At 43.1% G+C, this 60,948-nt stretch overlaps 2 protein-coding genes across 3 annotated transcripts; both read right to left on the bottom strand.

Moving 5' to 3' along the window:
- Positions 1–587: 587 nt before the first annotated feature.
- On the bottom strand, positions 588–23,739 carry LOC116511215 (TRPM8 channel-associated factor homolog). Its single transcript, XM_032221083.1, is given in 10 exon segments — positions 588–839; positions 3,372–3,709; positions 6,033–6,272; positions 8,093–8,306; positions 9,856–9,950; positions 10,353–11,201; positions 11,204–11,352; positions 12,108–12,589; positions 21,605–21,760; positions 23,581–23,739. Coding segments are annotated over 10 exon segments (2,934 nt in total).
- Positions 23,740–33,808: 10,069 nt separating this feature from the next.
- LOC116510918 (endonuclease domain-containing 1 protein-like) lies at positions 33,809–40,683 on the bottom strand. Of its 2 annotated transcripts, XM_032220573.1 has the most exons (3): positions 37,342–40,683; positions 35,692–35,996; positions 33,809–34,341 (listed from the first exon to the last, which is right to left on the bottom strand). In XM_032220573.1, exons 2-3 carry the CDS (start codon positions 35,974–35,976, stop codon positions 33,820–33,822), a joined length of 807 nt encoding a protein of 268 aa, XP_032076464.1. In that variant the 5' UTR covers positions 35,977–35,996; positions 37,342–40,683; the 3' UTR covers positions 33,809–33,819. The 2 variants fall into 2 exon arrangements, with proteins under 2 accessions (XP_032076464.1, XP_032076463.1); XM_032220572.1 differs by lacking the exon at positions 37,342–40,683 and having other exon boundaries at positions 35,692–36,120.
- Positions 40,684–60,948: the final 20,265 nt, after the last annotated feature.

Here is a 60,948-nt window from a genome sequence, read left to right as displayed (position 1 = left end):
TAAATCGGAGGGCACAAGCCACTGAGAAAGATCAAGCAGTTATATATATTTTTAATATACACAATTTTTATTTAGACCAGCAAAGAGCTTAATCGTCATTATTTCAAAAGTGTGGCATCGTTAGAGAGAGTTCTTTGTGAAAAAATACAGGAAATGCCAATTTGGGGACTAAACTTAAGAGAATATTAGAAGTTATAATAAAAATATGAGGTTCTTTTTACTTTTAGCCTCATATGGCTAGCAAATAGTTTCCGGGTCCCATTTCCCCATATTGGATCAGTGATTAAAATAAGGTTGGATTGGGTGTGCGTGTGTGCATGTGTGCCTGTGTGCGTTTTTCCATGTGGCCTTAAAATCATCAGTTCTAAAAATTGCAAGAATAAGGATTCCTTTGAAAAAGAGATTTTTTTAAAAAAAGATACCAGCAACCAAATAGTGGAGCTGAAATCCTCCAAAAAGCTGAAGAAGACTTGATGCTGCAGCTGAAGACTCTTCCAAGTTCATTCATACTATCAGACTCACTTTTGAGCAATGCATCCCCCCAAATCCAGTGTTCCCCGGTGAGGATGATCTTGGCTTCTGGTCCTTCAAGAGGGCCGGTATTTTATCATGGGATCCTTGGCCCAGGCAGGGTAGGATGAGGCCAACATCTCGGAGACACTGTCCTCAATGGGCCACCCCCAGGTTTTGAAGAAAGGACCCAGGTTTCTGTTGACTTCCCGAGAGAAGGTTTCCACCCACAGGTTCATCTTGGCCTTTTTCTCATTTGGGATGTTATTCATGGTTTGATATTTCGCTAAAATGCGGACGTAGGGGTGCCAACCAAAGGCTTCCTGCAGCTGAAGACAAATAGAGTAATTCTATAGATCCTTGATCTAGATCTCAGCTGTTACATTATTTTACATTATATGACCTTATGTTGTCTAGATCAAAGGCCACCAGCATAAAAACAGAGAAGTCAAAAACCCATTTTCTACACTTTTAATCAATTGCAGGTATTGACCTCAACTGATAACATTTCCTTCCCCTTTTTGAGGAAGATTTCCCCCCTCCAACAACCTCACACCCCTACAATGAGGTAGTTCTGGACTTACGACCACAATTGCACCCAAGATTCTTGTTGCCAAGCAAGACGTTTGTTAAGTGAGTTTGGCCCCATTTTATGGCCTAGCTTGCCACAGTTCTTAAGTACCGTATTTTTCGGAGTATAGGACGCACCTTTTTTCCTCAGAAAAAGAGGCTGAAAATCTGGGTGCGTCTTATATATCGAATACAGCATTTTTGGCCTCTTGAATCCCCGCCCCTTCACCAAAATGGCCATGCATAGCCTTATGGAGGCTTTCGGAGAGCTCCTGGGAGCTGGGGAGGGAAGAAATGAGCAACAAATGGGCCATCCCCCCCCCCAGCCCCCAGCAGCACTCTATAAGCCTCCATAAGGCTATGCATGCAATTTTTTGGACAAAAAATAGGCCTGTTTTCACGAAAAACGGGCCATTTTTTGCCCCTCTGAGCACTCTGCAAGCCCCCCTCCCCCCCAAGGCTATTCATGCCTTTTTTTTGTTTTTGAAAAAAAACGGCCTGTTTTTGTGAAAAATGGGGCATTTTGGGGAGGTTTGCAGAGTGCAAAACCTTTTTTTCCCTATCAGAAAGCTCTTTAGTTGAAGTGATTGATGAGAATTAGATTGATCAAGTGCTGTGCCAGCAGAAACAAAGTCTTAGGTGCTGCAGATTGTCAGTGATTTCTTTGCCACCACAAGAATAAATACACCTGGAAACATCTACCTACCTACTTACTCTCCCTCTCCCTACCTACCTATTGTATTTCTCTCTCTCTCTCTCTCCCTCCCTCTCCCTACTTATCTACTGTATTTCTCTATCTCTTTCTATTTCTCTCTCTCTATCCCTCTACCTACCTACCTACACCCTCTCTCTCTCTCTCCCTACATACCTACTGTATTTCTCTATTTCTCTCTCTATCCCTTTATCTACCTACCTAACTAACTACTCTCTCTCTCCCTACCTACTGTATTTCTCTATTTCTCTCTCTCTATTTCTCTCTCTCTCTATCCCTTTATCTACCTACCTACCTAACTACTCTCTCTCTCTCCCTACCTACTGTATTTCTCTATTTCTCTCTATTTCTCTCTCTTTCTCTAGCCCTTTATCTACCTACCTACCTAACTACTCTCTCTCTCCCTACCTACTGTATTTCTCTATTTCTCTCTCTCTATTTCTCTCTCTCTCTATCCCTTTATCTATCTACCTACCTAACTACTCTTTCTCTCTCCCTACCTACCTACTGTATTTCTCTATTTCTCTCTCTCTATTTCTCTCTCTCTATCCCTTTATCTACCTATCTACCTAACTACTCTCTCTCTCTCCCTACCTAACTAACTACTCTCTCCCTCTCCCTACCTACCTACTGTATTTCTCTTTCTTTCCCTCTCTATCCCTCTATCTACCTACCTACTTTTTTTTAAAGCCTTTTCAAAACCTTGGTGCGCCTTATACTCCGGTGCATCTTATACTCCGAAAAATACGGTAAATCACTGTAGTTGTTAAGTTAGTAACATGGCTGTTAAGTGAATCTGGCTTCCCCGTTGACTTTGATGAAACAATAAAAAAAACAAAACACCAATCCTAGTTCAAATGCTTCTTTATCACACCGGTACTAACTGACCACAACATTCTTGCAAAAATGGAGTAATTGTTTCCTCCCACATTTCCACTTTCCCTCCCCCTGAGCCCATCCCCAGCGTCCTATTGGAATGCATATAGTCAAAGACTTTGCAAGCAACCCCCTCCCTGCTCGCCTGTTCCTCTATCCGTTAAAGATAAGTTCCTTTTCAGCAGTTTAAGGGGACATCACTGATAATCGCAGCCTCTGTAAGCCTTGATTACATTGAGTCATGCTTTCTGTCTTGCTGATAACAGCAGCCGTCACTCAGCTGTTGGCTGAGCTCCAATGCCAAGCCAAACAGAAAGACAGGCGAGACTCCAGTGAGGCTCCAGCAATCCAGGAGCTCCAGCAGGGGCCACGAAGGTTAGCCAGATGATGGTAGGAATCCAATGTACACGTGGCAGCCTCGGACGCCATGGACAACGAGGCTGACGCTTTGCTTCTCAGAAGGTCACAAAAGAGCATCACGCGATCCCAGGACACTGCAACTGTCCTAAATATGAATCAGTTGCCAAGTGTCCGACTTTTGATCACGGGACCATGGGAATGCTACGACTGTCCTAAGTGTGGAAAACGGTTAGGTCCCAGTTTTTTCAATGCCATTGTTAACTTCGAACGGTCACTAAACGATTTAAGTCGAGGGGGGGCTATCCATATTACACCAATGACCTCCCACGAACAGCTTTCTTACCTGCAAGTAGGGTTCAAGTGCAGTGAACTCTTCAAAGTCGTCCAGTTTAGCTCCATTTCTAATGTACTTCTCAATCCTCTCCTTCCTTGCCTGCGGTTGAAGCTGTGGGTGGGCTGTTTCCCGGGGGATGCTCAGCACGGTCTCATTGACGTAAACGGAAAAGAGGTTGCAGGTGGCTTCCTCCGTATAGGGTGAGAACTCCCATCCAATTTTCTGCTGGTTATGACCCAGTTCGTGGATTGGGCCCCAGGTTCCTTTGGTGTAGAAAGCTTGCACGTCTACGAGGGCAGGCACAGCCCACAAATTCATGATGATCGGATAGTCAGTGTGCTTGGAATCTAACCAAAAAGTTGGGAGGGATATAATTAGATGGAGGGTCTAGGACAGAGCTGTCAAACTGTTGGCCCACAGGCCAAATGCGCCACACACAGGCCACACCCACCCCAGACAAAAAACATCGCGATACATCACGATACGTCACAATCGAGTTTGACAACTAGGACACCTCATTGTAGCCAACTCACTGTGGCCATGTCTCCACAGTCAAGTCACCATGGATGGGGTGCCATGGAATGACGTGCCACCAACAATTCCATGAGGGATAACGCAACACAACGAATGTTATCTGCCACTCTTTCTTCGACATGATTTCCATTCTTGTCGGTGGAAGTAATGTCAAGGAAACAGTGGCAGGATAACGGCTATCATATCCCCCCCCCCCGAAGTCCTTCTTTTCTCTAGACTAGCCGAAGCCAAATCCTGCAAACATTTTCATATTTTAGTCTCCAGGCCTTTAATCATCTAAGTTGCTCTTCTTTGCACTCTTCAACATCTTTTTTTGTAATGTGATAACCAAAACTGGATGCAGTATTCCAGGTGCGATCTTATTAAGCCTTTATAAAGTGGTACCAATACGACACATGTTTTTGATTCTATATTCTGTTTATACAAGTAAGAATTGTATTGGGTTTTTTGGCTGCTGCCGCACACTATTGGCTCGTATTTAAATGATAATCCACTAGGACTCCAAGATCCATCTCTCTTGGCACAAAGCGGTTGCCCAGCCATGGCCTAAGAGATCAAAGCAACTAATTTGTCTGTAATATAATATATTCCCCTTGCCTTCAGAAAAAAAAAATGACAACTCTCATGCATCAAAATCACATATACACTGCATAACGAAATAAACATTCCTAGCAGTCAATGATTGAATTACAATTCTACAAAGTATTAACACCAAACTACCCCAAAAGGGAGGAAGTAAGATTGGCGAAATTTTACTTCTCTAAACAAGATTTTTCTTTTACACCAGACGGGATGTGGCTTTAACTCAGTAGGTATTTCAGTGAGGGGCTAATGGGAAATCCTGAGCCCTGTAGGTTAGCCCGCAAAGTTGAGTAAAAATGTTAGAAGCAAGCAATTAACAAACCACTTTGGTGTTGTTCTATGGATGTCCCTGGGTTGAGTTCACCTCAACTCAAGAGGAAATTTTACCGTGGGAGTTTAATTTAAAGGGCATAAAGTGAATTTTGCTCAGGAAGGAATTCAAGTACCAGACCTGCAACAAAAAAATCCCTGAGCAACCTTACATTTCTTTGTGGGATTTCTTGTTTCCATAATTTTCTCCCCGTCCACTTGTTGTCACAGGAGGAGAATCATCCAAGACCCTTCTTGAGACAACGTCACCTGATGGTATCTGGAGCCTACTTGTCTTTTCAAATGCATGTAGCTCTGACATTGTTACCCCCACCCCACCCCCTTAGACAGCCCTCTTTTTGTACCCCAGCATTTGGGCAAGATGATGGGTGAACCTGTCTTCTAAGTTGGACTGCGCACCTGCCTCATCCTGGCCACACGTTGATACCAGGGGTGGGTTTCAACTGGTTCGTGGCAGTCCCCACAAACCAGTTGGTCGGCGAACCCGGAAGTAAGTAACTTCCGGGAACGGCGAAGGGCCCACCCGCCCGCCCGCGCTCCTTACCGGTCTTTGAAGGTTTCTGCGCTTCCACGACTCTCCACGAGCAGCTGGATGGCACATACAGCGCCTGCGCGATTCTCCGAGAGCAGCTGGAGCATCACACAGGCGCTAAGACGCATGCGTGAACTGCGCGCATGCAAAAGGACGCCGCTGGCCCCGTTCCAACTGAACCGGTTGGAACGGGATTAGCACACCACCACTGGTTGATATGTTGGCTACTTTAGCAATAGCAATATCAGTTAGACTTATATACCGCTTCATAGGGCTTTCAGCCCTCTCTAAGCGGTTTACAGAGTCAGCATATCGCCCCCTCAGTCTGGGTCCTCATTTCACCCACCTCGGAAGGATGAGTCAACTTTGAGCCGGTGAGATTAGAACTGCTGAACTGCAGATAACAGTCAACCGAAGTGGCCTGCAGTACTGCACCCTAACCACTGCGCCACCTCGGCTCTACTTTGATTTTGTATGGGTTTCCCCCCCGCCTCTTGCAGTAATATAGTTGCATTTGTATAGCTTTTATTTGATGTGCACAGCCCAAAGACAAGATTGTGCAAGTTGGGTAGATATAAATTAGAACAACAGTTCTATTAAAAGACCTTTTGACCTGTAAATTAGGAACGTAGGCCAATAATATTTTGTGGTTTTTCCTCCACAGAGTGTGATGTGAATTAGTTTATACTTGCGTGTTGCTCTCTGAACATCCGTCACAATCCTCTCGGGTCTGGGGAAAATAGAAGGGATGGCTGCTAAGTGGGTGATGGCCCTCATCATCTGAGCCCAGGTCTGGAGCAGGAAATCAATCCCATCGTGTTTACGTACAGCATCTGAAGGCAGTGTGAGGATGATATTTTCCGTTTCCAGTTCCGCCCAGGGAGCGGGATAGTGGCGGATAGTATCTTGCCAATCCTGGATGCTGGTTTCACCTTAAAAAAACAACACCATTTGAAACAGAACACCCAGGTACATTATATTCTTAAACCAAAAACAGGTTGGAGAAAGAAAAATGCTTTCCTGATCATGATATTTTGAAAGTTGTGGCCAATGATACATTCCAAGAAAAGACAAAAAGTTGCAGGAATTTCTCCCGTGTTTTCCACTGGTTTTCTTTAACAAATCCCTGCTGCATCCATTCTCCTGGGAAATGTTGATTTTTTTTAAAAAAAAAATCATGGTTGGGATGTATTTCTATGCAACAACTTCAGTAGCATTCATCCGGTAGATGGCTGTTTTGCAAGTTTGGGTTTATGGTATATACTCCCTGATCTTTTGTTCTAACTAGTGTTTCACATTTCCTATTACAGTGTAAATCGTTTGAGCAGTAAAGCACATGGTGACTGTGCTCTTTGCCCTGTGGTGCTATATATAAACAGAATTTCTAACATTTGTGCCATAGAAAGAGCAATTGTCTAGGATTGTCAGGAATCACCCATTTTTAAAATGAATTTTCCAAGATATCCAGATGAATTGACTTCACTATTCCCAATATTTCCTTGCAGAGCACTGAGATTATTAAAACACAGACTGCATAAAAAAATTAAAAAATAATAATTAAGCCTCCAAAGGCCTCAAATACAATATTATATTATATATTTAAACTACGAGGCATATATATATATATATATATATATATATATATATATATATATATATATATATATATATATATATATATATATATATATATATATATATATACACACACACACACACTTAAAGTCACAACCCCTGGTATGCCCAAGTATGGGAGGAAGGTCACACTTCCACTCTCTGTCATTAGGCTCGTCACAAGAGACCATCCAGACAGAAACCCAATATATATGTAGTATTTGTGCTGATAAATAAATAAAGGGAGACCATAATTGGGGCATACCAGGGGTTGTGACTTTAAATATATATATTCGCTGATAACGAGCCTGTGGCCTAATGGCTAAGAAGTCTGCCTAGTATGCAAGATAGCCCAGGTTCAAATCCCAGTAAGGGTATGGCTAGTTGATGAGAGCTAAATAGCTTGAAATAGATCTATACTAGTCTCCCTTTATTTATTTATCAGCACAAATAAAAAAACACATATATATATGTGTGTGTGTGTGTGTGTGTGTGTATTTATTTATTTATTTAGAGTCACAAACCCTGGTATGCCCAAATATGGGAGGAAGTTTACTTGCTTCCATTCTCTGTCTATCGGTTCATCACAAGAGACCATCCAGACAGAAACCCAATATTTTTACTGTTGCCTTTGTTACATTTGTGTTGTATTTGTGCTGATAAATAAATAAAGGGAGACTAGTATAGATCTATTTCAAGCTATTTAGCTCTCACCAGCTAGCCATACCCTTCCTGGGATTGGAACCTGTGCTGTATTACATCTTAGGCAGATGTGTTAACCATTAAGCCACGAGTTTCTCCTCTTTATAAGCCTTATATATATAAGCCTCGTAGTTGAAATAAGAGCCTTTCTTGACTCCACTATCACTTCAGGATGCTATTTAAACAGAAGACATACAGTGGTGCAGCTTGCTTCTTGTAAATAAGGTGTGCAAGATTTCTCTGAAATACTAAATACTACTATGGATACTACTACTTCTATGTATACTAAAGGGAATCCATTTTTCTGCTTGGTTTCTAAATAGAGATGGACTCCTGACAGTTTGCTAGCTTCAATGCCTTTTGCAACCCAGTTCACAACCAACCAGCAAAGCAGAAAAGTCTTGAACTTCATAAATTGAGGAAGGAGTTGTCTTACCATGCTTGAAATAAGGAGCCTGGGTGGCCCCTTGGATAGTGACAGAGAAGGAGCCCAGTGAAGAGTCCTCTGGGACAATGATGTAGAGGAGGCCTCCCCACAAACTGGAGACCTCCATCTTCGCAATCTTCACTTTAAACCGCCTTGATGCCACTGGAGGACGCCTCCATCTCTTCTCCTGGACTAAACTATCGGTTTGGCACCCAATCTGCACCTGGGGAAAACAGCTTCCATTGAAATGAACAAGTCACCCTAAAGGTAAACGTCTTCATTCAGATAGTTCTCGATTTACAACCATTAGTTTAGGGCAGTGTTTCTCAACCTTAGCAAGTTGAAGTCCGGACACCTTCAAGTTGCCAAGGTTGAGAAATACTGGTTTAGGGACTGTTTGAAGTTAGAACGGCACTGAAAAAAAAGTGACTTATGACTATTTTTTCATACTTATTGCCATTTCAGCATCCCCATGGTCCTGTGATTTACATTCAGATGTTTGGCAACTGGTCCATTTTCATGACAGTTGCAGTCAGAGGTGGGTTCCTACCAGTTCGCACCTATTCGGTAGAACCGGTTCGTCAAATCTACCGAACCGGTTAGAAGAGGTTCCACCAGTGGACCCGGAAAGCAGGCCACACCTACAGAAGAGGTTCCAAACCTTTTTGAAACCCACCACTGGTCCTTGGATAGGATTATTCTACACTATCATGCTCCTATTTATAAAACTCAGAGCCTCTGTGAAAGGTAAGGATGACGACTGCATTTGTGGTGCAATCACAACATTGCGTGTGTAGAAGTTGTTTTAGTGCAAACCAAAGATGCCTTTTAAAAAGCAAGTTTACATCATATTCTTATGCATGCCAGTGCTGTGTGTGAGGCAATTTAAGGTGGTTCTGACAAGTGTCGTCGGCATCTTCATATCCGGTCACAGGGGCGGCAAGCCACTCCCACAAAGGAGGCCACACCCACAGAGTAGGTTCAAACAATTTTTGAAACCCACCACTGGGTTGGATCAGTGGTGGGATTCAAATAATTTAACAACCGGTTCTCTGTCCTAATGATTTCTTCCAACAACCAGTTCACCAAACTGCTCAGAAAGTTAAACAGTTCTCCTGAATCCCACAACTGGGCTGGATATATTTTCCCCAGTCCATTGAATTAAACCTAGTTTATACAGTCCTCATATGTGATACTGACAAAGTATTTCCAAATCGAAGGATAAAGACCAGTATCCTATTTTGTTATTAAGGTGGTTCTGACAAGTGTCGTCGGCATCTTCATATCCGGTCACATGGGCGGCAAAGCCACTCCCATCCGGTCACATGGGCAGCAAGCCACTCCCACAAAGGAGGCCACACCCACAGAGTAGGTTCGAACAATTTTTGAAACCCACCACTGCTCCAGAGCCTTTATAGAAGCCTGGAGAGGGTGAAAACAGCCTCCCCTGCCCGCTCTGGTGGCGCACTGGAGGCTTCAGGGACCTTCAGGAGGCTTCCCTGAAGCCTCTGGAGGACTAAAAAGGACCTATGAGCAAACCGGAGTCACTTCCGGTTTGCTCAGGGGATCGGTTTAAGCCTTCCGGAGGCTTCAGGGAAGCCTCCTGAAGGTCCCTGAAGCCTCCGGAGGGCTTAAACCGACCCTCGGAGCAGGGTGGGGGAGGGAGCAAAATGCATTTGGGGGGGGTGGGAGGCAGGGTCTTATCTTAGTGTATATAAGGCCTGCAGAATCTTAACTATATAGCATGATGTGTAATTTAGAACTAATATTACCTGCAATTCTGCATTGAGCGTGGAGGCTGGGAATAATAAAGTGACGGTTTTTGCTGGGGGAGCATACATGCCAGTGCTTCTCCAAGCTTCCTTGCCTACAAAACAAAGTATATTTTTTTTCAGATTCTTATATTTGAATACATAAGATGACTGAAAAGTCTCCATTCTTGAGATTTGATTCCAGTAGCTGTGCCAAGAATACGCGAAATACTCTTTGTGTCGTCAAAATGAAGGGATGTCCCCTCCGAAATCAACTCTAACTTCAAAATAGCATAACTAATTTGGCAGTTTGGATCTTTTTGTAACGTTTTATCCTTCAAATCAAACAGTTTTTCTCAGTTAATTTACATGCTAGTCCTCCTCGTGAATAATCTAGTGTTGGAAGATTTGAAACAGTACTGAATATTGCTCGATTAAAAAAAGCATGTCCTGCACACATGGGTCATAACCCTGAAATAATAACCATTAAATTCAAAATTAAGAACAACATTTCCTACCTGTGTTGCTTCCGTTGATTTGAATGTTTTGAGGAGGTGCTGTAGGATAAGAGTTTGGGTAATTTGGCATCAGGCTGGGTACTAAGGCTTGAAACTCTGGCAGAACGTTATAGAGCACAGAAGCTATTTGAAGTAAGATGGCGTGGTCTGTATTGGCGTGGATTGACCTGTGCACACTGACCTCAGGAATCCCATTAATTTGAACCAACTCTACAACTTCTTCATGAACCGAAGAGAAAGGACGGGAGTTCATAGCTGGGATCTCAAGGAATATCGCAATGTCTTCCAGCAACTTCTGGAGCCAGAAGGGGTATGCTGGTCGTAGCCTCTGCTCCTTTCGGATATGTTTCTTGAGCTGCAACAATGCTTTCCGGAAATGATAAGTGGAAGCTACTTCGCTGGCCTCTCCAGCGGGATAGTTGGTTTCAGATACTTCAAGGAATTTTCCAACAATCCCAATCCCAAACTTATTCAGGATCTTATTTCCTGGATATTCTGCAATAGCACTGGAGCCAGGATTCACAGTAGCCCAGTACCAAGCTTGACCCGCAATTAGGAGTCCTCCTCCTTCAGAGACAAATTCCTGGATCCTTTCCACCGCTGTGACATCGTAGACCGTACAACAGTATATGCCCAGACCTTTCTTAAAGTTGGTTAGCTCACAGGGAAATATGGTTTGATTTAACATGGAGTAAAGTTCCGGTAAACTGTATGCAACGCCCACCTTTCTTACCCTTCCAGCAGAAAGCCAAGTGATGGCATTGAAGAAGAAAATGATCATGGATGACATTGTAAGGAAGCCTTCACGAGAGAAGACTATAATGCGTCCTCGGCCATAGTAGGCAGCTGCAGGAAGGAATGGTATTTGTCACTTATGCCAACTGGGAATGCCAAGGCTCCATGGATAAGCAAGGGAGATGGTATCATTAGACCCCTGACGTTGAATCTCTCCACTCCATTCAAAAGATTTGTGAGATCCATTTCTATGTCTAATCCATGCCTTTAAAAAAAACCCAGTAGTTAATTTGTAATATTTTCCACGAGTAAGATAGTCTTCATATGATGGACTAGGATCCCAATATTGGACCCGTGGCTTGACAAAATTGGACTGCAATATCAATATCAGTATCGGCCCTTGGGGGGAGACGGGGAGGAGGAATAGCAATAGCAGTTAGACTTATATACCGCTTCATAGGGCTTTCAGCCCTCTCTAAGCGGTTTACAGAGTCAGCATATCGCCCTCACAGTCTGGGTCCTCATTTCACCCACCTCGGAAGGATGGAAGGCTGAGTCAACCCTGAGCCGGTGAGATTTGAACAGCCGAACTGCAGAACTGCAGTCAGCTGAAGTAGCCCGCAGTGCTGCATTTAACCACTGCGCCACCTCGGCTCTCAGAGCCCTGATTTACCTGCATCAAAGATCTTTTATTTTTATTTAATTTATAATTAAATTTATATGCCACCTATCTTGCCTAGTGGTGACTGCAGGAAGACTGCAGAAAAAGGAGAATAACAACCGCTGTTCGGTATACACAAAAGTGGAGATTTTGCATGTAGAAATAAACAACCACCTTATTTGAAAAGAACACGGCATACAATCTAACATTCTCCAAAATAATGTTTGGAATGAGACCATCGTTTAATCTAAGGCAACCCCTTTTGCATGGCCTTAAATTATTGGGGCAAGGGTCACCAAAAAGCCATGATTGTATATAGGATTAATAACCATAGAACAAAGAAGCGGAGTAATACTTACTCGGTGATCAGGGGAATCCTGGGAATTTTTTCAGGCACAGGGAAAACCCCATTTTCTCCCACATTGCCAGTGAAATACACTCCAGCCACACTGGTCACCAGGTTTCCAGGAAAATAAATCAGGACTCCCTCCTTCCCATGTTCAGATGACCAGTGCCAAGCTTGGCCACCAATGAGCAGTCCACCGCCTCTCTTTACAAACTTCAGAAGATCATCAGCCTGTGCACTATCGTAGGCATCTCTGCAGAATACTCCAAGGGATCTCTCAAGTGTTGCATCTGGTTGAACTTTAATGCCATTACTGAGGAGCAACTTGGAGAGGGCCTCCAGGCTTCTGTGGACTCCTATGCGTGCCGTTGGAGAAGACTTGAGCCAGTCCAGAGCATTTTTAATGAACGGCAAGAACTCTGGAAGCTGTATCATGGCTTCATGCGCAGCGACCACCATCCGGCCTTTCCCATATTGGGATGCAGCAATCAGAACCTGCCCATTTGAACCCACAAGCAGTGGGAAAGCTCGGTCTCCAGTGAGCAAAAGTTCACAAGGAATAAAATCTCTCATGACATCAATGAACTGAATACCTTGCAACAGAGAATTGTAATCATGTTGGATGTTGATGGAGCTAGTTGTTGGTCTGAAAGAGAGAGAGAGAGTAAAATGTCTCCTCCATGTTGACTTTTTCCTCTACTGTAGAAATCTTTTGTGGTACACAGATTTGAAAAAGTTCTATTACTGAGAGAATGTGGCAGTGGAAATTAGAATAGAATAGAATAGAATAACAGAGTTGGAAGGGACCTTGGAGGTCTTCTAGTCCAACCCCCTGCCTAGGTAGGAAACCTGTTGTGGCCCAGCAGGAGCCGTTGGAGCTGCCACCAGACTCTGACAGCGAGGGGCCCTATGAGTCGGCTCTGGGGGATGTGGAGGACCCCGACTCTGAGCAGGGTGCAGAGAGGCTGGTTGGCCACCAGGAGGTGCCTGAGCCTTGGACAAGTGGGGAGAAGACATGGGAGAGTGATCCGGATGCCAGTAGTGAGTTGTTCCTGGATGCCTGGCAGCGAAGAGCTAATAGGCGTCAGGAACAGTTGTGCAAGTACAGGAGGTAATTGCACTCAACTGGTGGTCATTAGGCTCCTCTCCAGACTATAAAAAGACTGCTTGTGCACACGCCCCTCTTGCAGAAGTGAACACACTGACTAAAAGTTGGAGAACTTGTGTAACTAGCTTGGCAGGCTGGATTGCTGCCAAGGCTTGTCTGAGTTGCTGCCAAGGGCCTTATCTGTTTGTTATGCTTGGCTTTCAGCCACCGAAGTTTTGGTTTCTTGCTAATAAAGTACATTCCAGTTAAGCCTGTCTCGGCATTCGTTACTGAATGGAGGAGGAAGTCAGAACAGAAACCCTACACCACTTCAGGCAAATGGTTATCCAGCATCTTCTTAAAAACTTCAATACCCTACCTTTCCTTGTCTACCGAAGTATATTTAGAAAGAACAGGTACCAAAATGCACTGTAACTAGTATTGGTGATAGACATATCACCTAGACCTATATGCTGCTTCACAATACTTTCTTTAAGTGGTTTACAGAATCAACACATTGCCCCCAACAACCTGGCTCCTCATTTTACAGACCTCAGAAGGATTGAAAGCCAATTCAACCTTGAGCCAGTAAGGATTGAACCCATGGCAGTCAGCAGAATTAGCCTGCAATATTGCATTCTAATGTTACCTAGGCTGGGTAATAAAGCAGTGGCAAGAAATCCAGCAAACTCGGGAAGCACCAGGGACCCTTCATTTCAACACAAAGCTACAAATATTTTCCATTGTTGGCACTGCAACTATTCTGAAGTTATTTATTCACACAAGAAGCTTAGATTTCTCTGTCTGTCTGATTAGAGTCTTAACATGTTGCCTGCATTTGAATTCAGAAGAGGAAATTGAGGGAAATGGGAAGAAATGCTGGGAATCTCCATTGAAAGTGCTTCAGTGGCTGTTGATCCTTTGTCTTAACTGGATGCTGTTCCCCTTACAATCACACTTTGATTCCAGCCCCGTTGTGAGATTCTGCTGTGGCCCGCCAGCAGAGCTGGCAGCAGAGTCGGACAGTGAGGAGGTTGGGGAGGAACATGGGCCAGTCCTGGAGTCTGGGGAAGGCCCTGAAGAGGGCTCTCCATCGGAAGCAGAGATGGGTACAAGACTGTTTGGCAGTTCTCAGCTGCCTTCAGAACTAGCAGCAATGAGGCAGAGGAACAGCTGGAGCCTGTTCCCAGTGTGCGCATGCGCAGAGCTGCCAACAGAAAAGAACAGCTAAGAAATCAGGGTCGACTTGGGAGTAAAGCCACAGGTGGATGGTGAATGGCCCCTCCCATAGGAAATAAAAGAGGAGCGAAAGGGGAGGGGGCTTTTGCAGGAAACAATTCATTCGTTCATTCGTTCGTTTCAGGAGTGTGAAGATCTGTCCGTGAATCCCAGAGACTCTGTGCCAAGTCTTTCCTTGCACAGCACTGCATTTGGAAAATATTTACATGGCAGCTCTCCAAGCTAGATAAGGTCTGTGGTCATAAATTCACCTTCCAAAGACTGTTTACTAGGCCTTTGCTGAATGGGAATGAGAGGAATTCACACATTTGTTTAATAAAAGGGGTTAATAAAAGGGACCAGGAATCGTGCTTTTGGGGGAAGCTTAGGTCAGAACAGATTCTTTGGCACAGCAAATGAATATCGGAATCGGAATACCTGACAAAGCTAATAGATCATTAGACGAAAATAATTTTTAGATGCATAGCTATTTCCTTGGTCTTATTTTGCTTTGGGGAATTTACTGAAAGACGTGAGAATCCTGGGACAACAATCATAGTAAAGGAACTATTTGCAGGTAGGATTATTAAAAGCAGATAAAGAGGTAAAATTATACTCACTGGGCGATGCTAGGATCATTCCATACATTTTCAGGAACAGCGAAGATCCCATTTTGTCCCTCCTTGGCAGTGAAATATACTCCAGCGACACCGGTGACCAAGTTTCCAGGAAATCGAGCCAGGACTCCCTCCTTCCCATGTGGATGTGACCAGAGCCAGGCTTGGCCACCAATGAGCAGACCCCCACCCCTTTTTACGAACTGCACGAGATCATCAGCCTGTGCGCTATCGTAGGCATCTCTGCAGAATACTCCAAGGGAATCCTCAAGTGTTGCATCCGGTTGAATTTTAATGCCATTACTGAGGAGCAACATGGAGAGGGCCTCCAGGCTTCTGTGGACCCCTATGCGTTTCTTTGGGGAAGGCCTGAGCCAGTCCAGGGCATTTTTAATGAACGGCAAGAACTGTGGAAGCTGTATCATGGCTTCATGGGCAGTGACCACCATCCGGCCTTTCCCATAATGGGCTGCTGCAATCAGAACCTGCCTCTTCAAATCCACAAGCAGTGGGAAGGCTTGGTCTCCACTGAGCAAAAGTTCACAAGGAATAAAATCTCCCGTGACATCGATGGACGGAATGCCTCGCAGTAGAGAATTGTAATGATGTTGGGTGTTGATGGAGCTATTTGTTGATCTGAAAGAGAGAAAGAAAGGGAAATATCACCACATTTATTTTTTTTTATTTTTTTTAAAAGATTTTTATTAACAAACATGTAAAATACACACACACAAAACTTAGACATACACCCAGAGGTGGGTTCCTACCAGTTCGCACCTATTCAGTAGAACCGGTTCGTCAAATCTACCGAACCCGTTAGAAGAGGTTCCACCAGTGGACCCGGAAAGCAGGCCACACCTACAGAAGAGGTTCCAACATTTTTTGAAACCCACCACTGACACACACACACACACACACATACACACAGACAGACTCACACAGAGAGAGAAAGAGAAAGAGAAAGAAAGGAAGAAATAAATAAAGAAAAAAAGTGAGAGAGAGATGAAAGAAAAAAAGGAAAAAGGGACAGCGAGACAAAAGGAAGGAAGGAGAGAGAGAGAGAGAGAGAAAGAAAGAAAGAAAACACATGGCCGGCAAGCCACTCCCACCAGGTCACATGGCCGGCAAGCCACTCCCACAAAGGAGGTCACACCCACAGAGTAGGTTCAAAAATTTTTGAAACCCACCACTGCGTACACCACATTTACACGATACAATACGAACAGGGGCTTCCTGTTCTTTCTAATAGCAATTATCAATAGATACCATTCATCCTGTATTATTTCCCCTTCTATTGTATTTCATTTGGATTCCACCATTCTTAACCCTCTTATTTTACTCATAACTATTATTTTTTGAGTTTTGTTTATATTCCTTCATTGATTCTTGTTTCTTTCCTCCATCCACCTTACCATTTATCCTATATCTGGTAGAATTCTGATTCTTCTTTTCCCTGGATTTCTTTAGTTAGTTTGTCCATTTCGGCACAATCCATAACCTTTCTTATTATTTCATCTTCGCTTGGAGTTAATTTATTTTTCCATTTCTGGGCAAAGGCAATCCTTGCCACCGTAGTTATATAAGAAATATTGCCACGTTTAATTTTTCACATTTTATGAGCTCTGCAGCCTCTCCATGGTTACATGACCAAAATTCAAATACTTGGCAAATGGTTCATATTTATAACAGTTCAATGTCCAGCGGGGTCATAAGACCCCCTTTTGCGAACCTATGACCAGCAAAGTCAATGGGGAAGCCAGATTTAACAACCGTGCTACTAACTTAACAAGTGCACTGATTGACTTAACAACTCTGGCAAGAAAAGTTTTTTGAGTCTATTCCAGAGGTGGGTTCCTACCAGTTCGCACCTATTCGGTAGAACTGGTTCGTCAAATCTACCGAACCGGTTAGAAGAGGTTCCACCAGTGGACCTGGAAAGCAGGCCACACCTACAGAAGAGGTTCCAAAATTTTTTGAAACCCACCACTGGTCCTTGGATATGATTGTTCTACACTATCCTGCTCATATTTATAAAACTCGGTGCCTCTGTGAAAGGTGAGGATGACTACTGCGTTTGTGGTGCAATCAGAACATTGCGTGTGTTGAAGTTGTTTTAACGCAAACCAAAGATGCCTTTTAAAAAACAAGTTTACATCCTATTCTTATGCATGCCAGTGCTGTGTGTGAGGAAATTTAAGGTGGTTCTGACAAGTGTCGTCGGCATCTTCATATCCGGTCACATGGGCAGCAAGCCACTCCCATCCGGTCCCATGGGTGGCAAGCCACTCCCACAAAGGAGGCCACACCCACAGAGTAGGTTTGAACAATTTTTGAAACCCACCACTGGTCTATTCCCATCATGTGATTCTTTGGGCACATCCAATGAACGACTGATTCAGAGGACCAGACCAAGGTAATAGATTACGCTAAAATAACCTTTATATTCAAATCCATTTCTTTTGGGGGGGGGTTGTTTTTGAAATTATACTGATAGGCATGATAATCTGGAGGGAAAAATCCAGGCAAAATTATTAAAGGCGGATAAAGAGGTAAAATCATACTTACTGAAGGATACTAGGATCATTCCATATTTTTTCAGGGACGCAGAAGATCCCATTTTCTCCCTCCCTGGCAGTGAAATATACTCCAGCTGCACCAGTCATCAGATTTCCAGGAAATTGAACCAGGACTGCCTCCTTCCCATGTTGATGTGACCACAGCCAGGCTTGGCCACCAATGAGCAGACCCCCACCCCTTTTTATGAACTGCACAAGGTCATCAGCCTGTGCGCTATCGTAGGCATCTCTGAAGAATACTCCAAGGGGGTCCTCAAGGGTTGCATCTGGTTGAACTTTAATGCCATTACTGAGGAGCAACATGGAGAGGGCCACTAGGCTTCTGTGGACTCCTATGAGTGCCGTTGGGGAAGGCCTGAGCCAGTCCAGGGCATTTTTAATGAATGGCAAGAACTGGGGAAGCTCTATCATGGCTTCATGGGCAGTGACCACCATCCGGCCTTTCCCATATTGGGCTGCTGCAATCAGAACCTGCCCGTTCGAACCTATAAGCACCGGGAAAGCTTGGTCTCCAGTGAGCAAAAGTTCACAAGGAATAAAATCTCCCGTGACATCGATGGACGGAATGCCTCGCAGTAGAGAATTGTAAGTGTTTTGGATCAGGCTATTCCTTGATCTGAAAGAGAGAAAGAGGGAGAAAGATCACCTGCGGATTTAACCCTTCATTTCCCGGAGAAAGCTCTTGGGACAGACAACTCTAAACACACCGTTCTCCTTAGGTAGTGTGGTACTGCGAGTGCTGAAGCACATTTAGAAAATGCAGCTATCGAAATCCAAAGTTCTGCTATTCTGCTATTGTTTACTAACACAAGAGTGTCCGATTGGAGTGTTAAGAATTGTACCTCTCTTTGAATTCAATTGGAGGAAGTTGTGGGAAAGGAGAGAAAATGTTGGGAATCTATACTGAAAGTACTTCAATGGCTGTTGATCCTTTGTCTCAACTGGGCCATGCTCCCCCTGCACTCAAGACTTTGAATATGGCTCTCTTGTTCAATTCTTTGGCACAGCAAATGATTGTCTGAATCAGAGGACCCAACGAAGCTGATGAGTTAAGCTAAGATATTCTATATCTATATCTATATCTATATCTATATCTATATCTATCTCTCTATCTATACATCTATACATCTATACATCTATATATCTATATCTATCTCTATATCTATCGCTCTATCTCTCTATCTCTATCTATCTATGTATCTATGTATCTATCTATGTATCTATCTATCTCTATCTCTATCTATCATCTATCTATCTATCTATCTATCTTTCTATCTATCTATTTCTATATCTATCTCTCTATCTCTCTATCTCTCTATATATCTCTATCTATCTCTATCTCGAAGAGCCGAGGTGGCGCAGTGGTTAAATGCAGCACTGCAGGCTACTTCAGCTGACTGCAGTTCTGCAGTTCGGCTGTTCAAATCTCACTGGCTCAGGGTTGACTCAGCCTTCCATCCTTCCGAGGTGGGTAAAATGAGGACCCGGATTGTTGTTGGGGGCAATATGCTGACTCTGTAAACCGCTTAAAGAGGGCTGAAAGCCCTATGAAGCAGTATATAAGTCTAACTGCTATTGCTATTGCTATTGCTATTGCTATCTATCTATCGAGATATATATATATATATATATATATATATATATATATATATATATATATATATATTTGTTATATTTATGCTGATAAATAAATAAAGGGAGACTAGTATAGATCTATTTCAAGCTATTTATATATATATATATATATATATATATATATATATGTTCAGAGTTACAACCCCCGGTATGCCCAAATATGGGAGGAAGTTCACTACTTCCATTCTCTGTCCATCGGCTCGTCACAAGAGACCATCCAGACAGAAACCCAATATTTTTACTGTTGCCTTTGTTACACATTTGTGTTGTATTTGTGCTGATAAATAAATAAATAAAGGGAGACTAGTATAGATCTATTTCAAACCCAAATATTGGGTTTCTGTCTGGATGGTCTCTTGTGACGAGCCGATGGACAGAGAATGGAAGTAGTGAACTTCCTCCCATATTTGGGCATACCGGGGGTTGTAACTCTGAATAGATACCTGTCACCCCGGCTTAGCTGATAAGGAGTGGAACTCTGTGGCTTAATGGTTAACACATCTGCCTAAGATGCAATACAGCACAGGTTCGAATCCCAGTAAGGGTATAGCTAGCTGATGAGAGCTAAATAGCTTGAAATAGATCTATACTAGTCTCCCTTTATTTATTTATTTATCAGCACAAATACAACATATATAGATAGATAGATAGATAGATAGATAGATAGATAGATAGATAGAGAGCTATATCTATATCTATATCTATATCTATATAGCTCTATAGCTCTCTCTATATATATCTATATCTCTATATCTCTATCTATATCTCTAATTCTCTCTCTATCTCTCTCTCTATATCTATCTATCTATCTATCTATCTATCTATCTATCTATCTATCTAATCTATATCTCCTTATCTCCTTATAAGGTTTTCTCCTCAAGGTAACCACTAAGAAATGAGTTAAGTGTTTCCGTGTTGCAATGCTTTTGAGAATGTATAAGAACGCATGCTTCAATAATGAAGGTTGTTCAGAACTTGCAATGCTAGCCATTTTCGCTAGCTTTCTGAACCTGGCTGCCAAATAAACCTTTCCTGTATCCTGAGAAGTCTAAAGCCTGTCATTTTCTGCAACAACTGAGCTTGTCAGCTGAAAAACTGACTGCCTGGGTTTGAAACCTGAGCGCCATCAAACTGGGTGAGCTCCCGTTTCTTGCTCCAGCTCCTGCTCACCTATCAGTTTGAAAGCATGCAAATGTGAGTAGATCTATAGGTACCACTTCAGTGTCAGCATTCCAGTGCCTTTGTCATACAGCCATGCTGGCCAGATAACCACGGAAATTGTCTTTGAACATAGCTGCCTCCCTCAGCCAAGAAAAAAAATGACCGCCACGCCCTCGAATAGGAAACCTTTACCTCTTTTATCCATAAAGGTGCAAGAATTTTGGGATAAGGATCAGAGTAAATAATATATGCTCAGATGGCATTATTAAAGGCAGATAAAGGAGGGAGGGAAGCATGGAGGGAAGGAAGGAGGGAAGGAAGGAGAGAAGGAAGGAGGGAAGGAAGGAGGGAATGTAGGAGTGAAGGAAGGGGGGAAGGAAGGAGGAAAGGAAAGGGGAAAGGAAGGAGGAAAGGAAGGGGGAAAGGAAGGAGAGAAGGAGAGAAGAAAGGAGGGAAGGAAGGAGGGAAGGAGAGAAGGAGAGAAGAAACGAGGGAAGGAAAGAGGGAGGGAGGGAAGAAGAAGTAGGACCATTGTAAGATAAGATGGATCTATGGGATGGTAAGAAAGCAATTTTCAAGTATATTGTCAACTGTAGGGAAAAAATTGTTATAAATACATATTATTAATACACAGTTATGAGATCATATAATTGTGAATGTATATATGAAATTGATAAAATAAAAAATTAATTACAAAAAAATAAAGGCAGATAAAGAGGTAGTATTAGACTTACCGGGTGATAACAGGATCCCTCCATATTGTTTCCGGGACGGGGAAGATCCCATGTTCTCCCAGAGTGGCAGTGAAATACACTCCAGCCACATTGGTCACCAGATTTCCAGGAAAATGGTCAAGGACTTCCTCCTTCCCATGTTGAGATGACCAGTGCGAGGCCTGGCCACCAATGAGCAGACCCCCACCCCTTTTTACAAACCGCACGAGATCATCCGCCTGCACATCACCATAGGCATCTCTGCAGAACACTCCAAGGATGTTCCCAAGTCTTGCATTCGGACGCACTTTAATATCTCTACTGAGGAGCAGCTCGAAGAGGGCATCCAGGCTTCTGTGGACTCCTACGGGGGCCGTTCGGGAAGGTTTGAGCCAGTCCAGAGCATTCTTAATGAACGGCAAGAACTGAGGAAGCTTTAACATGGCTTCATGCCCCGTGACCACCATCCGGCCTTTCCCATACTGGGATGCAGCAATGAGGACTTGCCCCTTTGAATCCCTAAGCACCGGCCGGGCTCGGTCTCCTCTGAGCAAAAGCTCACAAGGATTGAAATCTCCCGTGACATCGATGGACTGAATGCCTTTCACTAACAAATCACAAGAACGTTGGGAATCCATTAGAAAGTTGTGCTGTTGAAGCTGGAAAAGAGAGTATAAATTTTTTTTCAGTGCTTTTTATATTGGGTATAATCCTACATGAGATAACAATACATGTAAACCTGTCAGATAAATTATCTGGTGTCAGGTTAAAGCAGACGTAAAGTGAGATTTGGACATTAATTGTGAAACCTACTGGGTCAGGCTGGACAGCCTCTTAGAGCCCCCTTACTTCTATATTAAAAGCCACATAGACAGAGTTGGAGCTTATATATATATATATATATATATCCAGATAACACTCACAGTGTTGCCAAGTCTCCTTTCTCTTCTTAGTATCTTTTATTCAACATTATGTTCATCTCTCTTCAATCCCATTCTTGTCACATATGTTCTGTTTGGAGAATCAGAAGAAAACATAGCCTTTAACAAGCAAACAGTATCAAAAACAAGAAAGGAAGGAAAGAACAGCCAAGATAAACATGAAGAACAAAGAACTGGTTCAGCACGAACAGAGCTAGAAAACTTGTGTGTTCTACCAAAACTATTTTCCAAATTCCTGGAAACTAACAACAATTAAAAAAAACCTACCTCTCTAAGGTCTTCTGGTGTTGCAGAGATGTAAAGTTGGTTAATGGTGTCCTTTCCACTGCAGGAAAAATTAGCAGATAAAATGGTTTGGATAGCTCAGTCTTATATTATAAGGCCAGGCCCTAGACTCCTTAAAGAATTGCTAGAGAGGGGCCCGAATCTCTTCTTGGGCCTTTGAGGAGAGTTCAGTTTCACTAAAAAGTTATTGCTGGCTATTCTTTTTGAGCTTTGAGCCAACATGTTTACCAACCCTACTACGCCTGATCTGCTTAGACAGCTGGAAGTAGCATGTTGGGGATCTCAAGAAGCTAAGCAAGGCTAGAGGAAGCGGGGGGAAAGGACCAAAAGATTTGCTGCTTTATGAAGTTTTCATAGCTCCTGAAAACCAACAAGACAGACTTCAGAGGAGAATCAGAACTGCAGAAAAAACAATGGCTACTAACTTGCCTCCCATTGAGGACTTGTATGCTGCACGAGTCAAAAAGAGGGCTGTGAAAATATCTACAGACCCCTCGCATTCCTGGACATAAATTGGTTCAACTCCTACCCTAAAAATGACTCTATGAGCATTGCCCATCAGAACAACTAGATACAGGGACAGTTTTTCCCCGAATGCCATCACTCTGCTAAACAAATAATTCCCTCAATACTGTCAAACTATTTACTAAGTCTGCGCTACTGTTAACCTTCCCATCGTTTCTATCACCCATCTCCTCCCACTTATGACTGTATGACTGTAACTTTGTTGCTTGTATCCTTAGGATTTATATTGATGGTTTCCTAATATGATTTGATTGCTTATTTGTATCCTATGACTACCATTAAGTGTTGTACCGTATGATTCTTGATGAGTGTATCTTTTCTTTTACGTACACTGAGAGCTTACACACCAAGACAAATTCCTCATGTGTCCAATCACACTTGGTCAATAAAAAATTCTGTTCTGTTCTGTTCTAAAACCCACCGAAATATATGGGTATGTAGCAAAAGCAGAATACAGGACAAGAAGGATGAGTGGGCCCAACCCATTTCAAAGCTCCATGGAAGCCCAACACCCTTTAGAGAGTCAGAGGAGAACCTAGCGGTACATTTATACACATCAGCGTATGCTTAGTGGCTAGAATGAGCCTTGTATCTTAGTATATTGTTAAAAGCCAGCCCATTGGGCTAGGAGTCAAACTTATCACTCAGTGTATCATGCAAACCCAGAATGTGGGTTAATTCAGATTTCCACAACATGCTAAATCAGGAATCACCAGGCTCCATGTTACTCTAATTTTTTGTGCAGCTAGGCTCATGATCTCACAGGAAGTGCTTGGTGCTAGGCTCATGATCTCACAGGAAGTGCTTGGTGCTAGGCTCATGATCTCACAGGAAGTGCTTGGTGCTAGGCTCATGATCTCACAGGAAGTGCTTGGTGCTAGGCTCATGATCTCACAGGAAGTGCTTGGTGCTGGGACTTCTAGTTTCTGCTCCTGGAACCAGAAGTCCCTGACCTTTCTCCGGAAGGGGTTTTTCTCTCTCTTCCTGTTGCAGACATGATTGCTACAGCCTTTCTCCTACCTGTTCTCCTTGCTAGGATCATAATCTCAGGAGTCGCACCTTCTTCTCAAGTCTTTAAAAGCCCTGGCTTCTCACACTTCCCACTTCCTTGCTTTTGTCTGTCTGTCTGTTTGTTTGTTTGTTTATTGGATTTATATGCCCCTTCTCCCAAGGGCTCAGGGCAGCGTACAACATTAAAAAAAAACCCACGTATTACAAAAGTAAAAAAAAATTAGAGTATCCAAAAAACAAACCCAATTAAGATTAACAATAACATTTAAAATTCGATTAAAATCAACAATAATCAATCATTTATTTTATTTTGTTCAGGCCTGGCCAGCTTGTTGGAAAAGCCAACTTTTTAGGGCGCATTGGAAGGACCGAAGGTCGGGGATTATACGAAGCTCCAGAGTTTTTTCTCCAGGCTTACTCCTACCTAGAAGATCAGAGCTGTCGATGATCAAATGACCACTAGATGGCACTAAGCATCCCTCTGCAGCGCCCACTCATGTGTCCTGGGTTTACAATGGCAGTTATTGTCATTGCTAAGAGGTGTGGTGGGTGTAACACTATCTGCAGAAGAGAATTATTACACACCCCGAAAGAAATGCATTAGCAGGCACGGATTAAAATCAGGACTAAGGACAGCTCCCAGAAATACCAGCATTTCCAACTGCGTTTTAAAAAGCAAATATTTCCTGGATCACACAGGGCAGCACCCGGTTGTTTTCCTGGCAATAGGTTGGAAACCAATTTTCACTCTTTGCTTTCTGGAATCCTTTGCAAGAAGACATATTTGGGGCTGTCAATAATTCGGGAAGGCGATTTCAAAAAGGCTGGCTCAGGAAAAGGAGAGAGTTACAAATATTTTTCCTTTTTTTTTTGCCCTCACTAGAGAAATGCAATAAGGATTTGCTGAATTCCCCTCGTATGCACTTAGGTTGGGTGTGTGGCGTGGGACAGCTTCCATGCATACTTTCGCTAGTTCTGGATCTATGGACACAAAGAGTGCAGGTAGTCTTCAACTCCTCCTCCTCCTCCTCCTCCTCCTCCTCCTCCTCCTCCTCTTCTTCTTCTTCTTCTTCTTCTTCTTCTTCTTCTTCTTCTTCTTCTTCTTCTTCCTAGCCTTTTTGGATCATTGAACACCACTAGGCACAGTCAGCTGCGTCTCCAGGGCGTAGGAGGCCCACAGCTTCCTCTCCATGTGCTGCCCATGGCTTTGAACTGCAGGGACAACTTATGGTTTCCTTATTCACAGGGAGATGACCAACACACTCAGCCACCAGGACGCCTAAAATGACAGTGGGCAACCCCCCCTCCAAATATATTTAGGTTGTGCCCATATGGCAAGGGTCCTCAAACTTTTGGGGGCCAATTCACGGTCCCTCAGACTGTTGGGGGGCTGGACTGGCTGGGTGGATGTGGCTGGGGTCATGTGACTGGGTGGGAGTGGCTAGGTGGTGTGACTGGGTGGGTGTGGCTAGGTGGTCATGTGACTGGGTGGGTGTGGCTAGGTGGTGTGACTGGGTGGTGTGACTGGGTGGGTGTGGCTAGGTGGTCATGTGACTGGGTGCGTGTGGCTAGGTGGTCATGTGACTGGGTGGGTGTGGCTAGGTAGTGTAACTGGGTGGGTGTGGCTAGGTGGTGTGTGACTGGGTGGGTGTGGCTAGGTGGTCATGTGACTGGGTGGGTGTGGCTAGGTGGTCGTGTGACTGGGTGGATGTGGTTGGGCATCATGTGACTGGGTGGGTGTGGCTAGGTGATCATGTGACTGGGTGGGTGTGGCTAGGTGATCATGTGACTGGTTGGGTGTGGCTAGGTGGTCGTGTGACTAGGCAGATGTGGCTAGGTGGTGGTGTGACTGGGCGGATGTGGCTGGGGGTCATGTGACTGGGTGGGTGTGGCTATGTGGTCATGTGACTGGGTGGGTGTGGCTAGGTGGTTGTGTGACTAGGCAGATGTGACTGGGTGGGTGTGTCTAGGTCATGTGACTGGCTGGGCATGGCCAATTTAGCAGCATTAAACAATACACACAAATTAAACTTCATTTTGTTATGCTTCTGGGGGGGGTGAAAAGCAGGTTAGTGAAGGGATGCAGCTGCCTTGGGGGGGGTGCCCCCCTCTCTTTCCATCCCTCCCTCCCTCCCTCTCTCTGGAGGCTGGAGAGGCCAAAAACAGGCCCATGCGGGTAGGTGGGGCGATGTGGGTGGGGCAGCCTTGTGTTCCCTCGTGGGCCAGATCAAAGGCTTTGGCGGGCCGTATCTGGCCCGCGGGCCGTAGTTTGAGGACCTCTGCCATGTGGCATCTACCCTGGCCGTCATTTTGCTGTGAAAGAACGTGACACTCCGCTCCTGTATTTTAACTTTAAAAAGTCTTTGACCTCCAGAAGTTGTAAAGGCTCCAACACTGAAAGTTTTTCAGAATATGTTGGACAACCATTTGTCTAGAAATGCTACAGGGTTTCCTGCTTGAGCAAGGGGTTAGATTAGAAGACCTCTAAGATCCCAACTCTGTTATTTCATCCTTCTGTGGTTTTTTTTTCTTTCTGTGGTTTGTCTTGTGTAAGTATCATTTGTGTTTTTTTTTCCTTTCTTTTTTCCAGTTTGTCTTAGAGGTGTACTCCAGATGGTGGTTATTATCATTTCTGTGTGCTCTGGGATCATGGGGTTTTCCCCCAGTTGCTCCTTGAGGTTATCTATGGGGCGTTGGCATTGTTGTCTGTGGTGTGCTGATATTTGTCTAGTCTGAGATAAATATGCACAGCCATTAGTCATATCATTGCACAAGTGTTGTGCAATCCTCATTCAGAATATATGTTTCCTCTAGCAAAATTAACACTGTCCTTTTTTTAAAGGCAGAGTTACACAGTATTTGTTTAGTCATATGACCAACCAACCAACCAATAACAATAGCAATAGCAGTTAGACTTATATACTGCTTCGTAGGGCTTTCAGTCCTCTCTAAGTGGTTTACAGAGTCAGCATATTGCCCCCAACAACAATCCGGGTCCTCATTTCACCCACCTCGGAAGGATGGAAGGCTGAGTCAACCCTGAGCCGGTGAGATTTGAACTGCAGAACTGCAGAACTGCAGTCAGCTGAAGTAGCCTGCAGTGCTGCATTTAACCACTGCGCCACCTCGGCTCTTATCAACTTCATTGATAGGTTGACTGGCTGTTTATAATCAGAATAGAGCTGGAGGGAACCTTGGAGGTCTTCTAGTCTGACCCTCTGCTCAATCAGGAAACCTTAAACAATTTGAGACAAGTGGCTATCCAATCTCTGTTTAAATACCTCCAGTGATGAAGCACCCACAATTTCTGGTGGTAAGCTGTTCCACTGGTTAATTGTCCTCACCGTTAGGAAGTTTCTCCTTAATTCCAGGTTGCTTCTGTCCTTGATTAGTTTCCGCCCATTGCTTCTTGTTCTGCCCTCAGTTGCTTTGGAAAATGAGTTGACTCCCCTCTTCTTTGGGGCAGCCCCTCAAATACTGGAAGGCAGTTATCATGTCCCCCCTAGTCCTTCTTTTCTCTCGACTGGCCATACCCAAATCCTGCAACTGTTCTTCATATGTTTTAGTCTCCAGGCCTTCAATCTTCTTAGTTTTAGTTATTAATTTTATTTATTTATTTTGTCAAGCATGCATTAGACAACAGATATAAGTGTAAACATGATTTTGAATATATGAAATGAATACAAATGCAAGGGAATATTAGGACAGGGACGATAGGCACGCTGGTGCGCTTATGCACGCCCCCCTTATGGACCTCTTAGGAATGGGGTGAGGTCAGAGGTAGGTTCCTACCAGTTCGCACCTATTCAGTAGAACCGGTTCGTCAAATCTACCGAACCGGTTAGAAGAGGTTCCACCAGTGGACCCGGAAAGCAGGCCACACCTACAGAAGAGGTTCCAAACCTTTTTGAAACCCACCACTGGTCCTTGGATATGATTATTCTACACTATCATGCTCATATTTGTAAAACTCAGTGCCTCTGTGAAAGGTAAGGATGACTACTGCGTTTGTGGTGCAATCGGAACATTGCGTGCGTTGAAGTTGTTTTAACGCAAACCAAAGATGCCTTTTGAAAAACAAGTTTACATCATATTCTTATGCATGCCAGTGCTGTGGGTGAGATAATTTAAGGTGGTTCTGACAAGTGTCGTCGGCATCTTCATATCCGGTCATATGGGCGGCAAGCCACTCCCACCGGGTCACATGGGCAGCAAGCCACTCCCACAAAGGAGGCCACACCCACAGAGCAGGTTCGAACAATTTTTGAAACCCACCACTGGGTGAGGTCGACAGTTGAAAGTCTAAGGTTAAAGTTTTGGGGGTTTGGGGAAGAAACCACAGTGTCAGGTAGAGCATTCCAGGCATTGACATCTCTGTTAGTGAAGTTGAATGGTTACAGGAACTGGGTAAGGCAATTCTTCTGCTATTGGTGGCCACTGAAGGATTCTCTCTACTTCCTCAATGGCTAAATATTTGACCATGAAAAGATGAGGCAGGATTTTTCCACCTGAGTCCTTTTTCCTACAACAGGTTGGCAGATAAAGGTAAGAAAAGACAGGTGATAACAAATTATATACATGGAGGATTAGAAAATTTTGGTATTAAATATTATGGATGTTTAGCTAAAACAGGATATGAGGATTTAATGTCAATGGAGGGTTTTATAAATAAGTAAATGAAATGCCAGCATGTGGTTTATGTATTGAATCTTGGTATATTTAAGGATGAAGGACGTTTAAATAACTATAGTCAAATAAAAGTGGAGGTATGATGATGGTAATATAATAAATATCTGAGTTAAGATATTTGAATTAATATGAATTATATTTGATGACGGTGGAAGAGATGCACAAAAGCCTTTTGTAACCAGCTGATATACTTTCTACAGTATGTAAAGAAGGAGGATTTGTATGTTTGTTTTGAAAATAAAAAGAAAATTTTACACACACAAAAAAAAGACAGGTGTCCTTTACATCCCTTTTAAGATGATTCTCAATTCTCTGATATGTTGGAATCAGTGGTGGGTTTCAAAAATTTTTAGAACCTCTTCGGTAGATGTAGCTTGCTGGCAATGTGACTGGATGGGAGTGGCTTGCCAACCACATGACTGGGTGGGAGTGGCTTGGAAGTCGTGTGAACAGGTGGGCGTGGCCAGCTTGTAAAATGTGGTGAAACTCACTTAACAACGCTCTTGCTTAGCAACCAAAATGTTGGCTCAGAAACTTTGGCATTTGAAGCACGCAAGTCTTAAAGCTGTCAAGTTACAAGACCCTCGCACCCTTAACCCTTTAGGAAAAAAAGACCCCCAGGGGTGTTCAAACTTGACAGCTTTAAGACTTGTGGACTTCAACTTCCAGAATTCCTCCTCCAGTCATGTTGGCTCAGAAACTCTGGAATTTGAAGCACACAAGTCTTAAAGCTATCAAGTTACAAAACCCTTGCACCCTAACCCTTTAGAAAAAAAACCCAGGGGTGTTCAAACTTGACAGCTTTAAGACTTGTGGACTTCAACTCCCAGAATTCCTCTTCTCGCTCTTCATCTTGATGATGTGCGGACGGGTGGGGGGAGGGAGCTGGAACTGTTTCTAAACGGCACGGTAGATTTGTGGAATCTCTTCTATGGAAGAGGTTAGAACTGGCAGGAACCCACCCCTGGTTGGAATGTATTATTCAAACCAGGTCCTTTCCTATATTTGCTAAGTAATTCTTCTGTTATGCAACACACATAAACTTGATAGTGGATAAATTGCAGCCACTTCCATCAATTCTGCCTTGGGTGGTGAAGGAAGGAGGGACTGTCCACAAGCTGCAAATGGAATTTGAGGAAGGAGCCAAGGTGGCGCAGTGGTTAGAGTGCTGTACTGCAAGCAAGCTACTTCAGCTGACTGCTAGTTCTGCAGTTCAGCTGTTCAAATCTCACTGGCTCAGGGTTGACTCAGCCTTCCATCCTTCCGAGGTGGGTAAAATGAGGAGCCGGATTGTTGTTGGGGGCGATATGCTGACTCTGTAAACCACTTAGAGAGGGCTGAAAGCCCTATGAAGCGGTATATAAGTCTAACTGCTATTGCTATTGTTATCCTGCCCATCCTTTGCAAAGGGGTCTCCTCCCTCTCATTCTCCCTCCCTGTTCTCTATTCTGTCTCTCTCTTACATTCTTTTCCTGCTCTTCCTCCTCCTGTTAGGAAACTTTTAAAGGACACTTGGGAGTTTTATTAGGCGGTGCAGTGCTGCCACCTTCTGTCTTCAGTTTAACGCCAACAGAGGTTCTGGAACAGTGTTTCTCAACCTTGGCATCTTGAAGATGTCCGGACTTCAACTCCCAGAATTCCCCAGCCAACACCCCCACCCCAGCCCCAGGAAACAACCTCATTTAACCTGAACAAACAGGTTTACCTATTCAGAAGTTCTTGCAAGTTGAGGGCGCTTCCTCAGAGCATCTGCTTTTATTGTGACATTGGACAGGCTTAATCAGAAACTTGGCATGGATTCGCGCTGTGCTCATTTCGAAGAAATCACAGCAAAGAAAGCAAACAGAAAATGAAAGTGTGGGGTGGCTTGTAGAAACACCCACAGACACCCAGGCTCCCTGGGAGGAGAATTCTTATCTGTAGCCTATTCATCTTTTAAAGCAAAGTTTTTTTTTTAAAAAAAGCTTGGCTGAGCTGATATAGAAAAAGAGGAAGTGTTTTCTCTTTCCACATTCTGCTCTCTTTCTAATGACAGAGAGATGGCAGGATGCCAGTAATACCTTCACACAACACTGCCCAGGCCCACATTTTGGTGGTGTATTTGTGTGTGTGTGTGTGTGTGTGTGTGTGTGTGTGTGTGTAATCCATGTAGTAGGCTTTATTCTTATTGCAATCTTTCTCATTTCTAATCTTTTCTCAACGTCTCATCTTTCCTACTATCATGTATCACCTGTTATTTGCATCTTGTGATTAATGATTGTTAACTATGATTTATGATCTATGACCTATCTATGACCTATCACATGCAGTTGTATATACAGAGAGCTTATGCACTAGAGACAAATTCCTTGTGTGTCCAATCACTCTTGGTCTATAAAATATTCCTATTCCTATTCTCTCTCTACTCTATTCTATTCCTACTTCTATTCTATTCTACTCTATTCTATTCTTACTCTACTTCTATTCTACTCTACTCTATTCCTACTCTACTCTACTTCTATTCTCTTACAATAATAATACAATAGCAGAGTTGGAAGGAACCTTGGAGGTCTTCTAGTCCAACCCCCTGCCTAGGCAGGAAACCCTATATCGTTTCAGACAAATGGCTATCCAACATCTTCTGAAAGACTTCCAGTGTTGGGGCATTCACAACTTCTGGAGGCCACTTCTGTTCCACTGGTTAATTGTTCTAACTGTCAGGAAATTTCTCCTCAGTTCTAACTTGATTCTCTCCTTGATTAGTTTCCACCCATTGCTTTGCGTTCTACCCTCAGGTGCCTTGGAGAATAGTTTGACTCCCTCTTCTTTGTGGCAACCCGAGATATTGGAAGGCTGCTATCATGTCTCCCCTAATCCTTCTTTCTATTAAACTAGACATACCCAGTTCCTGCAACCATTCTTCCTATGTTTTAGCCTCCAGTCCCCTAATCCTCTTTGTTGCTCTTCTCTGCACCCTTTCTAACGTCTCCAAATCTTTTCTACATTGTGATGACCAAAACTGAATGCAGTTTTGCTCTGCTCTTCCTCCCTCGGAGAAGCAGAAAAACGGAGATCGAGAATTTAGACATTTCAAAATACTCGCCAAAGTTGAGGACTGAATGGGGGTTTGAGACCTCTCTCCGGTAGAAAAAGCGGACTAATTCTTATTAGAAGGGAAAGCTGGGTGAAACTACTTTGAGCTAGATTTTAAATTAACGTTAGCATAAATTTGATAGTGGTAAACATCAGACAAGCAAGGGATGAGGGTAAAATATATGTGGAATGATTTACGTTGTTTAAAGCCTATTAGAACAGAAAGCCGGTTGGGATTATCTTAAGATAAGTGTAAAAAGAATGCGGAATGATTTATGTTGCTTAAACTTTGTTAGAAGGGACTACTTTAAAACAGAAGGTTAACTGACTCTTGCTGAAAGTATTATTTGAATATGTGGAATGATCCATGCTATTTAACTTTTATTAGAAGGGAAAGTTGGTTGAAATTGCTTTGAGTTAGATTTTAAACAAATGCTAGTATAAATCTGATAGTGGTAAATATCAGACAAGTAAGGGATGAGGGTAAAATGCATGTGGAATGAACTACGTTATTTAAATCCTATTAGAAGAGAAAGTCGGTTGGAATTATCTTAAGATAGAAATTGATCTCTGTGTAAAGTAATATTTGATCTACGCTGCTTAATTTTACTAAGAAGGGGAAGCTTGGCTAGATTATTTTGAATTACTGTTTGAAAAGGAGGTTAAGAAAGATCATTTACACTGTTTAAATTTTACTAGAAGGGAAAGCTTGATTACTCTTCTGTAAAGTCATATTTGAATATGTGGCATGAACCACGTTGCTTAAATTTTATCGGAAGGGATCATGAGGTTTAGGAAGAGGAACGGGAGAGTCTACAGAAGGTCGGGGTAAATAGCAAAGAAGTAAGAGACGAGAATAAAATATAGATAGAATGATTTATACTATTTAAGCATAGATAAAGATGGGGGGCTGAGATCAACACAAAGAGTGGTTTCTTTTTTTTTCTTTCTTTTTTTTTCTCTTTTCTTTTCTCTCCTTTTTTTTCTGTTTTTCTTTCTTTTGACATATTACTTTTATTTTTTAATCCATATGTATACAAGATATTTTAAACAGAAGGTAGTGCCAGGTGTGGGCCCTGGGAAGTCGGGAGGATTAGGGATGGGGATTTGTGGGGGGGGGTGGGGGGTGTTAACATAGTCTTAATAAGAACAAGAATGTATTTATATACGGTGGTTCTTTTTTTCTTTTCTTTTATTCTATTTTTTTTTCCTTGGTTCATTTTACTTTTATCAGATCAAACAACACTCGAATAAAGGCATACACCAAGGAGGGAGGTAGAGGGAAGGAAGAGGGAGGAGTAAGGAAGGAGTAAGGGGAATGTAAGGAGGGTGTCCGGGGAGTAAGGGGAGAAGGAAGGTTTGAGGGGAAAGGGAAGTAGGAGGGGAGTGTTAGAGGGAGAAAGGAAAGTTGGAGGGGGTAGATGGGGTGTATGGAGGATGGAAGGGTTAGGTGGGGTTGTGAATGATGAGTTGTGTTTCCTTTTTATTTGTTCGTTTTATTCCCTTTTTCTTTTTTTCTTTTCTTATAGTAAATACCCTGTATATAAGTGATTGCAAATGGAATCTGAAAAATGAATAAAATATATTTAAAAAAAAAAAATAGGTTTTTGCTTCCCAAAGCAAACCTTGAGATTGTGATTGGTGGTTGGCAACCAAGAGTTTTGTAGGTGGTAGAGCAAACATCTTAAGAGGCACCAAATCCCCACCCCCCAGCTGGATCTACCTTACCAACGTAATTTCTGTCCATCAGGTGGCCCTGCTTTGATGGATGGGCCCAGACGAAATGGCATGTATATAGGCCTTACCCTTTGCAATGTTTTTTCCATGAATTCAGATCAATTCAAGTTGCCGTTCAGAATATTTATTGCCTGCGCAGCCAGCTAAAGTTCATCTCTTAAATCAGCACTAGAAAGGATCAACAGAACTGGGACTGTTTGTGGGAACAAAATGACTCTAGGCTGATGACATGCTTCACTCCACCCCCACCCCGGCTCTGCCTGGTGGCACTCCTACAGAACAGTGGTTAATTAAGGACAGAAACTTACTCCTTATGCTATCAAAGAGGTCTGCCCTTGAACTACTTTGGCGAGAAAAAAATGGTTATGGTCATAGCCACCATCTTGAATTTGTTGCTACCACACACCCACCCACCCACCCACCCACCTATGCACACCCCTGGTCCAGTTGTGTATCTCTTAACAGGAACCGTTGAACAGGTCGACTTTCTCCCTCCCGTAGAGGTCAGCAAGAATTTTCTGTAGTTTCTCCAAGCTCCATTCTTTTACTTCGTTCTCACTGTTTTTGGCAATGGCCGCCCACGAAGCCCTCTTATTATTATCCTTCACGCAGCACGCTGCAGACCAGATGTGGCTGGGCTTGTTGATCCAGTGGTCGGAGAGGTACTCCTTCCCTGGGACAACGCCCGCAATGACGTACATGTCAAGGCAGGCCAGAGCTTCCTTCCGGATACGGTTCTCGTAGTTTGCCCAGGAATCTTGGTTGAGTTTGCTGAACTGGGGCACGATGTTAGTCAGGGTGGAAGTGGCAGCTCGGCTGTCTTCATCCGGCTGATGGCCCACTGGGTTCAGGTGTCCCTTTTCAATACTTAAAGACTGGGTGTAATCCTCAGAAATGGCCTGGCTCTTTTTTACCATATCAGCAGGGACGTTGGCTTGACGCTCATCCTCCATGCTCTTGCCTAAAGTGGGATCTACCAGCTGGAAGACAAATGGACGCGAGTTAGTAGCTCACAGGAAACACACAACACCAACTCAGGTTAAGGGATCAACTGAATAGCAATAGCAATAGCAGTTAGACTTATATACCGCTTCAAAGGGCTTTCAGCCCTCTCTAAGCGGTTTACAGAGTCAGCATATCGCCCCCAACAACAATCCGGGTCCTCATTTTACCCACCTCGGAAGGATGGAAGGCTGAGTCAACCCTGAGCCGGTGAGATTTGAACAGCCAAACTGCAGAACTGCAGTCAGCTGAAGTAGCCTGCAGTGCTGCATTTAACCACTGCGCCACCTCGGCTTTGAAGGAAGGAATCTGGACAATTATAGAATTTTAAAGGTAAAGGTTCCCCTCGCACTTATGTGCTAGGCATTCCTGACTCTAGGGGGCGGTGCTCATCTCCGTTTCAAAGCCGAAGAGCCAACGCTGTCTGAAGATGTCTCTGTGGTCATGTGGCTGGCATGACTCAATGCCAAAGGCGAACGGAATGCTGTTCCCTTCCCACCAAAGGTGGTCCCCATTTTTCTATCTGCATTTTTGCATGCTTTCAAACTGCTAGGTTGGCAGAAGCTGGCACAAATCACGGGAGCTCACTTAGTTACGCGGCACTAGGGATTCGAACTGCTGACCTTTCTGATCGACAAGCTCAGCATTTTAGCCACTGAGTCACCGCGTCCCTTATAGATATATATATATATATATAGAATTTTATATAGTATTTTAGACACATTGAAATGATAGAGGTGAGGCTATGGAATCCAAAATCTCTTTCAATGCAGGGGATCCAAATTAAAACGATCCAAATGAATCACTTTCCAATCTTCACTGGAACACTCCTGATAAAGGGAAGCACACCAGCATTCTTGGTTGGTGGTATCAGCAATATGACTTTTACCGAGAGGGAGGAAGAGGAAAAAGAGGGAGAGAGAGGGAGGGAGGGAGGGAGGATAGATACAGCTACATAGATGATTGATCTATGTGAGACTCTGCCTTCCTGTAATATAAGACCAAATTCTCTGCATGCTGGTTGTGGAATCAATAAGAGAATATTTGTAGCTCAGGGTTGAAATGAGGGGTCCTTGATGCTCTCTGAGCTCGGTTGTTTTCTTGAAGAGCACTGATGGTGTTACCTAGTTTGGATAGTGGAATGTCTGCAAGAAGACTACCAAGTTTAGAGAGCACCAAGGACCCCTTCATGGTTGGGGAATTCTGGACATCTCCGGAATCCAGAAGTCCACCTAGCTTAAAGCCATGGAGATTGAGAAGCACTGAGCCAGATGGTTCAATGGTTAGAAACAGTATGAAACGAGAGGGGGGGGGGGAAATGCCTTTACCTGAGGCTCGATCATCCAACCTCGGTACCTGGGACCTTGTCCGGGTTTGCATTTGTAAGCAGAGTATATGGGGATGCGCTTCTCTCGGTCATACATGGTGGCAAAGCGGTAGGCATTGTTGTAAAACTGGCAAATCCTTGCAGGGTTAGCCGGCGTCAGAGCATCTCCGGGTGGCAACTTATCCAAAAAGAACTCCAGGCAATTCTTGAAGTCTTGCACCACTTCAGCTTTGGCAGCCAGGGGAAAGCAGGCGACCATCAAAAGCAGGGAGGACAGCAACAACATGGCTTGAGAAGCTCTTGAGCCTGGAAGGAAGATGGCCATCAAAATCCCCCACCAGACACCTTGCCCTCCTACCTGGGCAAAGTACTGATTAAGACAGTTTATAGCTTCACCCAGAAGAGGGGGGGGTTCAACCTCTTCTCCAAAGCACCCGTGGGCAGAACAAGAAGCAATGGGTGGAAACTAATCAAGGAGCGAAGCAACCTAGAACTAAGGAGGAATTTCCTGACAGTTAGGACAATTAATCAGTGGAACAGCTTGCCTCCAGAAGTTCTGAATGCTCCAACACTGGAGGTTTTTAAGAAGATGTTCGATAGCCATTTGTCTGAAGTGGTGTAGGGTTTCCTGCCTGAGCAGGGGGCTGGACTAGAAGACCTCCAAGGTCTCTTCTAACACTATTATTCTATATTCTATAATCAAATACATAGATTGCAGTGATCAAATATCTATTTGGATTTGGATTTGGATTTATTTCATTTATATGCTGCCCTTTTCCCCGAAGGGGACTCAGGGCGGCTCACAACTTGGTCATGGAAGGGGGTACAGACAGGGGATAAAAAGACGAAACATAACAATACACAATTTAAAAACACACAACAACCATACCATTCGAGGAGGGGGGCAAAAGCTCTTTAGCCCCAGGCCTGTCGGAACAGCCAGGTTTCTCTGTCACCCTAAGATATTGGACTAACAGGCCTTGGTTACCAAAAGGCAGGTGCTAACTCCATCTAGGTGGGGACGGGGGAATGTCCTAATAGAAAGAGCATTTGACTGTGGGATCAACGTCCAGAAAAGTTCTAACTTTAACATTCACCTGGAGTTGAACTGTCATTCATCCTGGATGCCCCAACTCACTCATCCTAGTTCTACAGCTTGCTTCCCATATACGTGCAAAGCCAGGCCAGTTAAACAGCTATTGCTGCATCCATACAACTTGCAAACGTTGTTAGTTTTAGCCTTGGTTTAGTTTTCTTGTGGCTTAATATGTACAACAGAGCTCAAACAGCATTTCTGATTCAGGGTATCCTGTGGTGGGGGGAAAGCAAGCTAGCAAGGCTTGTTCTATAAAACCAGCCTTTATTTGCACAGTCCTGGAAAACGGAGATGCCCCTCCGTAGAACTTATTTCCCTTAATTATTTTCCGAATTGCAACCTGATTTGATTGGCAAGGAAACGATGAAACGGATCTATCATCAAGCCAGTTAGCACCAATTGCCCAAAAAGTAAATATTGCCACATGGTTCAAAGAATTCGTCCGAGTTTGAATACTTATTCATTAGTACAGCATGGGTTATGATATACAGCAGCTATTTCCAAACACACCGAAAAACCACTTCCTAAAGCCATCTTTTAAGGTACAAGACTCACCTTTGGCTGTGCGATCTTTGGAGCAGGAGAAGATGAAGGCAAGAATGGCGTGGACCAGTCCGAAGTTTGAGAAGAAAGTCCAGGCTGTGAGAAGTCACTCCACGACTAGGATTTATAAAGGAACAGAAAACTGCCCCTAGGAGCTGAAGCACTAAAGGCAAGGCGGAGTTTGGAATCTAAATTCTAAAACATCCGTCTTGATAATTATTATTCTTTTTTTAAAGAAAGCCCTCGTTTACCTCAAATTTGTAATTCAAGCTGGAGGAATTTATGGAGCAGAATCTCATCTGGATGCGCACATCAGAAAACCTGGGTGTGGAACTAAAAGGGGAAAATAGCGCCAGCTTGATTGTAATGCACCTTGTTTTCTATCGATTAGGAAGCTGGAGGCAAGGGAAATGTTTGTTAAGTTGTTGAGCTTCTTTTAAAAATAAAAATAAAAAAAGAACTTGCCAAATCTGTTTATTTGGAAGAGTTGAAAAATTTAGATAGGGAAGAAAATGAAATTGCGAAAGCCTCGGAGGGCTTAGCTCTACAATCTTGTTTTTTCCAGTTCAGAACGCAAAATTCTGGGCTCATTTGTGGGGCTCACAAAAATTGTAACTGTTTTTTTGTTTTTGAGCGTTCTCATCTTTAACAATGGCAGCAGGGTCCCAGGGGCCGTTCACACTTCAGGCCTGGTGTTAATAGGCCATCCACACCTTAAGCCAGACTTGCAAAAGTTGCAAAATTGGTGGCTGAAGGAGACAGGTTCATGCATGCCACATAATCCCCGATTTTCCTCTCCCCTCCACGTTTTTGTTCTTTTTTTGCAATTTTTGAAGTTGAGAAATATGAAGAGCGGAATTAATGCTAAATTTTGAAGAGGTTTATGGCAGCTATTGTGCTTCTTAAAATGCAAGAAGTAACAGTTCCCAAGCTGGTCCTCCGTGAGTGAAGTATATGTGATTGTTGAATTTGGTTGCTGTGGTTTAATGGGAACATCGTTGGTTCATTTTTAATATGAATTCATCAGTATCTACCCATCTTTCCTTCCTACAAATGGGAAGAACTTGAGATTAAAATGGATACAATTGTGAGGAGAAAACCCAGAAATTTACCAATTACTTAGCAGAGGTTAACCAACCTCTTGCTCCTTTGACTGCACAATAAGCCAGAAATAATATCAATACATTCATCACTCATTAAATAAGAGTATTTAGCATGTCCAAATACTAACCTATAATCTTACAGTCGTGGATCTCAAACTCTGCAAACCAAAGGGATGTCACTTTGCAGGCCACTGTGTGGTTTCAGGGAATGGCAGCAGCATCCCACATTTTGCTACTGCTGTTGTTGTTGCCTCGAATCTTGTGATACCATTATGTCTGAAGATATTACAGGATTCTTGCTCATGAGAACTCTCTCTCCAAAAATTGATCGTTTGATTAATCAAATTGATATTGTGGCCCATCTCCCTCAAAGAAGACTCTAGGCAGCACACAATAATAAATAAATCGGCCCAAATCAATAAAAATAGAAAACGTCTCAGTAATTATTAGCAAAAACACAAAATTTATCACTCTGGGCAAAGGGAGGATAAAAACAGCTCCCTCAGCAAAGGAGTCACAGGGAGAGATGTTCGGTCCTGGGGGGGGGGGCAGGCCTGGCAATGCTCCACAAGGTAGGCATCATGGCAGAGAAGGTACCCACCAGATGTAGACATTCCCCCCCCCCCAAACTGAAAGCACTCACAAGCATGTCCTCTTTGCCAGGTGGGATGGAATTGGCTCATGCCACTGGGGGAGAGGCAGCTGTCCTCATTCAGCCTTGGCAACGTTATACCATCTGCTTTACTCCTGGAATGATGACTTCCACTCGCTAGGATCTCGACCCTTTATAAGGAGGATTTATTCAGTTATGGATGAAACCATAGGTCGCTAAAGAACACAATGGCTGGACATCATCAAAACGGACACCTGCCAGAGCATGGAACATCTCAAAGTAGTAGCGCAAGATTGGGAGATACGGAGAGATCTGTCCCAGAAAACTTTATTGACTGAAAGAGTAACATCATCAAGAGCTCATGGTTGCCCTTATCATGTAGAGGACTCTCAGTTGCCAATCACTGTCGTAGACTGAAGTCTTGGAAATCAGAAACCTATTTATTTTTCATATCCAGCCTTTCGTTTTGGGAGCTCAAGACACCTAACCTTTCCTCTTCCTATTAGTTTTCCCCACATATTCTCTGTGAATTAGAGCTGAGGGACCCAAAGTCAAACTGAAGGAAGGCCTGAAACTGTGTCTCCCGTTGTGGAGCAGACCGTTTCCTCCTCCCATCATCCAGGCTCTTGACCGATGGGGAGGGACTGGCCAAAAGCCCCTCAAGAGGGTTGTGGTTGAGGGGGCGTCACAAACTGGGTTTTCCTCAACTTTGCCACAATCTACAGTCCCTTGTATCTCAACCTTTTTTTTTCCAAAAGGGCATCAAGAGAAAAAGAAACCTCTGATTTTACACGAAGGTGTAAACAAGTAAGGATGGTGGAAAAATTCATTCCACGTAGGTTTTTTCCCCACCTTCTGTTCTTCCTGTAAACATTTACAGTTCATAAATGAGACTGAAAAGCATGGAAACAAGAGGAAGTGACAAAGTTGTACCAGAAGCAAATCTTGAATAGTCCCTTAGGCAACGTAAGAGGAATTCTCTGCCTTGTTGACAACACCATTTTCAATGACTGCAATTGACAGTTTTTAATCGTCTGCTAATAAATCCAGTCTGGCTCTTTAGAACTAGTCTGTTCTGGCAATCCTAAAAATGATAGTCAAGATTTAATCTCTCCGTATCCATTACAAAGGTGTTTTCTCACCCATATTTTTTTAATCTCTGGGATGGCCATTTCAGACTGAGATAAGGAGGAGAAGAATGGGCCGGGACAGGGAAATACATTCCATTCGTTTAGAATATCCCTAGGCAGTAGGTCATTGAATTCAAAGGTTTCGTCATTTGGGGAAAAATCTGAATAGAACATTTTGGCAAGACTCCAAGTAATATTCTGATTTTCTTTGTGATATATTCCCAGAGCAGAGTGCTGAATTGAATCTGCCAGTTGTGCGGAAATGGTATAGCTTGAATTAGTTGCTCTATTGCTAGTCAATTTAAAAATGTACTCTTTAAAGTCAAAGGATCCTGAATTAGACTTAAATCTCCCTGTATTTGGATATCCAGCCTCTGTTTGAAGAAACCACCCTACACAGGAGCCACTGATTGACAGCTTTTACTGTCAATATGTTCTTCCTGATGTCTAATATATTTCTTTCCTCTCTTCACTATATTCTTCCTATTCTTTTCTTTCGTTTTCTGTATTTTTTTTCTCTTGCATTTTTCACTTTTTATTCTTTTCCTTTCTTTCTATTGGATTTTACTATTGCAATAAGTGCATAATTAAAAAAGGAGAAAGCACAAAACATTTTTGATACGCTTTGCTTGGCTGAGATTCAGCTGGACAACTTGAGGGTTGCAAAAGATCAGGAGCATCTTGGCAGCCAGCAGAGTCTAGAGGGGGGTGGCGATTGAGGCTCGAAGAACCAAGTGGAAGAGAAATGGAACTGGTTGGAGCTGGTCTGTCCAAGAGGTATGAAGCAGCCAAGGAGGGGGCAACAGACATTGTTCCAAGAAAATCCCCCTTCCCCCTTGACAGATAACTTGAATTTCTTGGATTTTTCTTTGAAAACATTTCAGACGAGGAACACACAAGCTTGAAAGGAGGGTGGAGATTGAGGCATCTCAATCCATCTATCCCACTGCCCCCCTCCGTGATTTCCAGTAAAATATATGGGCACCTGTTACAGCCATTTTCATGTGGCCACCAACCCTTCCACAGTAGCAGATTACCCAATATTCTTGCATTGAGTTTCTGAAGATGACCCAAGTTCTAATATTGTGAGGTTAGGAAGAGGCTAAAAGAGACTTCCTTTTATACTCAGGCCACTTTCTCTTACAGGTTTTTGCCCTTTTCTTGAATACTGATAATGTGTTAAGTTTTGATTTGTAGCTGTGATTTGTGGTTTTTAGTTTCAAAACTTCCCCAGTTCTTAAAAGTCTTAAGATCGCTCACTATATTTCCATGCCATTTGTGATGTGATCTTATATGTCTTCTTCATCAGATGCCATTAATTAGGTTCATTTGGATATTGTGAGTCTGCTTCTGGTTGTTGCCATCATTTGTTCTTTTTATTATTGCATTAGGGTGTGTGTGTGTGTGTGTGTGTGTGTGTGTGTTTTCTACTTGTGAACTACCCAGAGTTGCTGAGAGCTGGGCCATGTACACACTTAATAAACAATCAACTTCCAGATAATGTCCCAAACAAATATTCACCATGTTTGCCTATCTCCAGGGTGTGCAATTCAAACTAAGGACCTGCCTGAAACCATTTGTGCCTCCAGCAAATCACAAGGATGCTAATGTATTGACACATGTGGAATGATGTAACTTCACAATGCCGCTGTAACAATGTAAGTGTGTATTATAGGAAACGGATACTTTAAAGGGGAGAAATACTGCAGACTCTTTGTCTTTAAAACTATCCAGAAATGCCCCATTCCTGCCCAGTTTTGTTGAATTGCAATTGGAAAGCCGATGCCAGTTAAACTGGATTAAAATCGATATGATGCTTAAAATGAACTTTCGCCCAGATGCAAAAATCTTCCTACCACTGTGCCAAAAAAACCTGTAGATACTGAACAAATGTCAACGGAGACTCTCAATCATCCAGGAACTGAAGAAGTTTCTTGAACGAGAAGCAAAACATTTTAAAAGAAAACAAGTCCAATTGTCTTTTGGAAAAAAAGCACCTTGGCTGTAGACACTGACCTAATTTATATGGCACTCAGACACGGTGGTGGCTCATTCACTGTGGTTTGCAGGCCAAGGTTCATGTACCAAGTTTAGTCAGTGTTAATCCTAGATGATAACGATGATCCCTAGCTTAATGTATTGTATGAACTGCTGCTTTGTTTAATGTACTATTTGGATTCAGAAAATGGGTCAGCTCGGTAGAGATAAAGATGTTGTGCGGACATACAAAATATGAATTTGCAGTATGGTATTTTCAGCAAGTTATCGTGTCACAAGCACACAACGCCGTCAATCTCAAAGCAGGCAGAGTTCACAATCAGGGCTCTCCTATAAGCTCCGTCTCCCCCTTGTGCCTGGAGGCTGTAGTTACTACCTAAAGCCACGACAGAACAGTCTGCCTTTCGTGCACAGTACAATTGTGTTCCTCTTTGGGGTCCATCTGAAACATTTACTAGGGATGAAAAAAGGAACTAAGGAAATAGGAAGCAGGAGGATCTGCTTTGCAGGCAGGAAGTAAGTCTTGATGAACGTCACATCTTGTCTTCAGAGAAAAACCCTTGAATCGTGAATGCGTTTGAAAGGGTCAAGTGGCCGGAATCAAGAGCCACCTTCCAATCCTGCTCTGGTTGGAGAGACTGGAAGGGAAGGCGGACACGCCCCTTTTTGTACCCAAGGAAAAGGCCACCCCCTCCCTTTCATGCCACTTCTGTGCATGGAGCAGTTCCTGCTGAGGACCTGGGAGCCTTGTTAGACTGCCCTACTCCGCAGCGTAACTGGACCAAGCCAGGATTTGCAGTAGCTTTTTCACAAGGGGGCTAGAGATCCACGTAATGTGCTGTAAGGTGAGCACCATGCTTCTCTCTCTCTCTGTTTTACGTGTGAACTGCCCATCTAGCTGCACCTATCATCTCTCCCCCCTCCCCCCTCTCTTCCTTTTAGATACTTTGGGCCCGAAGGAATGAGTCTTCATTTACATGTCTGAAAAGCAACTAATTAGAAAAGGTCGGGTTGCCTCATTCCGCAATACGCTGCTCTGTCTTCCGTCAACACCCTCAGGAGCCTTACCGATGTCCATAAAGTAAAGGCTCCCTTCGCACGTATGTGCTAGTCGTTCCCGACTCTAGGGGGCGGTGCTCATCTCCGTTTCAAAGCCAAAGAGCCAGCGCTGTCTGAAGAGATCTCTGCGCTCATGTGGCTGGCATGACTCAACACCGAAGGCGCATGGAACGCTGTTCCCTTCCCACCAAAGGTGGTTCCTATTTTTCTACTTACTTTCGAACTGCTAGGTGGGCAGAAGCTGGGACAAGTAACGGGGCACTCACTCCGTCACACGGCGCTAGGGATTCAAACCGCTGACCTTTCTGATCAACAAGCTCAGCATCTTAGCCACTAAACCACTGCATCCCCATAAAGTAATGACACATAATAGCATCCAGCTGGACCTTTTCTGCTGCATGTCTTCGGTAAGGGACACCTCAGTGAAGTGAGTAACGTAAGCTGGCCCTTGCTCTACTCATGGCCAGACACACACATTGCAGAGTGTGGTTACTGTTTTGCTGAAGGAGTGTTTGAAAGCAGAGAAATTGAGAGCTGGAGATATTCCACAGTCCTTTCCTTCCCTTCTCAGCACCATCATCCATGAAACGGTATAGGCTCTGCTGCCTGACCAGGGGGTTGGACTAGAAGACCTCCAAGGTCCCTCCCGGCTCTGTTATTCTGTTAAGACCTTGTTCATGGCAATGAACGTGTTCATGGAATGAGACACGGCTGGTTTTCTCCCTCTGCGCACACTCAAGGGAGAAATCATCTTCCACCTACGGTTATAACTGCTACGAAGCGCAGCTTCATTGTAATTGGTTTCACAACATTTGTGTTTCTTGTGTCCCTTCCAACAGGAGAACCACAACGTGTCCCAGTTGCAACTTTTCTCTCGTAATCCTGAATCCGGCTGATGGGAAGCATTTCAGCCTGACCTTTCACATCTAGATCTTACCACTGGCACCAGTTCTCCAACTGGGTTCAAACCCGGCGACATTCCCCAATCACTATAACCGATTTCAAATGGTGCTAGAAAGAAGAACAGACTCCGAACACCAAAAGAAATCAGTTATCCTTTAAAGGGGTCAATGAACGTGCAAGCGCTGCTACCGAGAATCTCTGACGTGTTTCGGGACTTCCGTATTTATGAACCCCGACTAAGAAACAGGATATTAATTATACCAATAAGGACAAACCCTGCCCTTGTTGGGGATTTGAAGGGGTTGGCATGATATATTTTTAGGCCCTCGAGTTGCCATCTGTCTCCAATTTGGGGTCTTCCCAAAGACGTGGGAATACAAATCCGACTAATTTCCAGCCAGCTGCACCAACACACCTGGTGGGAGGGTGGAATCCTCTGGAACGTCAAGTCCTAAATATTTGTTTTTATATGGTGACAATCTGGCATAGAGACTGTTCTAGGAGAAGAGGTTTTCTTTGCAATCAGCTCTGAATCTCTCCTATTTGCAATCTTCCGTCAATGTTGCTCTCAAAGTATGCATAAACAGGCAGACTTCCAAGGCCGAGTATCTTCCCGACTTGCCCAAGGAGACCGTTGTATTTCTGCAAGGGAGAGATTCATTTCAACTGTCTACCTGGCTTAATAATTAATTCAGTTTTGCTGCCGAGGCTGTACGTGGAAAGAGGCAATAAACCCAATGTAAACGAGCTGGTCGCAGAAGATTTTATGGGAACCAAGATGGACTCAAGAGACGGGTCAATGCGCAGCCATTCTTCCCCCAAAAACACTGATTTCAAATGGTGCTAGACATTGTGTACTTAAATCTAAACCACCATATGAAACCAGATTCCTGAAGGAGCTCCAGACAAGACTTCCTTGTAGCTGGATGTGTTGAAGACCAATAGTCACGCATGGCGGCTATTTCCTTTTCGTTCCAACGAAGCTGAGACGGTAAAGGCTCCTGAAGAGAAAGCCATGTTCTTTTTCCTCCCGCGCCATCCTCTTGGAAAAGCCAAAATATACTTCTGAGCTTGCCGTGGGAAACATTTAACCGCTCTCAGGGTGAAGGAAGCTGCAAGAATAAAAGCACAGGTGAGCCCACATGGAAGAAAAAGCGGTCGACTTCACCTCTTTTCCATTCTCAATGTCATCGTAAGTTTACATAAATTCATAGGTGTGCCACAAGGATCCAGTCCCCATGGATTTTACTCTCCTAGTCGTTGGCTGCAGATAGTCCCATACTTACAACAGTTCATTTAGTGACCATTCGAAGTTGCAATGGCCACTGAAAAAAGTGAGCTATGGCCGTTTTTCACACTTACGACTATTGCAGCATCCCCACAGCCACGTGATCAAAATTCGGATACTTGGTAACTGATTCATATTTATGACGGTTGCAGTATCCTGGGGTCATGTGCTCACCTTTTGCGACCTTCCAACAAGCAAAGTCAAGGAAGAAGCCAGATTCACTTAACAACCGTGTTACTCACTTAACAATTATGGGCTGAATTGTGCTCATAATTTGAGGACTACCTGTATAGGGGACGGTGCTCACCTCCGTTTCAAGGGCCAATGAGCCAGCACTGTCTGAGGACAATTTCCATGGTCATGTGGCCAAGCATAGCTATGCGCCAAAGGTGCACAGAACGCTGTCAACTTCCACCAAAGTGGTACCTATTTATCTACTCGCATTTGCATGCTTTCGAACTGCTAGGTGGGCAGGAGTTGGGGCAAGGAACAGGAGCTCACCCCAGTCAGGTCAAGTGAGGGGGCCCAGGTCAGATGAGGAGAGGGCCTGACCCAAGACAGGAGGCACCATAGGATTTGATGATGCTGGTTTCCTCAGATGACAAAGAAAAATGCAAATAAGGTCTTCTTCCGATTCATAAACAGAAAACACAAGTTCCCTGCTTAATCCTCTTCCTTTTTGTACTCACCAACTGGTTCAGAGACGGAGACCCTCCTGAAGGTATTTCCTCAGCCAATGATAAACTGACAGTCTTGAAACCGAAACATACGTGAGATGGGCCTCAAGGGCAAGCCCACATGACCCACTAATATATAAAAAGGGTTAAGCTCTTTTTGGTGGTGCTCAACTCCAAATGACGTCTCCACGTGGCTCCCTCTGCAACAGCATGGAACTGGCATGGACTACTTCCAGGATGTAAGCCTGAGATTTAGGGTCAGGGGGTGTCATCAGTTGCTGAATAGCAACGCGGAAGATTTTCTGCTCTGTATTCTGTAATCAAAAGGTTCATTCTTGACCGAGGCCAAAAGGCTTTAAAGTTTGAAGGATCTAAATCTGATATCCACCTGTAAAGAATTTTAAAAATTCAGATTTTATTTTGTTGCTGAAAAACTCCCTTCTTGTCTTCCTTTCTTCCCCAGGGAAGGAGATTTCTTTGAGTAAAAATTCTAACTTAGAAACCATCTCTAACAGCAGTTAATGGACATCAATGGCAAAGCTCTGAAATTACTCACAAATAACAGGAACTGGCAAATTCTCCAAGTAGGTTGCTTTTTTTTTTTTAACAGGAGATAACATTTCGTTATGAAGTGTTTAAAAAAATATTGAGATCACTCTTTTCCTTCCCCTGTTCTTTTCCCTGACTGGTACATAGAAAAAATGTGCTTTTAAAATTAAATTTAAAAATTAAAATTTTAATTTAAAATAATCCAAATTAAAATTAAAAAGCAAGTTTGTTGCTTCCTGCTCTTGAATCCGGGATAGACTCAGAATGAAGTTGCTGACAGGAAAGCAGAAAGGGATTCTGATGTCAAAAAACATTAAAAAGTTCTTTTTTAATGAATTATTTACAGGCTTGCTCTGCTCAAACTTTCAACCATATTGCCTGTTATACTGAGGTGTGGGGCCTTTCACTGTTCTCCACTGCAGGGATCTTGGCTAAATCTAGGTCTCCCTGCTGTGTATCATATATTCAGTTGGAATTCAGATTTATAAAGGTCACCTATCTCAGCACGGATGTTGGGCGACACACAATTAAAATCGATACAACGGCTAAAAATAAAGTACGAAATAGCATCACCTAGGAGCTAAACAGGGACGCGGTGGCTCAGTGGTTAAGATGCTGAGCTTGTCGATCAGAAAGGCCCGCAGTTCGAATTGCTAGTGCTGTGTAATGGAGTGAGTTCCCGTTGCTTGTCCCAGCTTCTGCTAACCTAGCAGTTCGAAAGCACGTAAAAAATGCAAGTAGAAAAATAGGAACCACCTTTGGTGGGAAGGGAAGAGTGTTCTGTGTGCCTTCGGCATTGAGTCATGCCAGCCACATGACCACGGAGACATCTTCGGACAGCGCTGGCTCTTCTTTGAAACGGAGATGAGCACCGCCCCCTAGTCAGGAACGACTAGCGCATATGTGTGAGGGGAACCTTGACCTTTAGGAGCTAAATGTAACTGAGGAAATATCACCAAGGGAGGCTCTGCACCAAATGGACAGAACATTAGTCTGTTTCCAGAACCTTGGGGGGGGGGGGGACTCACATTTTAAAGATCACCTAATGTTTTGTAGGGCTGGTGAGATCCAATTGTCCAGGTAGATATTATTCTGCTCAGCCTCCTCTGTTTCTATTGACTATTAACTCTATTAGGCATCAACTGCATAATACAAAGATAGAAGGAGCTGAAGGATATCTAGTCCAATGCCAGAAATTCGAACTCAGAGCATCCACAGTGGCTTTCTCACTCCTGCTTGGAAGCCTTTGACTGAAGAGAAGAAAATCCTCTTCCCTTCCGGGATGCATCCACTATCTTTCTGCTGCCTTTTAATTTAATTCATCCCCCTTTTTTTTTTACATTTACCTTTTACTAAGCTCTTGAATCACAAGACAGCAACACATTTAACAGCAAACCATGGCCCTCATCTCTCTGTTGTTCATCCTCTTCAGTTCTCAGGGTACAATTTAAGTGTTGTCCCAGCAGGGGGCAGCAGTTACCCAAATTTGACTGATTCTTGGATGAGAAGGGAAACGGTTTTTCAAGGAGGGGGAGAAAAAAAACCCCGAGAAAGTCCAGTTGCCTTTTGAAAAACACTGGATGATTGAGAATCTCCTTAGATGTTGTGAGTGGTGGGCAATGTTCCCTCTAATTTTTTTTCAGTGTGTTTCACAGAGCAATTGATTTATAGGATTGGAATGGAGAAAAATGGTTTTGTGCGTTCGTGAGTGTGGTGTGTGTGTGTGTGTGTGTGTGTGTGTGTGTGTGTGTTTGAGTGAGCGAGGGATCCGGTAAGGGAACTGCACCTATTTAGAAAAGGTAAATTATTGCAAACATGATCAGTCGAAGATAAGTATGGGGACAGGTTGGGGGCGGTAGAGAGAAAGTGATAAAAGAGTGGGAGAGAGGAAGAGAGACAGAAAGAGACAGAGAAGGAGAGAGAAAGTGACAGAAAAGTGGGAAAGAAGGAGAGAGAAAGAGAGACAAAGAGAAAAAGGGTGTGAGAGACAGAAAGAGACAAAGAGGAGAGAGAAAGGAGAAGGAGAAAGTGAAGGAAGAGTGGAAAAGAAGGATAAAGAGAAGAGAGACAAAGAGAAAGAGGATGAGATGTTGGCCCATCGTAGAAAGAAACCCTCCCTATGAACTTTGTTGGGTTTCCATGGAATGAAGTTTGATCTTTTTCTCAACCATACAGTAGCATATTCTTTCTAAGGAGGATATAATCAAGATAGTCCATAATTGCCTATCAATCTAACAGTATGGCCATTGGCAATCTCTTTATATTTCAACTCTAACTCTTTCAGTCTTAAAGGTTTGGTGAGGAGAAATCAAAAAATTCTTTTAAAGAGGAAAAAAATGCTTGCACAATTGCACCCATTGAGACATGATAGATGATAGAGACACAGAGTGAGATAGCCACACAAAGAGAGAGAGAGAGAGAGAGAGAGAGAGAGAGGGAGGGAGGGAGGGAGGGAGGGAGGGAGGGAGGGTGATGGGACCTGAATGGCGTCTGCATGGGGAGAATCACCCAGATCTTCCAGGACTGTAGATGAGACCGTCTCTATCAAGTCACAAGGAATCAAGCTTGTTTCTCTTCCTCTTGGTTCACCTTTCTTAGAGGTTCAGTTCACACTTAAATTATTCACTTGAAGATCTGGAGGACGTGATCTGCACAACGCAGGGAGCTTGACTAATGTCAGCCTTACTTTGTGCTTCAGCATCTTGTGCAAAATAGTATTTCACTGGCAACAGCAGAGAAGCGGATGGCCGCTGCTGCCTTCTTTTCAAATCCCCAGACAACCTAGGGGTTCTAGGATTTGTGGGTGGCCTCCATATCTAATCTAGTGGAGAGCCAGTTTGACCTAGTGGTGAAGGCACCCAGGTAGAAACCGGAAAAATCATACCGGAGGCTATGAAAGCCAGTCGGCTGACTTTGGGCCAATCACCAGGAGACATGAGTTCTAGTTCTGCCTTACGCATGAAAACTGCCCAGGTGACTTTGGGCCAGTCCTTCTCTCTCAGCCCAACTCACCTCACAGGGCTGTTGTGGGGGAATTAGGACTTTGGACCAATCACCAGGAGACGGTGAGTTCTAGTTCTGCCTTAGGCAAGCCAGGTGGGAGACTTTGCGCCAATCACCAGGAGACTATGAGTTCTAGTTCTGCCTTAGGCATGAAAGCTGGCTGGGTGTCTTTGGGCCAGTCCCTCTCTCTTAGGCCAGCTCACTTCACAGGGTTGTTGTGGGGAAAATAGGAGAATATATTCAATATGTTTGCCACCTTAAGTTATTATTTATTAATATTAGGGGGGAAAGCCCATGTACTGGAAAACAAAGCTCACCTCATCTTTGTAACAATCATCTTTTGGTTCAAGACATTCTCTCCTGGGAAGAGTTACACCTGAAATTAGAAAGCAGCTTTGTTATTGTTCAAAATATGCCAGCAAAAATCCTCTGCAATCCTCATTACTTGCCATCCACAGCTTAGACCAAAGAAAATTTGGAGACCTTGAAAAAACAGAATTAAGCTTCCTCTGACGCCAACAGTTTGTGCTGCTGCACCGCTGTCCATAAAGTTACCTGAAACCACATTCCTATTGAACGTTGGAAGAAACTTCTAAAGTTTTAACAACAGAAACCAATGACCCAGAGCCATGTTTTTTAACCTTGGCAACTTTAGGAGGTGTGGACTTTGACTCCCAGAATCCCTCAGCCAGCATTCTGGGAATTGAAGTCCACGAACCCTAAGGATGCCAAGGTTGAAAAAACACTGACCCCCGAGAGGTAGTGGGTACCATTGCCCTACGCCTATATTAAAGCAGAATCACAAAGTAAGGTTGAAATTGGAGAAGCTTTGATTTGGACAGCAGCACTAAGCAGTGGGTGGGCCTCTTCCTTCTCTAGAATTCTATTCATCAACTTGTGCAATGGAAAATGCAGATTGCAGAATGGTTTTTTGGGGACAGGGGTCACGGCTCAAAACTTGGGTTAAAAGTGAACCACAAAACCCCTTCTGCCATCCAATTCTCACTTTGCACAGTGGTTAGTATTGCCAGTAAATCCCAACCATGGTTGGGACAAGCCATGGCTAAAATACATTGAAAGAAATGGAGCCAGGATCTTTTCCCACAAAATGACTGGATGGAAGAATTTTTACCCAAGTCTTAACAGGGCCCTTAATTTATTCCTAAACAAACAACCACTCTGAAACTGGGGTAGAAAAACCTATTCATTTATCTCAGTTTGTTAGTTTCCTCATTTGGGTTCTTTTGAATGATAAATGATGACAACCAGTGGGGAGGTTTGGGCAGGGTCTTCCCTCTCTCCGTTCCAGAAAAAGCAGCACAAACCGGATTCTCTCATTTAGCATCCTTCAGGTGGCAAAAGCCATGGCCTTCTCATTTAGAGTGCCTTTATTTTTAAAAATGTGTGCAAGGAGCAATCCTATATAGTTTAACACGGGGTTGTCCAACCGTGGCTACTTTAAGACTTGTGGACCTCAACTCCCAGAATTCCCCAGCCAGCATGAGGTCGAAGTGTCTTATTAATATGTTATTTATGACTTTTATGACCAGACAATTTTGAGAGAAAGCAAAGCTTGTGAAATGTGGAGACATTGGAAAGAGCGCAGTGTGGCTTGGTGGGCGGGGCAGGGGAAGGATACTGCAAAATCCCCATTCCCTCCCCACTCTGGGGCCAGCCAGAGGTGGCATTTGCCGGTTCTCCCAACTACTCAAAATTTCCACTGCTGGTTCTCAAGAACCTGTCAGAGCCTGCTGAATTTCACCCCTGGCACAAGGTCTCCTGCTCATGCAGAGGGTTGGACTAGAAGACCTCCGAGGTCGCTTCCAGCTCTATTCTATGTTCTATTATTCTATGTTCTAAATCGGGGTTACAGATAGAGAGAGGACAAGCAACTGTCAATTTTTTTTCCATAGCAGAACTATTTCAACTTCCACTCTAATCTGAAATAATCTCTGCACGTCGCCAACCCAAAACAACTGAGCTGGATCCAACAAATTCTCTACCGCTTCAGTTTCACCTTCCTCCAAAGGAAAGAGGAACTCATGACTGGCCGTCCCCACCCCACAAGTTCCAGAGAAGTTGACTGTTTTGTAGTATTACCCAGTAAAAGTATTTATGAAACTCTTTGGAGTTTGAACAAAGGAATGACAGAAAGCAGGCCTTTGGCCCTTTCTCGGAAAACAGCCTTGTACATACCGTACAAAGCTAGTAACTTCTGGAATTTGGTTGATTTCCGTCATCTCATCTAATGAATCAGAGTCATGTTAGTTCTTTTTCCTTAGCCTCCCAATTTTTTTGCAAGCCTTCTGGTGAACTGGCATAAGAGAGAAAAAGTGGGGAGGGAACGGAATTGTGGGGAAAGCATTTCTGGGTTTCTTTTTTTTTTTAATGCATTCCTTTTGGGACTTTGGCAGAAAATTGCTGAAAGAAGAAACTATTCGTCTAATTCAGACGTTTCAAATTAGGGAGCAAACTTGAAGGCGCTTATTGGGAAATGCAGGAACTGTGCACTGACAGTACCAATTAAAATCCCGAAACAATTCAGAAGGAAATCAAACCAAACGAATAAAAACCTACACATAAGGGCCATGCCAGGAAACCAAAATAATATTTTAAGTATGCCCGATGGGATGTTTGAAGATTTTCTCCTTCCCTTAAAGCAGCAAATGGCCATGTTCTAAATAACAGTGTGCAAACCTATGGGTATTTCTATATTTCTCTGGCAAATTTAGTGACATTTATTCTCAATTCTGGTGTACACAAAACACTTCTTCATCAGCTGCTACGAAGAGTTAATTACAAAGAAGGGGCAAAGCCCTTGACATCTTTTCTTTAAATTATACAAGTTTCTCTGCATAAAATTCATAGATTAAGAGGCATTGTATGTAGAATGCAAGATGCGTACAACTATGTATTTCCACCAGTAAACGGTAATGCACATTTATTATAAAACTTTATAAAGAATTATATCCCAATGCAAATACATGTCATGTATCTGATAAAGGCTGCTGGCTAAATTTACCAAATGGCAGAAGTTTCGTAATTTAGGATTCAGCCTAGTTTTAGGATATGAAAACACTACGGAAAAGTCAATTCATTGTCCAAACAACTTGCCAGATTAGAGTTATGATGAGACAAGAATACAAGTTATGTCAATCCAGCTTTGCCCCTGCTACTACCGTGTTCAGATGACAATACTGAGAACGCATAAACCGCTGGCAAAGCTGTTCAGGACATGTACCCACGATTATATCCAAAGAATTCTAGATGACTAAGTGTTTGGTTTCTCTGTTTTGCCATATTGTAAACATTTGTAAAATATATGAATGTAAAAGACAGTTGGTATTTCTGCTCCCTGGAATTCTCTCATGCTGAATTTGCTGTTTACCTATAGTACATCTTCCTCCTCCTCGCCTTTTTAAAAACATACATCAGTGGAATCAAGGAAATTATTATAAGGTTCTAACTCTGCATGGAAGAAAAAGTATACAAATTATAGGGGAAAAATAAATATACAGAAATTCTCCCCTCTCTAAAAGGTATGTGTGGAAGTCATCTAAGACCCCATAAAGGGGGCTTGATATAATATACAGTACTGTTAGGATCTCTCTACTCTGAACACTTAAGGGAAGGAGGAGAGTATATACTATTTTAATAGAGATTTCAAACTGACAAGGGAAATAGAGGACTTTTTGGTGGGGGGGGGGAATACAGAAAGTTTACAGGTTTGCAGTTAAATTTCCCAGTCCATTCCCAAAACAGGGTGGTTGTTTTTGCTGTGTAGATAGTTCTGTAAGGCTGTTTAAGCTGAGGGATGACACATCAAAGAAATAAAAGCAGATGATGAAATAAGTGTTTGGAAAGGGCAATGGGCAGAGAAAGTTTGCACCCATGGCTAGAGATGAAAGGAGAAATCTGGTGATTTTTCACACGAACCTATCTTCTTCTTGCATTTTTGAACCAAAACTTTCTTCAAAACGTACAGAATTTTTGCAATGAAGCTTGTGAATAATAATGATCATCCAAGAAAGAGTGGCACCAAAAAAAAAAAAATAGTAAGAAAAATTGTTTGCAAAAAATGGCTGTGCATTAACCTGTATATGTGTGTGTGTGTGTGTGTGTGTGTGTGTGTGTGTGTTTTATTTGTGCTGATAAATAAATAAAGGGAGATTAGTATAGATCTATTTCAAGCTATTTAGCTCTCATCAGCTAGCCATACCCTTGCTGGGATTCGAACCTGTGCTGTATTGCATCTTAGGCAAACGTCTTAGCCATTATGCCACAGGTCTCCTCCTTATCAGCTGAAGCCAGGGAAGAAGGTATATATATATATATAGAGAGAGAGAGAGAGAGAGAGAGTCACAACCCCTGGTAAGCCCCAATTATGGGAGGAAGCTAACTGCTTCCATCATCTGTCAATCGGCTCGTCACAAGAGTCCATCACGACAGAAACCCAATATTTTTACTGTTGCCTTTGTTATATTTGTGTTTTTTTATTTGTGCTGATGTCTCCCTTTATTTATCAGCACAAATAAACACACACACACACACACACACACACATAAACACACACACAAATCCAAACTGGTTCGATTATAGTTCAATGCACTGTGAGCACTGGTTTAATTTCAAAATCTGGCAGAAGATTAGTGTGTGAACCCAACCACAGTGGTCCTGCAAGCCAACCGGATGCCTCGTTGCATCCTTCACCGAGAATCGGAGCTCCTTCTCACCAACAGACCTACCAGCTTCCAATCCAACCCACGATACAATTTGGCAACGTCCGGATGGAAAGGCCCATTAAAATCATCCAAATTTGTTGAAACCCACCACAAACAAAAGGAGTTCTTCCCCCCTCCCCCATTTCTTCTGGCAAAAACATTTCCTGGCTCCCTGATCCTGTGTCCAGCATTATTGCTCTTTGATGCAGAACTATAAACCCACAGACCCCTTTATAGATGTACAACGCCCCCCCCCCCCCATTCAAGGAAAGTATTTCTGATCAATGGCTGCAAAGGACTTGACAGCAGAGGTTTTGGGACCCGTCATTATTTCTAAGAGCTGCATAATTAGCCCTGGAGTTTTGAAAAGCTTGGAAGTCGTGCACCGCAATGTTCTTGAGTGGGAACATGAGCCAGCTTTCGCTAATTGGACGGGCTGTCTAACTGGTGCCAGCAGCATTCGGGGCAAGAGAGCCCAGCTGCAAGGCATGGCAGCTCACACCTCCCAGAGAGAGAGGCCAGTCTCCCCAGGGCAAGTGTGTGGACTTTGTCTTTGGGCATGTGCAAACAGAAGCATTTAAAAAAAAAGCCACAAAAAGTGTGGGAGGGGAGGAATTGAAAAGTGCTGCCCTTTCTTAAAAACAAACATTAAGCTTCTAGTCCTTAAGCTTAGAGGAAAGAAACCAGTTATTCAGGTGAAGCAACAGAGGGATAAACGAGCTACCTTCTGCTTCTGTGCATAATTAACAACAAAGTTTTAAAGTGCTGGAAAAAAATGCAACCGTTTGAAAAGTAAAATCTTGTGGAATTTATTTTGAAGCAGAGATGTCTAACCATTCTATAGGAAGACTCAAATTTGAATTCACACACTCTAGACTACTTAAGCCTACGCTGATTAAATAACTGCTGTGTTCACACAACAAGCCATTCCACACACTATAAAACCATTGGGTGCCTAATATGAACATTCAATGTAAAATAAATGCTACAGCCGTAGCTGGGTTCTAACAAAATGCTAAACCATATAAAGTATCCAACATTTTAGCTTAGTCGAGTACGTAGTAAGAATCTAAGCAGGGTACAAAAAAAAAAAAAGAAATATGTCTTGAGTAAAGAAATACTTTGACACATTTTTGAGAGTTCTACATTTTCCTTACCAAAACAGTATTTAAATGCCTAAACGAAATTGAGTTAGAGCCTAATGCTGGGAAAGATGGAAGGGCAAAAGAAGAAGGGGACTGCAGAAAAGGAGGAGGCTGGATGGAGTCACCGAAGCAGTCGGCTTGAATGGTCTCCAGAGAATGGTAGGGGACAGGAAGGCCTGGAGGAACGTTGTCCATGGGGTCATAATGGACATGACTTTGTGACTAACAACAACAAATATGTAAGAGAATCATAGTTAAGTAGCTTTTCCTCCATTCCTCTCTGGAGAAAGTTCTACTCATGAGAAACTGGCTAACACATCAGAGGAATCTCTCTCTTAAGACTCTCCTCGCGGTCGTGCACCTGGGGAGAACGAGACATGTACGTTTCTTCCAGTCTGTAAAGTAAACCTATCCTAAGCCACATTTGAATACAATGCTTCACGTTAAACCGTGTTCGGGCATTGCAGCGATTCTAAATTCCCCTAAACTTATCCCCAGTGGCAGCTTTGAAGAAGACAAAGGCAGCTTCCACTTCCGCTTTTTGTAAGAATAGCAGAAAGAAAGAGGGTATTATTAAAACGCTTAAAAAAAATAAAAAAGCAGGAAGCAAGAAATACTCTGTGAAAAGAAGAACGAAGGGCCTTTTTGAAGCAAGGCAAAACCTGTTTAGTAGTCTGGCCGTCTGTATTCAACAATGGACTTCTAAAAGTCCACCATCTTGAATGTGAGCCTACCGTTCTTACGAATGTGGTTCGTGCCACTGAGCTACCCTAACTAATAGCTGCTAACAGACTCTTCAAAAGTTCTTCTCATTCTTTTCCAACGGGCTTCACAAAATAATATACACATAAGCACACCAGTGTGCCTACCGTCCCTGTCCTACTGTCCCCACTTATTCGTATTCATTTCCTGTATTCATAATCATATTTATACTTGTATCCGTTATCTTATACCTGCTTGACAAAATAAATGAAATTAAATGAATAAAATAAATAAAATAAACACCGAAAGCCAACCCAGCTTGTGGCTTGAAGAGTCAACTCCCTTTTAGGATAGTTACCAATTATAGTCGTTAAAAAAACCCTCCCCCAGTAGTAAAACAGCATAAGGATATAATAGTTTTAAACAGAACAGGCCAAAAACAATCAGGGCCTTTGACTGGTTGCAATGATTTCAGTTTAGTTATATTTGTGTTCCTAAAATAACTTAATAAGCTGGATCCGCACAATACGCTGAATCATAAACAAACCACAGAGCTGGATCTCCATCAGTAGCTGGAGCATAAACTTAGATAACCGTCATATTAAAGTTTATCCTGAATGCCATATTGATAGTATTCAGTCAGCGACTGCATTGTACCAATTTATGCCAGTCTTTCTTAAGCTTTGTAATTTTAAGATGGATGGACTTCAACTCCCAGAATTCCCTAGCTAAACTAGCTGGCTGGCTGGGGAATTCTGGGAGTTGAAGCTCGCCCATTTTAAGTTGCAAGGCTTGAGAAACACTGATCTGTGCTACATCCTCCTTAGGAAAACAATACTATTCCCTTTTTTAAAAAATGTCACGAATAATAAAAAAATGTGATTTTAGGCCACATGAATCAGTGTCAATGGTAGTGACTTACAACCTGCGCCCTCACTCCCCGGCTGAAATTGCTTTTTCCAGTATTTTAAAGCAAGCAAGGTAACCTGCTTAAAATTCTCTGATTACTTTGAACCTGCCTGCTTCTTTCCTGAACAGACGCTTTCTCAGCATCACATAGTTAACGTAAACAGACTGTGTTTTAACTAGTCCTCAGATGGATCAAATATTCTTCCTTCCACACAAACATATGTATTATATCAGGCTACAAAATGTGAATTATGCAGGACATGACAGAATAAATTTGATTTTTTCCCCCTGACTCAGAACAGGAGGAAGAAAAAAAAAGATTGAGCCTCTGACAACAATCCATGACTGCAGGCATAAATGTGCCCTCTTCCCTTGATGATCCTTTGGTTCTTTCCTATTCCCTATTTTTTTTATATTCTTTTACTTACAAAACATTAAATGGAAAAGCTACGGGGCGTATGCAGAGAGCCGGATTCCAAAAGCAAAATTATTTCAAGCATGCATGCACGTAACAGCTATTAGGATCCCTTTAGAGCAGGTGTGTCAAAAGTCTATTTCACTGGGGCCGTATTAGGGTTGCGTTTGACCTGTGGCGGCCTGAGCACTCTGCCAGAGGAAACCCAAGCTCCGTTTTCAGCTGCCACAGTTCATGAAAAAGTTACATCATCCATGCCTCTACACATGCATATAAATCTCATATTTGTTTATTGTACAGACACCCATCTCAAATACAACTCTGGGCAACTCACAACAGTAAAAACAGTAATTACAAAACCATAAATAAAGTAAAAGCAAAACCTGGTGCCACAATCGTCCCTTAAGGAAGTCCTACTGTACCAGCTCCAGATATTCCCATTCTATCCCACCACCTGGGGGGGAAAGCTAGGACTTCATTGCCTTCCAAATGGCTGAAAGGTTGAGGGCCTGCAAGGGGGGGGAGGTATTCCATAAGGCAGGGGAAGCCATGGAAAAGGCATGTTTCTGAGACCCCAGTCGATGGCAACATTTTAGGGAAGGGACCTGCAGCGCAACCAGAACGACACTCTTGAGCTGATCAAAGTTACCTCTTTATTGCTACGTTGCCTATTTACAAGAATCTCACCAGACTTTAAACTACATTCTCTCGGGAACAGCCAGATAAAGGGAAGGTAAAGCCTGTGTCACTTCCTGCTGTGTGAGGACTCTAAGCTTGCCCCTCTCTTCACACCTCCCACCATTCTGGCTGGAGATTCCACTCACTATCCTATCGGATCTAGTGGGGCAGGCAGGTCTCTCACGGAGAGGTGGCTCTTCAAATTTTGCCTTTCAAACCTGGGTCCCTAGCCATGGGAAATACAAAACGGCAGGCATCCCTTCCAAGTGCTCGGGGTGGGGGCAAAGGGAAGACACAGAGACCTTCTTAAGTAGACGGGACTAAGACGCCTCCCCAATTCTCATTCCAGAAAATGGGTTTTGGGGGGACCAAAATCATCCACAATGGCACCCATTGGATGAATAGGCAGACCCCTTTATGGCAGCCATTTTGTGAGAGATGCCGCAAGGACCTCCTTTTTCAAATGTGGGCCACAAGCCTTCCGAAAGTAGTTCAATGACCGTATGCTACTCCCCCAAACCTGCGGAAGGCCGAAAAATAATGGTGACTGGTGCCTCTTTGACAGCTGAGGCGTATTTAACGAAGTCTAGCATATTCCCCCTCCTGTTGCGCAACTCGTGGCATTCGCTCCCATTCTTTCACTTCGAAACACCTGCCTCTACAGGTCGTATAAAGATTAGAAAGAACACAATGTTCGCAAAGTTATTTCCTTTCCCTAATCTGCAGCAACCTTTTTGTATCTGGAATGAAGGGAGGGGCTGCATTTTTCCCTTATTTACATAAGAGTCAGAACGGTGCATGTTTAAAAAAAAAAAAAAAGAAAAGCAAGAGTAATCTAATGTATTTCTTGATGCAGGATGCATCGATGGCAATTTGCTTACTTTCAAAAGGGGCCTGGATAGAATTATTAATAAACTATCTGTCCTAACTTAGTAAATCATCCTTTTTCAGAGTCAATATGACCAGTTTAGTTTGGTTTACTTTATTGTCATTGTACCTCGTACAATTTAATTAAATGTCATCTTCAGTGTACATTATACATATAAAAACACACAGCCTTCACATTCTATACAATTGAATTGAAAAACCCTGATACTGCATTAATATTACACTATACAGTAGAGTTCAATATAATTGAATTCTGCTGTGGGATAGAAGCTGTTTTTCAGCCTATTTGTCTGTGTTTTTATTGTCCTGGACCGGCTGCCGGATTGTAATAGTTCAAAAAAAAAGGGGGGGAGTGCCCAGGATGAGATGGATCTTTAAGGATGTTTTGAACTTTCTTAAGGCAGCGGGAGCTATAAAGCTCTTCCAAGGAGGGGAGAGGGCATCCTAGCTTAATAAACCATCCTTTTTCAAAGTCAATATGAACAGGAAGCTGAAAAAGCACAGTGTGCTTCTAGAAACAACAGCTTAAGCCCTGTTGGAAAACTAATACTAGATTAGATACTGATCTGAACAAACAAAACAAACCTTACATGATCCAGTGAATGTCCAATGAAGTTCATTGTGATTCCCCCGCACACACACCTCCAAGGATCTCTGGCCAGTACACATAATCTCAATGTTATTTAATATTTCATCAATGCAACAATCCTGTTAAGTAGCTGTGGCTGAGGAAAAACTGACCCGCAAAGGTTTACTAACTCCGTAGGAACAAATCACTGGTTCAGTTTCCTAGATACAAAAAAAAAAAAAAAAAAGCTATATACTGTTTTTGTGCATCTGAGCCTTGAGACAAACAGGTCTACTTGTTTTTCAAATCCGAAAGCACACGCTTTCTCGAATTCACAAATCGCCCCCTCACCGAGTCTCTCACTCCAATACACGGTGTGCATAACTTAATAACACAATCCAACAGCAGGAAGTTGTAGCAATAACGCTAAAACAATAGATCAATTGTGGACCGCTTACGGTCACTGCGACAGGACTGTAACCTTGACGTTCCAAGTTAAACAACAAACAACAACTAAAGCGTTAAGTATGCCTAGTGCGAGAAGATCTCTCCGTTTTTAAAGAAAACCTTTACCTATTTAAACAGGTATTCAAACCTTGGCGTCCATTTCCACATCAAAACTGAGAGTGTGGTAGGGGGGAAAAAAGATACCGGATTCATTAGGAGGAATCTAACTCTTCCAACGAAAACTGACTTGGTTCTAGAGAAAGCACAAGGAACTTGGGAAAATGGAAGGAACCGTTTTGCTGAAATCTAATGACAGCACCAAAACCCAGATTACTCACTGGCTGGCTACACAGACCCATAAAACCCTTATATTATAGTATTCACAAAGCACCATTCCTATCACCTCAGAATGTGATATACCAACCATATGGTGAACCCACATCACAATCTTCTATTCTAGTGTGCTGTGGAAACCAGGTTTCCATTCACGGGAGTTTTACTTCCAAATTAAGTGGGAGTATAGTTACAGAATGGGACACGGTGGCTCAGTAGCTAAGATGCTGAGCTTGTCGATCAGAAAGGTCGGCGGTATGAATCCCTAGCGCCCCATAATGGAGTGAGCTCCCGTTACTTGTCCCAGCTTCTGCCAACCAAGCAGTTCGAAAGCACGTAAAAAATGCAAGTAGAAAAATAGGAACCACCTTTGGTGGGAAGGTAACAGCGCTCCCTGCACCTTCAGCCACATGACCATGGAGACGTCTTCGGACAGCGCTGGCTCTTCGGCTTTGAAACAGAGATGAGCACTGCCCTCTAGAGTCAGGAA

The sequence above is a fragment of the Thamnophis elegans genome, chromosome 7 (genome assembly GCF_009769535.1).
Source record: "Thamnophis elegans isolate rThaEle1 chromosome 7, rThaEle1.pri, whole genome shotgun sequence".
Taxonomy (NCBI): Eukaryota; Metazoa; Chordata; class Lepidosauria; order Squamata; family Colubridae; genus Thamnophis; species Thamnophis elegans.
This window is presented reverse-complemented; position numbering and strand designations above follow the sequence as displayed.

What these genes read in the sequence shown, in the direction of transcription:
- LOC116510918 (XM_032220572.1), bottom strand. Translation starts at nt 36,015, where the DNA reads ATGGCCATCTTCCTTCCAGGCTCAAGAGCTTCTCAAGCCATGTTGTTG. An exon ending in GTTGGATGATCGAGCCTCAG is followed by an intron (nt 34,342 to 35,691) that starts GTAAAGGCATTT and finishes TTTGTCTTCCAG; the next exon opens with CTGGTAGATCCCACTTTAGG.